This window comes from Schistocerca piceifrons, chromosome 7 (genome assembly GCF_021461385.2).
Source record: "Schistocerca piceifrons isolate TAMUIC-IGC-003096 chromosome 7, iqSchPice1.1, whole genome shotgun sequence".
Taxonomy (NCBI): Eukaryota; Metazoa; Arthropoda; class Insecta; order Orthoptera; family Acrididae; genus Schistocerca; species Schistocerca piceifrons.
The window spans coordinates 229,696,817-229,768,905 of NC_060144.1; positions in this window are offsets into that span (position 1 = coordinate 229,696,817).

The window sequence follows — 72,089 nt, forward strand, 5'->3', positions numbered from 1 at the left end:
GATAAACCTCAATCGCAATAGGCTACAATCCGACCTTTATCAAAGTCGGAAACGTGATAGTACGCATTTCTTCTCCTTACACGAGGCATCACGACAACGTTTCACCAGGCAACGCCGGTCAACTGCTGTTTGTGTATGAGAAATCGGTTGGAAACTTTCCTCATGTCAGCACGTTGTACGTGTCGCCAATGGTGCCAACCTTCGGTGATTGCTATGAAAAGCTAATCATTTGCATATCACAGCATCTTCTTCCTGTCGGTTAAATTTCGCGTTTGTAGCACGTCATGTTCGTGGTGTAGCAATTTTAATGGCCAGTAGTGTATAAGCTAGATACGTACAGTCTCTGCACCTTCGATACAGCCAGCGCAGTAAAGTTTACAGGAAAGGCTGTGTTGATCTCTCCAGCTCCTTCGTTGCGAGGGTAGGGGTTGGTGAAGGGCGGAGGACGAAGTATCTCCCAGGCTCTGAGAGCGGCTATTCCATTGTGGCGCCAAGTCGAAGGCGACAAGAAAAAACATGTTCTTTCACGGCAGCGTGAAGACGGAGCAAGTTTGAATGAAAGTGATTTTCTTTTCAATTAACGGTCCACGCCATCTTCAGAATTTTGTTTTAATAGCGTGTCTTGAGGATATTACAAATTTATTCCGACCTTATCGATTCGCAGCACACCGGCGGGTCTAGAATCCTGAGCAAAATTGAATTAGCAAGAGAAATTTGCATATTATTTCGACTCACTAAATTTACACGGCCGTCGACTCGTAATTGCAATGATTACCCTCACAATTTCCTCTTCTGTCTGGATTTGCGACGGAATTTTGAAGTAACTAACTCCGTTCTCTCGGTACGGGCTGGTTGTAACGGCTATTAGTGCCTGTTCACATACCTGGGAGTTAGCCTGGCAATGTGCGTAGTATATGACATTGAGGCTCTCTGAGTGGCAGATCATGATACTGAGCAAGCCAGTCAATGATCTATTCATTGGGTTACATCAACTGCTGTAACGTCTTCTACTACCCTTCTGAAGTGTACCGTCCAACAATTTGGTCATGGAGGGTGTAGTAAGGTTTTCCATTCTTGCCACGTATTGACGAGCTGTCAGCTTTCCTTCAATAGTAGTATGGTTACGAAAGCTTCGGCGCACCTCGTTTACGTTTGTGAGATTGGTCATTGACCTCTCTATTACGACAGAAGCCACGCCCCCTTATGTATGACGTCAGCATTGTGACACATGATGATGTCCTGAAATTGGCGGATGGTGGGAAATTAGAAAATTGGGGGACAATTTTTAAAAAAGTGAAAGATAGTAGCGGGCAGTAAATTTAAATACTGAAGATGGGATGGTCGGTAAATTTAGAAAAATAAAGATGGCAAGGGGCAGTAAATTAAAAAAAATTTAAGATAGTGAAATATTTTTACAGCAGATGGCAGTGGTTTTTCTGATATATTTAATTATTCTTCCTTGAGCACCATGTTAAAAAAGGCATTGCCAATACAGCAGTATTTCCAAAGTTCTTCACATTAATTGCGTAAAAGGTCGTGTTTCAGCACACACATGCACATGAGCACACACACAAACACACACACACACACACACACACACACACACACACACACACACACACACACACACATACACGCATACACATACACAAATGATCATGTTAAATAGAGGATCGTAAATTTTCTCTTATATTATTTGATGTTGTCTGTTTCGATCTTTAATGTCTACGTCAGGTACTGTACTCTCTTGCTGTCACTTTCCCCACACATTTCCTTCATCACGAACTCACATTTCCCTCTTTCTTCTATACTCCAGCAATGAAAATACTGTACTGCCTGACCATCAGCATCTCTTCTCTCTCTCTCTGTCTCTGTCTCGAATACTCTAGAGCGTATAATCATTAGTAAATTTCATCTCTATCATTGTAATATACTACAGAGGGAACAGGAATGAAACAAAGACTCAATCAATAAATACTCAAATTATAATATGTATTACATTCCAAAGAAAGTTAGGTGCACACTTTAATGGCGGTACACATTTACATACAACAAGAGATATTCAGAGTTAAAATTGTATAATGGATTTTACATTCAATATTTTTAATTTTCTTCACAAATGTAATGTTTTGTATTTTTTTCACATCACAAAAATACTTTATTATCTTTGCAAACAGTTTGTTATACTGACTTACAATCATTTTTTATGCACAAAGGAAACGTGCAAATTTAACAAAGAGTCTAATTCATCTTCAACACTTATCAGTAGATCAATTGCTGTAAACAGTCGTTCATCAAGTTTAAGTAAATATTTGAGATATCTCCACATGTTAACCACATTTTGACATCGTATCTGTCTTAATAACATTGTAATGATCTGAAATGTATTTTGCGGTAATTGACAGTGCAGCCGAAGTTTTCTGCACAAGAAGATTTCCGACGGCCATGAATCGATGATAATCACCTGTTAATTGAACTTTCTGTAGCCACAGCTTCTACATTTCTCGTCGTTTTATATGTGCTTTAAGTGTTATAAGATACACGAATACCAGACACTGGTGCACAATTAAAGCCTTGAAAGCCGTTTTTACAACTGTACCCCCCCCCCCCCTCTCACACGCCCCCTACACTGAAATGTTCTGTTGCCGGAGACAAATATGGGTGCAGGTCATGATCAGTATACAATCTCATACAGTAAATGACATCTTGGTACAAATCTAACGAACTATGGAGAGAGAAGGGAATCGCTGATAAAGTGAAAGGATATTGTAAGTCTGAACAAGTGTCATTCCGAATTGTTGAGGCTTTCGTGGCCATTTGTCGATGTATTGCCCGTTGGCCTCTATCTCGATAATTTTGGGCGACATTTAACGATTTTGGTGACATTTCATGCATATCTTATGACGAATTCCTTGGGGTGGAATGATTTCTGCGAACAGTTGGTAGATGTTGTCATAAGTAACCCACTTAATCCGGTAGCTGGCAATTTATTCGTGGAGTATTTCTGAAGATAGTCGAGTGTGGTACAGCTACGTCAACGACACATTCGTCCCGTGGAGCTAGAGAAACTGCTCGATGACTGTCTAGGACGTACGAACAATCAAAACGCCATCTTGTGGGAGATAAGGATGAACATCTACCATTTCTAGACGTGCTAATTACGAGGAATGATAAGAACCTGGGCCAGAGCACGTACCGAAAGCCGACACACATCGGCTGATGCCTGCATAAAATTTTAAACGATCATTCGATCCAGAAAAGACGAATAATTGGTATGCTCACATCGTGTGCAAGAGAAGTATGTTAACCGCAGCACCTCGGAAGCGAAATGCAACATCTGCAAGGCGTTCTGAGGAGCAATGGCTACTCCACCGTTGTATAAAAAAGGTAACGAAACCTAAAAAAATGGTTCAAATGGCTCTGAGCACTATGCGACTTAACATCTGAGGTCATCAGTCCCCTAGAACTTAGAACTACTTAAACCTAACTCACCTAAGGACATCACACACATCCATGCCCGAGGCAGGATTCGAACCTGCGACCGTAGCGGTCGCGCGGTTCCAGACTGAAGGGCCTAGAACCGCTTGGCCACACCGGCCGGCGAAACCTAACACCTAAAACTAACACCGTAAGAATAAATATCGGGTACAGACTTTCCCCCATATATCGCCAGGATGATGGACAGAATGGGCATTGTACTGCATGGCGAAGAGATTATTTACAAAGTGACTAAGAAGACAAAAAAAAGTCTCAGATCGCCGAGGGACGAAAGGGACCCACTCGCAAAGTCAGAGATATCCTCGACCGCTTGTATAGCTAGGGCAAGCAGGGTACGGTGGCCGACGCGCCGTGTTGAGTTTTCGTCCAAAGCGCTGCGCGAGTTCATTATTTTGCTCGGTAAGGGAAGCCGACACGTGTATTCTATCTTTCGGTCGGGCAGCGATAACAGAATCGAGGCGCACGTACTGAAATCTTTCACAAACGATTTTACGGAATCTATTCGGTGAAAACATTTCACTTACTTATACCTTCATACATCAGGTTCAAGATTATGTGTCCATCATTTCGTTAATGGTTACAGTAATTGTGATATTTACACTGGAGAGCCAAAGAACCTGGTACACTTGCCCAATATCATGTAGGGTCGCGCCAGAACGCGGAAGTGCCACGACACAATTTGGCATGGACCCGACTCGATTTAGGTTTCCTGTGATTTCTCTACATCGCTTCAAGCAAATGCCAGGATGGTTCCTTCACCATCCTTCCCTAATACGATGCTACCGATGACCTCGTTCTTTGGTCGACACCCTCCCCCCCCCCCCCCCCCGACCGAAATCAACCAACCAACCATAAGTTTTTCATATTTTATTAAAGAATGGGTTGCGTTTCGAACCGTGTGGGTCTATCGTCAGGTGGAATCGTCTTAATGTATTAATTACTTCACCTATTCAGTGAGGTGGTATGAAATATGCACCGAAGAGCCAAAGAATCTGGTACATCTGCCTAATATCGTGTAAGGCCCCTGCGAGTAGGCAGAAGTGCCGCAACACTTAGTGGCATGGACTCGACTAATGTCTGAAGTAGTGCTGGGGGGAACTGACGTCATGATTACTGCAAGGCTGTCCATAAATCCGTAAGAATACGTGGGGATGGAGATCTCTTCTAAGATCTCTTCTGAGTACGTAGGGGTGGAGATCTCTGGCAAGGCATAGGCATCCTAGATATGCTCAATAATGTCATGTCTGTTTGAACGCAAAGAGTGAGACTGTAGCAATTCTGGACATGTGGGGTGTCGCATTGTACTGCTGGAATTACCCCACTTCGTTGTAATGCACAATGGACATGAATGGATGCTTGTGACCAGATAGGATGCTTACATACGTGTCACCTGTCAGAGTCGTATCTAGACGCATCAGGGGTCCGATATCACTCCAGCTGCACACGCCCTACACCATTACAGAGCCTCCACCAGCTTGAACAGTCCCCTGCTGCGATGCGGGGTCCACAGATTCATGAAGTTGTTTCCCTACCCGTACACGTCCATCCACTCGATGCAATTTGAAACGAGACTAGTCCAAACAGGCAACACGTTTCCAGTCATCAACAGTCCAATGTCGGTGTTTATTGGCCCAGGCAAAGCGTAAAGCTTTGTGTTGTGTAGTCATCAACGGTACACGAGTGGGCCTTCGACTCCGAAAGCCCATATCGATGATGTTTTGTTGCATTGTGCTCACCTGACAGTTGCTGATAGCCCAGCATTGAAATCTGCAGCAATTTGCGGGAGGGTTGCACTTGGGTCATGTTGAACGATTCTCTTCAGTCGTCGTTGGTACAGTTCTGGCAGTATCTTCATCCGGCCGCAGTGATGTCGAAGATCTGATGTTTTACTAGATTCTTGATATTAACAACACACTTGTGAAATGGTTGCACAGGAAAATCCCCACTTCATCGCTACCGCGGAGATGCTGTGTCCCACCGCTGGAGCACCGACTATAACACCACTTACAGACTCATTTAAATCTTGATAAGCTACCATTGTAGCAGCAGTAAGAGATCTAACAGCTGCGCTTGGCACTTCTCGTCTTATATAGGCGTCTCCGACAGCAGAACCAGTTTCTGCCTGTTTAAATATCTGTTTTTGAAAACGCATACCTGGACCAGTTTCTTTGGCGCTTCAGTGTATATTCCTTTTGTGAGAGGGTTAGATGTTAGCTTCTGTTTTTTGAGAATCAGATGACGGAAATTTAGATGAGTAGCATTGAAAACAGTGAGAAAGATACCGAAAAATCTAGGAATAGTATTTTTAACGTTTTAATGGCAGCAGGCGTTAGTTTAGCCATTCTTTAATCATTCATAACGTCACTCAAAGTGTACTTGTCTATACATTTCAAAATACTTCCCAGATGCAGTTTAAAGAAGGAATGACCAAGGATAGAATTTACCATGATGTGCCAGAGATTTCAGTTTTAAATAGATTAACATACACAAATATAAACTAAACCTTAAAATTACTGTGGTATCTATGGCCGTTGAAATACGAGTTCGAGTCTCGGTCGGACACACAGTTTTAATCTGACAGGAAGTTTCATATCAGCGCACACTCCGCTGCAGAGTGAATATCTCATTCTGGAAACATCCCCCAGGCTGTGGCTAAGCCATGTCTCCGCTATATCCTTTCTTTCAGGAGTGCTAGTTCTGCAAGATTCGCAGAAGAGCTTCTGTAAAGTTTGGAAGGTAGGAGACGAGATACTGGCAGAAGTAAAGCTGTGAGTACCGAGCGTGAGTCGTGCTTTGGTAGCTGAGATGGTAGAGCACTTGCCCGCGAAAGGAAAAGGTCCCGAGTTCGAATCTCGGTCGGGCACACAGTTTTAATCTGCCAGGAAGTTTCATGAACTATATAGTTTCATATGTGTTTTTCAGTACTTCAGTGTTGGAATTTCCAGATGTTAATTTAATATTTACTAGACATACCTTTCAGGTTTTCGTTTGTGTTGGAAAGTAACCGATTTTGTGACATTTTACAAGTTTGGAACCATGAGACTTGTTAGTTTAGTTTCTGAATCTCTACATGCTAATTTAATTTAGTGTCTACAGTTCAGTTCTCCAGGGTGTGTTAGTCATTCGTTCGTCTGTGTATTGCAATTTTACACCATCTTTAGTATGGATAGGAACTGTTTTTGCTCTGTTCTCCGCTCTCAGCTCTAGGCTGTGTTGCCTTTGTTACACAACTTGATGCTGCAGTGGCGCGACTGTTGTGAACCAGCCACGGGATCCAATGGACGTCCATAAAACCTACAAGCACTTATAGTGTGGCAGGCTGTGAAAGTCTTCTTTGGGAGGGGGGGGCGGGAGAGGGGGGGGGGGAGGGGAAGGTATGACGTCACTGGCTAGTCTAACAAACGGGTTGTTGCTGCCTGTGGCAGCACTGTTTCTGAGCACTTGCAATTTTGGAGGCAACCTCTGAGGCCTGCGAGCTCCGGGCAGTCACAGAAGGTGGGTTTATTCATAGTTGAGAGCTCCAACGTCAGGCGCGTTACAGGGCCCTCTGCCGGCCAGAGTGGCCGAGCGGTTCTAGCCGCTACAGTCTGGAGCCGCGCGACCGCTACGGTCGCAGGTTCGAATCGTGCCTCGGGTATGGATCTTTGTGATGTCCTTCGATTAGTTAAGTTTAAGTAGTTATAAGTTCTAGGGGACTGATGACCTTAGAAGTTAAGTCCCATATTGTTCAGAGCCATTTTTGAACAGGGCCCTCTAGGGACACAGGTGCCAAAGAGGGGAAGAACACCAGAGTGTAGTCTGTGTGCATACCACCTTGAATCATTCCAAATGTAGAACGGGTCCTTCTGGATGCCATGAAGAGCACAGAGTGCAGCAGCCAACTGGAGGTGGTGACCCACGTCAGTACCAGTGATGTGTCTCGCTTTGGATCGGAAGAGATTCACTTTGATCGGATATCTGAAGTGGTAAATGCTGCCAGTCGTGCTTGCGAGACGAAAGCAGAGCTCACCATTTGCAACATAGTCGACAGGAGCGATTGTCGACCTCTGGACGATCTGAACCAGAGGCTCAGATGGTTCTGTGACCACGTAGGCAGCAGATTCCTCGACTTGCGACATAGGGTGGCGTGTTTTCGGGTTCCACTAAATAGGTCAAGAGTTCATTACACGCAGGGGACGGCTACAATGATAGCAGGGGCGGTGTGGCATGGACTGGGTGGTTTTTTAGGTTAGATGATTTCAGAGAACACAAAAAGGGCTTCAGTCTCAAAGGGTGCAGATCAAACACATGAAGAACGTAGATATAGTAAACATCGGTATAACAGTTGTAAATTGCCATAGCTCTATTGAAAAGTAGCGGAGCTCCAACCGCTAATAAATATCATTAATGCACAAATACTTATACGCACTGAAAGTGGGGGAAAACCGGAGATAAGTTCAGCCAAAATTTTTGTGAAGGACTGTGGTGTGCGTACTGTAAGACCTTCGGAAAACACACCATCAGATTATTTGACTTGTCGCTCTAACGAAGTACGCGAGTGTCAGCAATATGTCTCGTGGTCTTCTCGTGGCGTGTTTATCTTCTGCACGCTTAGAGTAGCAGGTTGACGGTGACCAACTTTAAACAGAACTTGATTAATTTTCAGACACATTTAGTAAAATAATAACAAGCATAAAAATAACTTAACTTGGTTCTTGATGCTATTTACAATTGACAATCTGAAGTCCTTTGGTATTGGTACGTTAATCTTATTCTCACATATCTCTGATACTTGATAAAAGTGTCTATACATTTATCTTCATGGCTATGTACAGGAATATGATAATCTTATTAGGTGCAGACAAATGTAGAACTCGTACAGACTAATGTAGACAAATGCAGACTGGCTAATCGGAGGTCTGTACACTCGTTATAATACCTCGCGCGATCAGGTATCACTGCGCGAGTGTGATTCGCGAGGAGAAAAGGTTCTACGTTAGCAGCAATCTCATTGCTTGCGTTACATATTAATACGCGGATCGGCGGAAGCAGAATTTGGTACGTCTCTAAGACAGCGCCATCTCGTAGTGCGGAGACGGACGAGCGCTGCGCCTGCGCTGTTGTGCCTAGCGGGGCGCGCTCTATTGGGAAAGTTGTGTACGCGCTGACTACGCGGAACTATGTACACAACAAGGACCTAACGGTATTCAAAAAGGATAGGCTGAATACAGTTGGCAGTGGTGTGTTTGTTGCTGTTAAAAGTAGTTTATCTTGTAGCAAAATTGAAGTAGATAGTTCCTGTGAGTGAGTATGGCTAGAGGTCATTCTTGGTAAGAGGAATAAAATAATAATTGGATACTTTTACCGACCTCCTAACTCAGATGACACAGTTGCTGAAAGGTTCGACAAAATTGAATCTAATTTCAAACACTTTCCCGACTCATGCAGACCATCATTTTTCATTAACGTCGATATGCAGTAGGATTTTGGCACATATAACATATTCAGTGTTCGACCATTATGAATCAGCTCGAAGATAACCGTCTATTGACAAATAGTCAACACGGATTTCAAAAGTATCGTTATTGTGAAATACAATTAGCTCGTTATTTACACGAAGTGTTGAATGGTATCAGCAAGGGATTTCAAATTGATTTTGTATTTATAGATCTCCAGGAGGCTTTTGACACCGTATCTTACAAGCTCCTTGTACTCAAACTGCATGCTAATCGAATATCGTCTCAGTTATGCTACTCGATTCATGATTTCCTATCAGAGGAGTCACAGTTCGTAGTAAGTAACGGAAAGTCATCGAGTGAAACAGAAGTGACATCTGGCGTTCCCAAAGGTAGTGTTACAGGCCTTCTGCTGTTCCTTATCTATATAAACGATTTAGGAGACAAACTTAGTAGACGTCTTACAATGTTTGCAACTAGTGCTATCATTTATCGTGTAGTAAAGTCATCAAAAGATCGAAACCAATTGCAAAACGATTTAGATAAAATATCTGTACGGTGAGAAAGTTGACAATTGACCCTCAATAATGAAAAGTGTGAGGTCATCCACATGGAAGTCCAAAAGGAAGCCGTTAAACTTCGGTTACACAATAAATCACTCAACTCCACAGGTCATAAATTCAACTAACTACCTAGGAATTACAATTACAAACACCTTGAATTGGGAAGAACACATAGAACTAAAAACTGTGTTTCACTCGGAGAACACCTAGAAGTTGCAACTGATCTGTTGAAGAGACTGGCTACACTACACTTCTCCGTTAACTTTTGGAATACCTACTCAGCAGTGTGGGATAAGTATCAGACAGGATTAATGGAGTACATCAATAAATTTCAAAGAAGGGCAGCACGTTTTGTACTATCGAGAAATAGTGGCGAGAATGTCAAGGACATGATACAGGATTTGGGATGGAAATCATGAAAGCAAAGACATTTTTCGTTACGTTGGGATGTTCTCACGATATTTCAATCACCAACTTCCTCCTCCGAATTCGAAAATAATTTGTTGACGCCAACCTACATAGGCGGGAACGATCGTGGATCGATCGTTTGTAATAAAATAAGGAAAATCAGACCTCCCTTGTTCTTTCTGTATGCTGTTTGAGAGTGGAATAATAGAGAATTAGTGCGGAGGTGGTTCAATGAACTCTCAGCCAGGAACTTAATTATGAAATGCAGAGTAATCTTGTAGATGCAAGATGTAGATTCGGGCTTTTCGATTATATGGAGGTATATTTCCAGTTGCTCTAAGAAATTTTGGGTCTTACCGTTGGATTCATTCTGTACTACCAAATTGTTTTTTATCCTGTGTTTGGTTTCCAGCACATCCTGTGTAATGACTGATTCCTCAAAATGGTTGAGTGTAAAAAAAAGTATTCATCGGTTCTTGGAAATAACTTTAGAAATTTCTGCTTGTTTCCTCTATGTAGTATGTAGGGCATTTGGGTTGATACCTTATCCATTCCAGGGCTGTTGAATTTTGGGGTCTGTGTTTTTGTGTTGTGGGCTACTAAGTGTCCTAACTTATTATCAGTGAAGAATGCAACTGTTATATTTTTTTTTAAATGGTGCTACTTTTTTGTGAGGTGGGATCCAAGTACGGGGTCCTGAGAAATATTTTGACTTCTGTCCTAGTGTTGTAATCTCTTGTCTTATTTTTGTGTGTTTGTATCTCTAAATTATCAATTGTTTCGGCTCTAGCCATTTCTTATGTTAAGATTTTTTATTGTGTTTAATTTTGTCATAATGCTGTTTTCTTGGAAGTTACGTGAGTATGCTCTATGTAGCATGACGTTAAATGCTTTTAGTTAGGATCACCCACTGCAGTCGGGCTTGTTACATGAAGCTAGACATTAGGAAATTCATAAAATTTCCCATTAGTATAACAGAGGAAAGTAGCCAAAGAAAATTCCTTTGCTAATGAAAGTATCGGCTAGATGATTTTTTGGGGGAGAGAAAATATTTGCTTGAAAATACTGATCCTCAGTTATTTTAAATTGTCGTTATACACGAAATCATACGTCGTTGCCGCTCTGTATATCTTTACATCTTTTTGAACCTCCGTATCTTGAATTCTTAAGGTTGGCTTTTACTCATTTTTTCTCATAGACATTAGGCCAAAGCACAAGTTTAGAACAAATTATTTTTTATGAATACTTTAATGCTGTAAGTAATAGAGACAATGTTAATTTGTGAAAAGGGATCGACGCAAATGCAAGTGCGAGTTGACGTTTATCTGTGTGATACACCAGTCACTCGATATCAGTTGTGTAACAAATAACTTTCCTCGCTTAGAATTTCGTCGTACACAGACGTATCGTAAACGTAAAGTATATGAATGCATAAAACACATGCATATTTATAACATATTTGCTATCAGAAGCGCCGGTGTATCGGAAAAGGAAGAATTGATACACATTACCTTTGCCTCTCAGTACATAGTTTTCAGCTAAGCCCGTCTTTGAGTTTCAGTTTTTTTATACATATTTTTGAGTGTTTATTTTTCATAAGGTCGAATATGCGCCAGAAATTGTTGAACATATCCGTGTCAAGATTATGAAGAATGCCGTAGAAACCTCATAGCTCTATGTCGTACGATATCCGTGATGATATAAATGCAGATGTTGTCTGACGCCGTACGTTCCCCCATATTGTTTCGTATTGAATGGTTTTGCATTTAAAAAGGTTCATTACTGGTACAGAGTTTATAAATATTCGGATGGGTTCAGCCGACGCTTCCTACTGCTTCTCGTTATTTGTGTTTCGCCTTCATAACTCCTTCGATCTTCACGAGGAACTGAGTTCTTCTTTTGGACTCAGACGATTTCTGTTTCGATTTGTGCTTGCCTAGTGTCCACTGCTGTCATTACATTCAGTGACCACAAAATCAAAATGACTAAGGTTACAATTGTATTAACTGTTTACAAACTCTCATTGTTTTTGAAAACATAGTCAAATAACTTGCTTAGTTAGCTAACATTGCACATCTAATTGGAAATAATAGCTCCTGATTTACTTCTGCAGTTACACGTTAAATGAGAGTCCCTCTCAGCTTGATCGGAAGGTAGAAATGTTGTAGATAATAAATTTCTCACATTAATCCAGGCGATGAAAGATTTAAAGTGAAATCATTCTTGAGAGCCAGAAAAACACAACAGAGACACTGATATGAAGAGAGAGGGAGAGAAAGAAAGATGGCACGTTCGATTATCTAGAATATTCTGAATTGTTTTTTTATCAGACACTTTAGCTTTAATAGACTTACACCTCAATACTAATACGTAGAGACATGGAAGAATTTGTGTGGGTTTCAGTTCCCTGAGAACGGGAACCCTCCCAGAAACTACAATGCATATTTCACATTAATGACAAGGTACGAGTCAGAATCCAGAACTTTAAAACCTCACACCAAACACAAAGTCATCTATAACAGAGGACTTGTTGCTTGACGTATCTCTCTGGCGCAATACAAACAATAATAAAAGGGTGTTGGCAGGAAAACAATAAGCTACTATCTTAGTATTTAAGGTAAAGTTTTGAATGTACAATTATTACTTTTCGAATTTCAGTGATTGCACTATCATCAGAACATCAAAAGCACTCCGTCTTCAGGCCACAAGTGGCCCATCGGGACCATCCGACCGCCGTGTCATCCTCAGGCGAGAATGCGGATAGGAGGGGCGTGTGGTCAGCACACCGCTCTCCCGGTCATTATGATGGTTTTCTTTGACCGGAGCCGCTACTATTCGGTCGAGTAGCTCCTCAATTGGCATCACGAGGCTGACTGCACCCCGAAAAATGGCAACAGTGCATGGCGGCTGGATGGTCACCCGTCCAAGCGCCGGCCACGCCCGACAGTGCTTAACTTCGGTGATCTCACGGGAGCCGGTGTATCTACTGCGGCAAGGCCGTTGCCATCAGAACATCAGCTTGAAGATAATTTGATAAATAAAATTCTGATGAAGACGAAGGCACTGAAATGGTAAAAAAAAGCGACTGTACGACGAGATTTGTCGTAAGAATGAACTCGCAAACTGCGATTACGGTTTCACATCAGCTGTAGAATGTTTCAGAACAATTGAAAATTTGTGGCATAATCATTTAAGTTTAAAGTAACAGCTGTTGGTTCAAGCTCACTATCTGCCTTGTTCTGTAAAAGCTGCTTTTTATGGTTGAACATTCTCGTTACCTATTATTCATTAACCTTCTATGTTTATTGCCCCTAACGAAATTTAGCTATTTTAATCTCGTGAAATGATTTGGTACTACAAAAGTGGTTTAATGGATGACATGAGGACGCAGAAATGAACGGGGAACATTGCGTTACAGACAGAAACACAAGTCCTAAGTACAGTATCATCTTTCCATTCACGTCTTATACTGACTAAAACAAGCTCTCCCTGTTGTTGTTGTTGTGGTCTTCAGTCCTGAGACTGGTTTGATGCAGCTCTCCATGCTACTCTATCCTGTGCAAGCTTTTTCATCTCCCAGTACCTACTGCAACCTACATCCTTCTGAATCTGCTTAGTGTATTCATCTCTTGGTCTCCCCCTACGATTTTTACCCTCCACGCTGCCCTCCAATACTAAATTTGTGATCCCTTGATGCCTCAGAACATGTCCTACCAACCGATCCCTTCTTCTGGTCAAGTTGTGCCACAAGCTTCTCTTCTCCCCAATCCTATTCAATACTTCCTCATTAGTTATGTGATCTGCCCATCTAATATTCAGCATTCTTCTGTAGCACCACATTTCGAAAGCTTCTATTCTCTTCTTGTCCAAACTATTTATCGTCCATATTTCACTTCCATACATGGCTACACTCCATACGAATACTTTCAGAAATGACTTCCTGACACTTAAATCAATACTGGATGTTAACAGATTTCTCTTCTTCAGAAACGCTTTCCTTGCCATTGCCAGCCTACATTTTATATCCTCTCTGCTTCGACCATCATCAGTTATTTTGCTCCCCAAATAGCAAAACTCTTTTACTACTTTAAGTGCCTCATTTCCTAATCTAATTCCCTCAGCATCACCCGACTTAATTAGACTACATTCCATTATCCTTGTTTTGCTTTTGTTGATGTTCATCTTATATCCTCCTTTCAAGACACTGTCCATTCCATTCAACTGCTCTTCCAAGTCCTTTGCTGTCTCTGACAGAATTACAATGTCATCGGCGAACCTCAAAGTCTTTATTTCTTCTCCATGAATTTTAATACCTACTCCGAATTTTTCTTTTGTTTCCTTTACTGCTTGCTCAATATACAGATTGAACAACATCGGGGACAGGCTACAACCCTGTCTTACTCCCTTCCCAACCACTGCTTCCCTTTCATGTCCCTCGACTCTTATAACTGCCATCTGGTTTCTGTACAAATTGTAAATAGCCTTTCGCTCCCTGTATTTTACCCCTGCCACCTTTAGAATGTGAAAGAGAGTATTCCAGTCAACATTGTCAAAAGCTTTCTCTAAGTCTACAAATGCTAGAAACGTAGGTTTGCCTTTCCTTAATCTTTCTTCTAAGATAAGTCGTAAGGTCAGTATTGCCTCACGTGTTCCAGTGTTTCTACGGAATCCAAACTGATCTTCCCCGAGGTTGACTTCTACTAGTTTTTCCATTCGTCTGTAAAGAATTCGTGTTAGTATTTTGCAACTGTGACTTATTAAGCTGATAGTTCGGTAATTTTCACATCTGTCAACACCCGCTTTCTTTGGGATTGGAATTATTATATTCTTCTTGAAGTCTGAGGGTATTTCGCCTGTTTCATACATCTTCCTCACCAGATGGTAGAGTTTTGTCAGGACTGGCTCTCCCACGGCCGTCAGTAGTTCCAATGGAATATTGTCTACTCCGTGGGCCTTGTTTCGACTCAGGTCTTTCAGTGCTCTGTCAAACTCTTCACGCAGTATCGTATCACCCATTTCATCTTCATCTACATCCTCTTCCATTTCCATAATATTGTCCTCAAGTCATCGCCCTTGTTTAGACCCTCTATATACTCCTTCCCCCTTTCTGCTTTCCCTTCTTTGCTTAGAACTGGGTTTCCATCTGAGCTCTTGATATTCGTACAAGTCGTTCTTTTATCTCCAAAGGTCTCTTTAATTTTCCTGTAGGCGGTATCTATCTTACCCCTAGTGAGATAGGCCTCTACATCCTTACATTTGTCCTCTAGCCATCCCTGCTTAGCCATATTGCACTTCCTGTCGATCTTATTTTTGAGACGTTTGTATTCCTTTTTGCCTGTTTCACTTACTGCATTTTTATATTTTCTCCTTTCATCAATTAAATTCAATATTTCTTCTGTTACCCAAGGATTTCTACTAGCCCTCGTCTTTATACCTACTTGATCCTCTGCTGCCTTCACTACTTCATCCCTCAAAGCTACCCATTCTTCTTCTACTGTATTTATTTCCCCCATTCCTGTCAATTGCTCCCTCATGCTCTCCCTGAATCTCTGTACAACCTCTGGTTCTTTTAGTTTATCCAGGTCCCATCTCCTTAAATTCCCACCTTTTTGCAGTTTCTTCAGTTTTAATCTACAGATCATAACCAATAGATTGTGGTCAGAGTCCACATCTACCCCTGGAAATGTCTTACAATTGAAAACCTGGTTCCTAAATCTCTGTCTTACCATTATATAATCTATCTGATACCTTTTAGTATCTCCAGGGTTCTTCCATGTATACAACCTTCTTTCATGATTCTTAAACCAAGTGTTAGTTATGATTATGTTGTGCTCTGTGCAAAATTCTACCAGGCGGCTTCCTCTTTCATTTCCGTCCCCCAATCCATATTCACCTACTATGTTTCCTTCTCTCCCTTTTCCTACTCTCGAATTCCAGTCACCCATGACTATTAAATTTTCGTCTCCCTTCACAATCTGAATAATTTCTTTTATTTCATCATACATTTCTTCAATTTCTTCGTCATCTGCAGAGCTATTTGGCATATAAACTTGTACTACTGTAGTAGGTGTGGGCTTCGTATCTATCTTGGCCACAATAATGCGTTCACTATGCTGTTTGTAGTAGCTTACCCGCATTCCTATTTTCCTATTCATTATTAAACCTACTCCTGCATTACCCCTATTTGATTTTGTGTTTATAACCCTGTAGTCACCTGACCAGAAGTCTTGTTCCTCCTGCCACCGAACTTCACTAATTCCCACTATATCTAACTTCAACCTATCCATTTCCCTTTTTAAATTTTCTAACCTACCTGCCCGATTAAGGGATCTGACATTCCACGCTCCGATCCTTAGAACGCCAGTTTTCTTTCTCCTGATAACAACATCCTCCTGAGTAGTCCCCGCCCGGAGATCCGAATGGGGGACTATTTTACCTCCGGAATATTTTACCCAAGAGGATATTATTAAGAGGGCACTAAGAGAGCATGAACCCCCAGACTAGAACAGGATATCACGGTAATTTATAAGAGTTTTTTAAACTAGCAACCACCGTTTCATTACCTCGAGAGTGCATATTTTAGTTGACTTAAAAGAAACGGAGTTAGATTAGCAGTAAAATGACATGCCAGGCTCCTTAAGCTGTGACAAAGATATAACTGTCCCATTGATGCGAGCTAGAAGCAATACACCGATTTACTTAAGCGCCTGTGATTTGGAACAACTTCAAGTAGCGCTGAAGAGGCTGCAGAATACAAAATATGATGGGGGATAAACAAAAAAACTCAAGCGTGAGACACAATTTTCCATCACGGCCAGTAAGTATCATTAACAAGCTTGCGAGAGTGTGAGTAGTAGAATGAGGAGCGTTGCAAAACAGTCTGCACTGTTGCCAGATTTTCCCTCTGCCACTTATGGCATCATGATGTCATGTAAGATTGCCAGATTTCCCCTCTCCCTTCTGACATAGCCAAAATTCCCCTAGGTATGACAGGCATGACTCTCATGATGTCACTGTAGAAGTGTGACAAATGTCCTAAGCGTAAATTAGTGAAAAATCCTAGATGAGGCATTGTGCTGGTTTGAAATTCATAAATCCAAGGTGGCTATCCAAGATGGCGATGTGAGCATACTAGAACTGCTTCTATGATGACAGAATACAAAATGACAATCCATCACAGCTGAACTGGTGACACTAGAACAGCCTGCATCGTTATATCGCCCAGCCCTATGGTGCCATAATCTAAGACAGCACACTTGGTGGATATTGTGACAGGCCATATGGTTGTGAGATTTACTCCAGAAATATGATGCCAGAATCGACGACAGTGCACTTGGTCATAGCAAGGTTGTCCAGTCACTTGTTCTAAGTATGAATTCAATATGGTGATCCAAGAAATGTTCAAATGTGTGTGAATTCTTAAGGGACCAAACTGCTTAAATTAACTTAAACTACCACAGTCTGAAAATACCGCTTCAGTTATCACTCGACTGGTTTTGCGCTGTTATAAGCCCATCTTCAGGTGTCATAACTTGGTGCTGTGACCCCGAAGTGCCACAGTGGACACGTACTAGGTGCAGTGTGCTACCAATGTGCTCGTAGGTAGCACGCTGAGGGATAACAGCACCAAGTTATGACACCTGAAGATGGGCTTATAACAGCCCAAACCGGTCGAGTGATAATAAAAGAACTTTACAACTTAAGTGATATTTTCTAACTCTGGTATAATGCTCAGTTGCGGATGTTCCACCAACAGGATTGTTTGTAATTTAAACTAACTTACGCTAATAACAACACACACACACCCATGCCCAGGGAGGAGTCGAACCTCCAGCAGGAGGGGCCATACAATCTGTCACATGGCGCCTCTTAGCGCGCGGCCACTCCGCACGAATGTGATCCATGAAAGCCACTAGGCTTTCCCCTAATATTGGAGTTTGAAATGTTGCTATACCAGTTGTCCAAGGATTAATCAATTTCCCCCAACATTCTGACATTACACTTTAAACAATATCTTCCATCGCTCTGATACCACAGTTTAAAGAACTGTCACCCTAAGTTTCAGTTGAACAGCTTTCTAGCACTAGTTCAAAACTGAGTGCTGTATAGCAGGAATAGGGTAGAAATATTTATGGTTTTATTTAAACAAGCACCATAATGTTCCCATGTGCCACCTGTATTTCGTTACATATATTCTGCAATGATATTCACAATCGTTCCCTGATGGAGGTGTGTGGGGAGGGAAGGGGGACACAATACTTGTTCAGTCCTTAAGAGTGAAAAAAAGGCAAAGAATTCGGTTCTATGTTTATAAAATTTGACACAAAAGTAATTATACATAGAATGGACACAACCATTAAAACAGGTAGTAAAACGCATCAGTCACCATAATACGTCTTAGTGACAGCAAAGCCACAGTTCTGGAGTAAACTCATCGATCTTATATGTATCCACAACGGTCCAAGCGCATTTGATAATCAAACACACTTATTTAAAATGGCATATCTAATCATAGCCCTTCACAACATAGCAAATACATATAACAATATTTCATCACAGTAGCTGTCTGTAACCTAGTTTCACAAAGCATTTCGACATGTAAAACATTCAGCATTGTCAGGTTCAGGACTTCGCAACATATGCTGAAGGGATTCTGAACACCGCTGGGAAATAAACATTGTACAGTGGCATGGATACTTTTGGCAGTAATTCAGTGCATGGGTGAGTTGGAACCACTGCAGGAATGTCCCGTTTTTCTTGCCTAAACTTTCCCTTCTTCCCCTTTTTCTTAGATACTCCCCAATCCAATTGTAAAGATGCTGCCAGACGTAGAAGCAGTGCCTCTGGGGTTTTTGCCTACTGGCTAGGTTGTGCTATCTCGGAAATGGTGTGAGAAAAATCATCAATTATTGTTAGCACATGATGATTTCCTGCTGGTGTTTGAGCAAATGGTCCAAGTGCATCCATGATAATCATTCCAAACAGTTTATCTGCAGCTGATAAACTCTGAACCTAGCCTTTTGATGACTCAGCTGTGTCCCTTGAGCATATGGGGCACAGTTCTTTACATAATGATCAACATCCTGTTTGCATGTCATCCAACAGTAATTTTGTGTTTCGCTGCATTCCATTTCTGTGTAAGCAGCATGTCCAGCTAAAATTGTGCCATGGGCCTGCCTGAACCCATTACTGATAATTCTGCTTTTATTACAGAGTGTAACCCCATCTTTCTGTATGGTACTATGTCTTCTGTGCTGGATTGTGGTTAATTATCTAACCGCTAACATTCTAAGTCATTGCTTTACTTCGCTAACCAGACGCAGATACCATGGGATGTTCTTGCCTATATATCTCCTGACTGGAAATGCAAACTAAGGCAAGACTGCTAGCATCACATGGCAGTGTAAATTGTTTTTGGTAATCTGCAAAGGTATGAACTGAACTGGATGTTCATAAGTATTTCAGTTTACAAATGCTACTACTTATGGTATCAACAAGACGCAGATCGTTGCAAACACCATTTTGGACCAGAATATGGCCCAAATTATGGTCTTCTTGTTAAATGAAATTACAATTTTCCTGGCTAAGGCACATAGACGATGAAAAACTTCACATAACTGCAGTACACACTCCTGGGTATTCTTGGAGATCACGATGATATCATCTGAATGGACCATTCATTGCTTTGGTTTTAGTTCTTGCAGTACACCATCCACTAGTTACTGGAAAGTACTTACTACACTTTTCAGCCAAAAAGGGACTGCTGTTTTGGGATGATCTTCAGATTGTACATTTGTTTGATTGTACTCACATCGCAGGTCCATAGTTAGGAAACAACGACACTGATCCAGATTATCTAGGGTTTCTATTGTATTTGGCATAGGGTTGGCACCTGCAAATAAATTCATTTTCAGAAAACAATACTTCGAAAAAGCCTATTAGCTTTGCTACCCTTGGGTAATTTATGAAATGCTGTAGTACTTTACATGGTTTCTTATAGAGAGGTGCTTCATTCCCAGTGACAAGATTATGTTGAGGTAATGGCATGCCAGGTAGTTGACCAGGAGGATCAAATAACCGGTGGTACTCTTCTCAAAATCCTACAATATCGTCCTTCTCCTGTCTTTCTAGATGGGCTGCTTTCTCCCTTCATGTGGTGAAACTGACAGACTGTCCCAATACCTTACATGAAACCCCTGTGCAATGCGTCCTCACATATTATGTGTAAATTAAATGTCAGAGTACTAAATGATAACTGTAATTATTGAGGCCTAAAGGTATCAACACTGACTGGCACCACACTGCTTCCATTAATTTCCCGTATGTAGGATAAAGTAAAAGGTGCAAGACATTGTACCTTATAAAACTCTTTATCGTCAGACAAAGGCTCAACAATAACACAAAGAATTCAATGGCAGTTGAGCTGCCACACCACCTCAGGTTAACTTTCCAGTCGCTTTTGGAATGATATCCTGTGAGATGATGCTAAAAGACCTTGTACATAGTATAGGAGGACCACCTGTTGTTTGGATATTCCTTGCGACAGTAACGGGTTTTCTATTGAAAAATTAGATGAATCAATGCTCCATACAGTTACACTGTGACCACTGTAAGTCACCTTCGGCCCTATGTGGAACCAGAAAATCTAAACAGATTGTGGTTTATTAGTCACTGGGAAGTGCAGGTAGAGCTTCTACAACAATAAGCCTGAAGTTACTCCCTCCCCCGCCATTCAAAAACTCACTACCACTGAAATAAGTCGATCTACACAAACCTCAGTTGCTCTGCTTAATGGCCAGTGTCGTGAATTTAATTCTGTTGTACCACATACACTCTTACTTGCTGCACACATGTGAGCTCCAGCATTAATAAGAATATACACAACCTCTCTTTCACATAAACGGTCAGAGAAGGTCTGCTATTGCTTTTGTACAGAGGTGAATTGTGGTAATAGTTAGTCTGAGTGCTGTACAGTGTGTACACCGCTCCCTGCTCCGTTTAAAAGCGGGGTATGAGGTCCACTCTCTGACCACCTTCTCTGTCTCTGTAATAATTTGACTGTACAGTTCCACTTGGAGTGACCAGAACATGTACCTGCCCCATACCGTTGTTCCCTGGCCTGTGTGACTGTGTCTGAAACATGTCATATCTGTACGAGATATGACCTTCTTTTGTAGCGGTTCGGTAACCACGTCAGTTTCCGTTAGTATTAATGTGGAACCTACAGTTTCATTTTGAGTCTTCATCTTCATGAATTCCTTAAAAAACTGGCTTTAACCCCATAAAAACGAATCGACTGCTCACTTTACAGCTGCTTTCGCAACGGCTTTGTTATCATTATCATCCTAAGTGAGCTCATATGTACTGGCATTAATTTTGAAAATGCAGTCCAAAGAACTCGCTACCAATTTACCATGTTTCTCGAAAAAGCCATTGAGCAGCAGACAGTAGTATCTCCATTCATCGACCTTAATTCTCCCAGGCCTGAAGCAGAATAACGGTGAGCACCTTTTCTTGCGTGCAGCGAAATGTCTGCGCGTTTCATGAACCCAAACTCCTGTGCTTTTGCTACTGGATTTCGTTTGATATTCCTGTCGCAAGCTGATGTGGCTTAATCTGCTGGCCGTTGTTTTGGCCGAAGTCCTTAACATGGCTCAGCATCTCAGTCATAAGGATGCGACTGAGTTAAGCATTTATCCAAATATAAGAGAGCTGACATTTTAACTAGTCCTGTTTGTGCTTTCCTGGTATACAAATACTTTCTTTTACTACACTTCTGGTGCTTCTTTCCTAGATTCATGTACCTGTAAAAAAAATTTAATTGTTGTCTGAAACAACGATCTAGTAAGATTCGTTTTTACTAACGCTACTTGTGTGTGCTTTTCGTAGGTTCATGTATGTGTAGAATTGTGTCATTGTCGGTTATTAATTTGGAAGGATTTATCTTTACCTTCAATAACAGTGTGTGTTCTCTCTGGGTTTAGATATGCTGAATACTTCTTAATTTTCAGTTGACATTGAGAGATGTGTGTTGCAGTTGTCATTTATAAGTTCGGTTTATTAATGAATGTTATTTGCATATGTTTAAAAATCTGTACTGAATCGGGTAACCCTTCAGGTTGTGGGGCAAGTTGAATCGTTGATGAATTCGTATCCTTCAGCTCATTTATTTGACTCCGATTTGTCCTTGGTTGCTCTTTTGAATAGCTGATTATGCTTGTCGTTTTGATAATGCTCACTTTTTTTATTTTAAAATCTCCATACAACTTGCATATTCTGTTATCTTAAAAGATTTCTTTGGATGTTTAATGTGTATGCATATTGTGGAGTTTGTAATACCGATTTCCAAGTAGCTGAAACTCTTGCAAATTTCAGTGCCTCGGGGGCGATTTCCTATAATTTATAGACTTCAAAGTGTTAACTGTTTATGAAACTTGGCCTCTGTGGCGAATAAGCATTCAGTCTGTTGATGTTGAATTTGATATTCGTGGTAAACAAATATCTTAAAAGGATTACTTCTCCTATGCTCAGCGTCTTGCCAAGCTCAGACGCTAGCTCCCTGGAATTTCAGACTGCAATAATTCGAATTCCAAAGAAGTTAGGTGCTGACGGGTGTGAATACTACTGAACCATCAGTTTAATAAGTCACTGTTGCGAATATTGAGTCGAATAATTTACAGAAGAACGGAAAAACTGGTAGAGACGAACTTAGGGAAGATCATCTTGGATTCCACAGAAATGTAGGGACACGTGAAGAAATACTAAGCTTACTATTTACCTCAGAAGACAGGTTTTAAAAGCCGGCCAGTGTGGCCACGCGGTTAAAGGCGCTTCAGTCTGGAACCGCGCGACCGCTACGGTCGCAGGTTCGAATCCTGCCTCGGGCATGGATGTGTGTGATGTCCTTAAGTTAGTTAGGTTTAAGTAGTTCTAAGTTCTAGGGGACTGATGACCTCAGATGTTAAGTCCCATAGTGCTCAGAGCCATTTGAACCATTTTTTTGAACAGGTTTTAAAAAAGGCAAATACACGTTAATAGCATTTGAAGATTTAGAGAAGTGTTTTACAAAATGTTGACGAGAATGCCCTCTTTGAAATTATGGAGATAATACGGATTAAATACAGCAGATTAAAAGTTATTTACAGCTTGTACTGTAACTAGACTGTAGTTATAAATACTATATTGTGAAACGTTCCCTTACAAAAATTATTGAATTACTGTGCTGATAAACCTCTTCCATTATTTGATTTTCAAACAGCTGAGCAGAACTGAAGGTACTCAGAAATTTCGCTCTTTGCCTATTCTGACCAACACTAAACTGACACAATATTTTTAGCGCAACGGAATCTGACTTTCAATAATCCGTACAAAAGAATGGCCCTGACTAACATTGACCTTTACCTTTCACAAATCACTTACCTCACAAAAATCTTCGTTACTCAAGCTACTGCAATACAGCGAGCGCAACTACTGCCAGCTAAATAAAAGATTCAAACTACTGAAAGCACTAACTACTGATAGACATAGTTAGGAAATGAAAGATTTTGATAGAGAACAAACAATGTATTTACCTTAATAGTGTTCAAAAGTCATAATATATATAGCAGTTCATGACATCCATTCTTACAAATATACTGTTTCAAATGGACACACGTCCAGATCATCCGCTCTCAAAAATCCGCCATCTCACTTCCCCACATCCACCACTGTTGACGGCTCACCTCCAACTGCGCAACGCTACGCGCTGTTAACAGCCAACTGCCCAACACGACAATAGCCAACAACAATGCAAACCAGCCACAGACTGCACGCAGCACAGCCAGTGATTTTCATACAGAGCGCTACGTGGCGGTGGCGTTACCAGTATAAGAACCTAAACAGCCTACTTACAATTGCATTGCCTGTGTTGTTAGACACAACGATACAACTGCATAGTTGTTCTTAAGAATGTAGGCGCTGCAATGTAGTGTTTATCAGCCGATATCGGGCAGCGACTTTGAAACAGAATGTTCTCCTTTGTATGGGATTTACATGATTTGTGTATGAGTACAGTACGTAGGAACGACGACACATGAAAGTTTGGGTCTGACTGTGAGTGGCTCACGAATAACCGAAGTGGTTAACGCCACCGATCACGTAAAGTGGTAAAATCTGGTTCGAGTCTCGTCTTGGCACTAATTTTATTGCTGTCATTCCCTTATACGGCTGATGGTTATTCGTATCGCAACTGCGAATACATTTGATAGAGTCATAAGCGTAGAAGGACATGAAAGGGATATTGTGATCGAGAAGTGAGTGCGCCAGGGTATGTGATATTCCAGATGTAATTAAATATGAAAACTGAGCAAGCAGTAACGGAAACGAAGGAGGAACTGGGGAAGGGGTTAAAGTTCAGAGAGAAGAAATAAATACAGACATATGCAATTGACACGTTTATTCTGTCAGAGACAGTAAAGAACTACATGAAATGCGTTCGCAGTTGCTAATATGGACAGGCATCACTTGTATAATAGAATAACGACAATGAAAATTTGTGCCAGATCGGCACTCGAACCCAGATTTCCCGCTTATCGCGTGCGGTCGCCTTAACATTAGATAACTCGAGCACATTTCATAGCCAGACCCAAACTTCTATACGTCATCAACTATGTGCCAATAACCTGTGCCTGTACGTCCATTATGTATATTCTCGTGCAGGGGAGACATTCTAATTGAAAATTGCTTGCTCGGTATCGGCGAATAAATATGACTGCAATGCCCGTATTATTCAGAAGTACAATGCATGCATGTCCGAAGGAACTTTGCATTGTGTTTTGCAACACCTCCACTGCAATATCGTGCAGAAAAGAACTTTAAAGAGCATCTGAATGGAATGGATAGCGTCTTGAACAGATGTTATAAGATGGAAATCAACTAATGAAAGCATGGTTAATGGAATGTAGAATAAAACTAGGCAGTGTTAACAAAATAGATTAGCAAATATGACATCAAAAGGAATACATGAAGGTGATAACGCCTGAAGTGACAGGATGTCAAGCACAGAATGGATATAGCAAGAGAAGAATTTCTGGAAAAGAGTTATTATTAAACTATATAAAAACATAAATCAGTTACAAACTACGGCGTGCACACACTTTATTCAACATGTAAACGTCGCTACAGATATTCGAATTTAGGTTACGACATGTTTCATATATCTGCCATCATTAGCGATGTTGTGGCACAGACAAATACCAAAATTTGCATGGCCCTCTGAAGTGTCGGAACATCGATTCTGTCGATGACCTGAATGTTTTCAGCTCAGAACTGGTTTTGGGGTTATTGCTGTACACCTTATCTTTAATCTAAACGCACAAAAAGGAGTTGCATGTGTTCAGATCTGGAGAATAGGCGGCCAATCGAGGCCAATGCCAGTGGCACCTGAAAACCGCAGAACTAGAATTCGATCCCCAAGGTGTTCCACCAAGACATCAAACACTCTTCTGCTTCGATGGATTCGAGCTACGTCTTGCATGAACCACATCTTGTCGAAATCAGGGTCACTCTGGATAATGGGGATGAAATTATCTTCCAAAACCCCCACGTACTGTACGGCAGTCACTGTGCCATCGAGAAATATCGCACCGATTGTTCCGCGACTGGACACTGCAACCCACACAATCACCTGTTGAGGGTTAAGGACTTCTCGACCGCGAAATGCAGAGTCTCAGTCCCCCAAATGGGTCAAATTGGCTTATTCAAATGGTTCAAATGGCTCTGAGCAATATGGGACTCAACTGCTGAGGTCATTAGTCCCATAGAACTTAGAACTAGTTAAACATAACTAACCTAAGGACATGACAAACATCCATGCCCGAGGCAGGATTCGAACCTGCGACCGTAGCGGTCTTGCGGTTCCAGACTGCAGCGCCTTTAACCGCACGGCCACTTCGGCCGGCAATTGGCTTATTGACGAACCCAACCAAATGAAAGTGGGCTTCGTCGCTAAACCAAACCGTTCTCCGCATACTAATTCCCATAATTCCCCGTTTACAACTGTGCATTTTGAACGTCCGAATGCAAATCGTTCATCAGTTGTTGCGATTTTATTTCGTATAGTTGAATAATTGTCACCCTGAACTTATTAATATCGAATATAAATTTAAGTATTAGGAAGTCTTTCCTGGAGGCCTATGTCTGGAGTGTAGGTTCATACAGAAGTGAAACATAGTTGATACACAGTTCAGACAAGAAGAGAATACAAGCTTTTGAAATCTGAAACAGCAGAACAGAGTTGAATATAAGGTTAGTAGATCGAGTGACTAATTAGAACGTAGTGAAACAAACTGCAAAGAAAAGATACTTTTGTCACGACTAAAAGGACGGATCTGTTGACAGGACACATTTTGAATCATCATGGAGTCGGGTAATCGAGGGAAGTGAGAGAGGCAAAAACTGCACAAGAGACCAAAGGATGAATACAGTAAGCAGGTACATATGCTTATAGGTGGCAGTAGATGGGCAAAAATGAAGAGGCTTGCAGAAGGTGTTGTGCAGAGGGATACATCAAACCAGTGACCGGACTGAAGACCATATCACAACCACAGTAAAAATCTACACCTGCATCTACAACTACACAACTGGCCATTAAAATTTCTACACCACGAAGATGACGTGCTACAGACGCGAAATTTAACCGACAAGAAGAAGATTTTGTGATATGCAAATGATGAGCTTTTCAGAGCATTCACACATAGTTAGCGCAGGTGGCGACACCTACAACGTGCTGACATGAGGAAAGTTTCCAACCGATTTCTCATACACAAATAGCAGTTGACCGGTGTTGCCTCGTGAAACGTTGTTGTGATGCCTCGTGAAAGGAGGAGAAATGCGTACCATCACGTTTCCGACTTTCATAAAGCTCGGATTGTAGCCTGTCGCGATTGCGGTTTATCATATCGCGATACTGCTGCTCGCGTTGGTCGAGATCCAATGACTGTTAGCAGAATATGGAATCGGTGGGTTCAGGAGGGTAATACAGAACGCCTTGCTGGATCCCAACGGCCTCGTATCACTAGCAGTCGAGATGACAGGCATCTTATCCGCATGGCTGTAACAGATCGTGCAGCCACGTCTCGGTCCCTGAGTCAACAGATGGGGACGTTTGCAAGACAACAACTATCTGCACGAACAGTTCGACGATGTTTGTAGCAGCATGGACTATCAGCTCGGAGACCATGGCTGCGGTTACCCTTGACGCTGCATCACAGACAGGAGCGCCTGCGATGGTGTACTCAACGACGAACCTGGGTGCACGAATGGCGAAACGTAATTTTCTCGGATGAATCCAGGTTCTGTTTACAGCATTATGATGGTCACATCCGTGTTTGGCGACATCGCAGTGAACGCACATTGGAAGCGTGTATTCGTCATCGCCCTACTGCCGTATCACCGGGCGTGATGGTATGGGGTGCCACTGGTTACACGTTTTGGTCACCTCTTGTTCGCACTGACAGTGGACGTTACATTTCAGATGTGTTACGATCAGTGGCTCTACCCTTCATTCGATCCCTGCGAAACCCTACATTTCAGCATGATAATGCACGACCGCATATTGCAGGTCCTGTACTGGCCTTTCGGGATACAGAAAATGTTCGACTGCTGCCCTGGCCAGCGCGTTCTCCAGATCTCTCACCAATTGAAGACGTCTGGTCACTGGTGGCAGAGCAACTGGCTCGTCACAATACGCCAGTCACTACTCTTGATGAACTGTGGTATCGTGTTGAAGCCGCATGGGCAGCTGTGCCTGTACACGCCATCCAAGCTCTGTTTGACTCAATGCCCAGGCGTGTGAAGGCCGTTATTACAGCCAGAGGTGGTTGTTCTGGGTACTGGTTTCTCAGGGTCTATGCACCCAAATTGCGTGAAAATATAATCACATGTCAGTTCTGGTATAATATATTTTTCCAATGAATACCCGTTTATTATCTGCATTTCTTCTTGATGTAGTAATTTTAATGACCAGCAGTGTACGTAAGTACTCCGCAAGCTACCGTATGGTGTGAGGCGGAGGGTACCCTCTACCATTATTAGTCATTTCCTTTACGAGTCCATTCGCAAACAGAGTGAGGGAAAACGAATGTCTTCATACATCCGTGGGAGACCTAGTTGTTGTAATACATCTTTGAGGTCCTTACGCGAAATGTACGTCAGCGGCAGGAGAATCGTTCTGCTGTCAGCTTCAAATGCTGGTTCTCTAAATTTTTTCTAAAATGCTGTTCGAAAAGAAGATCGACTTTCCTCAGTGATTCGTATTTGAGTTCCCAAAAAATGTCCGTAATACTTGCGTGTCCTTCGAACTTATCGGTCACCTTTAATCTGACGTGGCGCCGATCCCAAACACTCGAACACTATTGGACTATGACTCGCACTAGCGTCCTGTACGCAGGATAGCCCATCGATAGTGACTGGGCCAAATATCCCACGAAATAAGGATCAAGCGAAAAAACTACAATGAACGAAACTCATCTAGCTTCAAGGGGAAACCGGATGGCGCTATGGTTGGCCCGCTAGATGGCGCTGCCATAGGTCAAACGGATATCAACTGCATTTTTTTAAATAGGAACCTCCATTTTTATTACATATTCGTGTAGTACGTAAAGAAATATGAATATTTTGGTTGGACCACTTTTTTCGCTTTGTGATACAAGGTGCTGTAATAGTCACAAACGTATAAGTACGTGGTATCACGTAACATTCCGCCAGTGCGGACGGTATTTGCTTCGTGATACATTACTCGTGTTAAAATGGACCGTTTACCAAATGCGGAAAAGGTCGATATCGTGTTGATGTATGGCTGTTGTGATGAAAATGCCCAACGGGCGTGTGCTATGTATGCTGCTCGGTATCCTGGACGACATTCCAAGTGTTCGGACCGTTCGCCGGATAGTTACGTTATTTAAGGAAACATTCCAAGTGTTCGGACCGTTCGCCGGATAGTTACGTTATTTAAGGAAACAGGGAGTGTTCAGCCATATGTGAAACGTCAACCACGATCTTCAGCAAATGATGATGCCCAAGTAGGTGTTTTAGCTGCTCTCGCGGCTAATCCGCACATCAGTAGCAGACAAATTATGCGAGAATCGGGAATCTCAAAAACGTCGGTGTTGAGAATGCTACATCAACATCGATTGCACCCGTACCATATTTCTATGCACCAGCAATTGAACGTCGTGTACAGTTCCGCCACTGGGCACAAGAGAAATTACGAGACGATGACAGATTTTTTGCAAACGTTCTATTTAGCGACGAAGCGTCATTCACCAACAGCGGTAACGTAAACTGGCATAATATGCACTATTGGGCAAAGGAAAATACACGATGGGTGCGACAAGTGGGACATCAGCGACCTTGGCGGGTTAATGTATGGTGCGACATTATGGGAGGAAGGATAATTGACCCCCATTTTAACGATGGAAATCTAAATGGTGTATTGTAAGCAGATTTCCTGCGTAATGTTCTACCGATGTTACAACAAGATGTTTCACTGCATGACAGAATGGCGATGTACTTCCAACATGATGGATGTCCGGCACATAGCTCACGTGCGGTTGAAGCGGTATTGAATAGCGTGTTTCATGACGGGTGGATTGGTCGTCGAAGCACCATACCATGGCCCGCACTTTCACTGGATTTGAAGTTCCCGGATTTCTTTCCGTGGGGAAAGTTGAAGGATATTTGCTATCGTGATCCAACGACAACGCCTGAAAACATGCGTCAGCGCATTGTCAATGCATGTACGAACATTACGGAGGGCGAACTACTCGCTGTTGAGAGGAATGTCGTTCACTTATTGCCAAATGCATTGAGGTTGACGGACATCATTTTGAGCATTTATCGCATTAATGTGGTATTTACAGGTAATCACGCTGTAACAGCATGCGTTCTCAGAAATGATAAGTTCACAAAAGTACATGTATCACATTGGAAGAAGCGAAATAAAATGTTCAAACTTACCTACGTTCTGTATTTTAATTTAAAAAACCTACCTGTTAACAACTGTTCGTCTAAAATTGTGAGCCATATGTTTGTGACTATTACAGCGCCATCCATCGCAAAGTGATAAAAGTGGTCCAACTAAAACATTCATATTTCTTTACGTACTACACGAATATGTAATAAAAATGGGGATTCCTATTTTTAAAAAATCGCAGTTGATATCCGTTTGAACTATGGTAGCGCCTTCTAGCGGGCCAACCATAGCGCCACCTGGCTTCCCCCTTCAAGCTAGACAAGTTTCGTTCTTTGTAGTTTTTTCATTTGATGCTTATTTCGTGAGATATTTGGCCCGGTCACGATCAATGGACCACCCTGTGTAAGGTCTCCTTTGCAGTTCAACCACACGTTCCTAAAATTCTCCTAGAATCCGAAGTCGACCAATCGCTCTCCCTACTACAATCCTTACATGTCCGTTCTATTTCATATTGCTTTACAACGTTACTCCTAAAAATATAATCGACTTAGCTGTGTCAAGTAGCACGTCACTATTGCTTTACTCAAACATGGGTTTGTTTTCGCTATTCATTATATTTTAACTTACAGTTTTCTACATTTGGAGCTAGGAGCCATTCATCACACCAACTAGGAATTTTTTTTATGTTATCTGGCATCCTTCTACAGTCACTCGACGAAGATACCTTCCCATGCACCACAGCTTCAGCAGCAAACAGACGCAGGCTGCTGCGTATCATATCCTCCACATTATATATGTATATAGAAAATAACGGCGGTCCTGTCGCACTTTCCTGGGGCAATCATGATGATAAAAATGTCTGTGATGAACACTCGCTGTGGAGGACAACGTACTGGGTTCTGTTATGTAGGAACTCCTCGGTCCACTGACATATCTGTGAACCTATTCCGTATGCTTGTACCTTCGTTAGTATTCGTTAGATACTGTCTGTCTGGACTGAAAAAGTTGTCAATTTTAATCGCTTCCTCGTACTCGACGTTTATGTCTTTATTTGACAGCTTACGGAAAAAGCACGTCTCATTCTTCGCAACAAACAGACAAAGCCAGAGTACAGTTGAGAATAAATCCAAGGACGTCCCCAACTGTCGGCGGCCGTGGCCATTTGCCAGACCGCTGAGGTGAGGTGTGCGGACGCAGTTGACGGCAACAGTTGGCCGCTAACCGCTGCCCAGCTGGCGGGCGGACGTTCCGGAGCAAATGCGCGCAGCTGCTGTCCCGTCCTGTCGGGCTCTATGCTCAGGCCGTCGTGTCTGCTGCTTGTTTTAGGCGGCCTTCTACGCCACAACATGGAACATGGGAGGGATAGAGCAACAGTAGTGCAGCTGTGGGGCTACGTCGCGACGATGGAGTCTGCTAACAGTTTCTGTGATTGTCGGTCACCTTTCGGATAAATTATATTTTCTCATCGAACAGCGTATAACCGGCGATATAATAAAAACCAACATGGTGACCAGTGGCGTAATGTAAGTTCATACTTACAAGAATGACGGATATAATATCTACATCATGTGCAGGGTGATTCCGAGATGATGTTACGGGATTTCAGCAATGATGGAGAGGGGTAAATGTATTAATCTGAGGTAAGGTACCCTGGTTCATAAACGACCAAGTCTAAAGTTATCAGTGAAAAATCATTCTTTTACTTCTGATTCTTTTACTTCTGACAGTGAAATACATGTATCGGCGGTGTTGCTGCTGATGTTGGAAGATAGGCGTTTTTCAGAGGCCGTAGTATGGACGAAAACAAGAAAAAATGTCTAGTAAATCTGAGCTAAAAAATGCATACCTTAACCATTTCACTGCTGTGGACGCATTAATTCCTCATTCTCCGGCACTCCTCAGGTGCTGAGGGTGTACTTACACGCGACCCCTTGGTGTTCTTTTAAGGGCTATGGACGTATATAAGTGTTACTCCGCCGACCTGTCACTTCAGTGGATGAGCTACTTCCACATTTCACTGGATAAAAAACGTATTCAAGTATTTGCAAGGACCCTCGTTTCGAAATCTTGAATCGTTTATGAATGATGCACAAGGACAAAAGTGGGCGTGGCCTGAGCATAGAGCCCGACAGGACGGGACAGCAGCTGCCCACCTGACGTGAGAAAAAGTAGCTCGAGAACAAAATGAGGTATCGTTCTGCTTTCGGTTTTAAATAAAACTTCGCTGTCTTTAAATTTCGTACACAACAGTGTATGTGCCAAATTCAACCATACGCAGAGTTTACCGGATGTGTTTTTATCTCTGCAAACGTCTTAAAATTTCATCCAATGTTTTACCTAATTTTACACAGCACAGTAAGTATGACGAATAACGAAAGTAAATTGATTCCCTTATATGGAGAAGATGTCAGACTATAAGACGTGCAAAAACAAATTTTTTCACCTAATAGTTTTCCTAAAATGGATGATAGGATTTCATAGCAGCCAGAAACTCGTCTCTCAGCACAGGTAGCAGCATTTGGTGTGCAGTCCAACGACAATGAAGTCACGCTCAGCACGGAACACAGAGAGAGCCTCTCTATCAGCTTATATTACTTCAGTGATCCATTTTAGAGCCCATATTTTCTGGACTGTGTTTCGTGGTTGGTTCCATACTACCTACTCCAAAAAAAAAAAATGTAAACCAAATAGCTTACAGTAGAAGAGACAAGTTTCACAGTATCGAAGATGAGGTATGCATTTTAGACATTTTTTTCTTGTTTTGGTCCATACTGCAAGGTCTGAACTTTGCCTGCTCTGCAATCATAGAAACAGTACTAACGGTACATGTATTCCCCTGTCACAGGTGTCAGAACAATTTTCGCATTTAAAGTTTGACACGGTCTTTTCCGGCCCAGGGTCATTTATGTCAGATTAATACATGTATCCTTATACATTATCGCGGAAACTTTGTAACATCATCACGGAATCACCCTGTATACGCCTCAAATCAGCGAACAGGGCATGACGGATGGTACATCATACCAGTATTATCGATTTTCTTTCCTATTCCATTGCCTTGTTGAGCGACAGAAAACGTGAATGTCTCTGTGCTTCCCTATGTGTCCTAATCTCTCTTTTACGCTGGATATATACGGTGGTGCTGCACAATCAGGGTCTCGGAATTTACCGAAAAGGCCTTCACTATAACTGCATCATCCTTTTTCAAGGGTTTTTCATGTATGTTTCCCGAGTATTTCTATTATACATTCCTTGGTGCTTTTTCAGCGTATAGGGGCGCACAAAACACTGACAAAGCCAGTCCTGTACCACGCGGGCTTTGTGAACAGGGGTCCTGTCGTATTTGTCTACAACACCACCATTGGGGAAACAAACATCTTACCTTGGGATGGATCTGACCAGCTAAAATGGACAGTGTGGCGACCTTGGAGAATTACCATGTGGCCTATGGAATACCCCCATATGGCTGCTCACATCATCACCAAACCCCCACCAAGTTTTACTTTTGGGTTGTAAACTCCACTAGAAAAGGAGACAGTGTGAAACGAGACTCATACAAATTAATGAAATTCTTATGTAGCTGGTAGGTGGAAGGAGGAGACAGGAGAGGAAAGGAAAGGAAAGGAAAGGAAAGGAAAGGAAAGGAGAGGAAGTATTGATACCACCTGTTTCAAGAAAATGCATAATCAGCTGCGACGAGTAAAAATGTGTGCCAAACCGGGATTCGAACGCGGGATTTTCTGTTTACTAGGCAGTTGCTTTAACCACTGCGCCATTCGGACACACTGCTTCTCGCAAATGCGTGAACTACCCCGGCAGGCTCCCCAGCTGACCCGCATTCCCTATTCCCTCCTAGCGCCTCCTATCCACCGTGTGTGTCCATGTTCTCTAGGCTCGCTAATTTTTAGATTCCCGTAGGAGGTTAAACAAAATAGGAAGCCACATTGAAGACTGTAGCTCTGAGTGTCCATCAAGGCGAGTCGTTTCTGTGAATGCTTGGTGTCTTTCTTTCCGATACCACATAGCATCAGCACTCAAGACTGCATCTTGAGGGTGCATCAAGGCGAGTCATTTATATGAATGGATGGTGTCTGTTCTTCCAGACTCCACACATTCATGTAACTGATTGGCTTCAATGGGCAACGAATCCACTGTCTCCAGTGTGGATTCTTCAACCACCTGCAGGAAACGAAAAATTAGCGAGCCTGGAGGACACGGACACGGACAGCGGATAGAAGGCGCTAGGAGGGAATCCGGGTCGTCTGGGGAGAGTACCGAAGTAGTGCACGCATTAGCGGTAAACACTGCGTCCGGATGGCGCGGTGCTTAATGCAACTGCCTAGTAAACAGACGATCCCAGGTTCGAGTCCCGGTTTGGCACACATTTCCACTCATCACCGCTGGTTCCGCACTAATTACAGATTCAGTTGATCTACTGAAATCCCTGGGATAGCAGGACAGATCGGGTGCGGCTATGTTTGTGGAAAGGGGCCAAAATAAGTTACTGTCAGTTGCACTCAACATAAACTTTATTTCTTAAAACACACAACCACACAAGCAAGAATCAAAACTATCAACGTTTTAACGAAAGACCTTTTTTGATTTCATTTAGATCCGCTGAAGGTCACATCGAAAATCCAAGGTACAAAGCCTAAGCAAGGAATTGAGGTACAGGAGTTCTTCTGAGGGTTTCACTTCTTTAGAAATTTTTTTTTATCTTCAATATAAATAGGCTGAAAGCCTTAGCTTAAATTTTTCCCATAGAACTCGGCTGAAGGCCTCACATTAATCAAAATAGTGTTATGGCTTAAGGCCAGGACAAACATTTTCAACGTTTAATATAAATAGGCTGAAAACTCGGATGAAGGCCGCACATCAACCAAACAATTTAACGGCTTAAGGCCTAGGAAGAGGAGCTTTCAATTTGAAAAGGCTGAAGGCCTTATGTTAAAATATTTCATATAAAACACGGCTGAAGGCCTCATGCAAAAGAATAACAATCTTACGACTTAAGGGCAAGACAAGGATTTTGAATTTTTGATATAAGAGAGATTAAAACTCGCTGAAGGCCACACACAATGCAGGAAACAATTTTACAACTTAAAGCGTAAGGGGAAGAGCTTCTAAATTTCAACTAAAATAGGTTAAAGGCTTTATCCTAAAATGATTCACATAACTCTCGGCTGAAGGCCACGTACGAAACCCAAACAATCTCACGGCTTAAAGCCCAGGCAAAGAAACATCCAATTTTTAATTACGTTGGAAAACTTGTCTGAAGGCCACATAAAAACTAGACAATGTTCCTTATGGGTTAAGGCCGAGACAAAAATTTCAACTTTTTATTTGAAAAGGCTGAAAACTCGGCTGAAGGCCACATTCCAACTTGAAACCTGTGATGTCACCGTCAGACACCACACTTGCTAGCAGGTAGCCTTTAAATCGGCCGCGGTCCTTTAGTATACGTCGGACCCGCGTGTCGCCACTATCAGTGATTGCAGACCGAGCGCCGCCACACGGCAGGTCTAGAGAGACTTCCTAGCACTCGCCCCAGTTGTACAACCGACTTTGCTAGCGATGGTTCACTGACAAAATACGCTCTCATTTGCCGAGACGATAGTTAGCATAGCCTTCAGCTACGTCATTTGCTACGACCTAGCAATGCGCCAGTACCAGTTACTATTGATACTGTAATAATGTACCGTCAAGAGCGACGCTCATCATTAATGGATTAAAGTTAAGTATTCCACCAGCTACGTCCGTTTTTTCTAAATTCTAATTTCCTTGTCCTGTTCTAGACCTCACGCCAGCCTGCGTCAGCTAAATCGCGTGCCTTTCGGCTCCTCTAGTAACACGGTGTTGGCTCTCCTGCCAACCACAGCAAAACCAATTTATGGCTTAAGGCCCAGGCACAAGGAATTTTCAATTTTAATTTTGAAAGGCTGAAACTTGGCTGAAGACCACAAAGTGTACTTAAGACTAACAAGGAAATCACTATGTAAAACACAAGGAGCGGCGCTCAGAAGGTTCCAAGAATCGGCCTGGGAAGGTAACACTAACGCACGTTTAGTTGAGTCAGGCAGCCACACCGACAACCTTTTAATCAGAAGGCAACCCAACCGGAAGCCAGATGACGAACCAACCAACAAAATCAGTTCTGCTCCAGCAAAACGACAACAAGATGTCAATAGCACAACGCCCAAAACTACCAGCAACACCTCAGCTGTCGAACAACACGCCGTGCTGGACAGCATTAACACGACGAGGAAAATACACTGCCAAAAACTACATCAACAACCATGGCGGATAACCGGAACATGAATGGCCACAAGGTAGAAGATACCACTGGTACACTTCATTAATGTAGGAATGAATTAAATTAAATTAAACACCACACAGGAAGACGGCTGCAATTCTAGCCAACTTCAATGCGCACGCGTTGTTTCTCGTGGGAATTTCCCAGAAAGCGACAATCAGGATCAAACGAAGAGATGTGATAGCAGTTGAGGCTTGGTAGTAGGTTAAGTGAGCAATCAATTTTATTGTCCAGGATCGGCGGGCGACGAACTTCGTAAACGTCGCAAGAAGAGCCTCACAACTCCAACCTTGCACGCACGCCGCCAGCGGTTCCGGACAGACCATGCGCCACGGAGACTTCCTCGCTGCTCTGCACCAGCCAGCTGACTGCCTCACACACGTAAACGGCCAAAAGACCAAATACACGTCGGCAGATGAGACGACCGGCCGTACGACCAACCAACGGTTGTTCCCGCTCCAGTCTAATTCTGACGGACAGTGCATGTGTGTCCCCAGCAGTCGGCAAGTACTGTCTGTCAGCACCTCACTGGCGCTCCATCCACGACGCTGCTCCGTGCCCAACTGCACTCCTGGTCCGTCTCCTGCTGACTTCCAGACACACGACGACCCGGAAGTACTATCGGTCGCTCCAGAGATGGTACGACAGTGCACGTATCGCTAAGCGCTGCTGCTGCCACACACGGGCAAGTAAGGCAGAAGTTAGTGACACCAGTAAATGGAATAAGAAAATGAGGCGGCAGTACAGTAAAAGAAGATGACAAACAATAAATGGCATGAACACGAGCCGGGCACAGCTCATCTACGGTGCCTTCTGCTTCCTTCCTTTTTCTTCCTTTTCTCCTCTTTCCACCTTCAAGATACGTAATAGCTGCCACAGCCGCTTATTTCGCGTGGTCTCTTGTCTTTCAGACATGTCAAGAAAACAGACAACATGCATTCTTATAAATTACTTAATTCCATCATTCCATAGTGCAGGTTTTGTGGCTTCAGCACCCCATTTTCCCGTTACAGGCATTTACATCACTGATGAGTGGTTTGGGAATTCCTGCTCGCATTATAATTCTCTCCTTATGGAGGTTTCTTTGCGTTGCTTTGGTGCCGACAAGGTTCGTGAGTACGACATTCCTTTCTGCAATGACCTTTGCAGTTGCCGCCCTCTTCTTTGAGCATTTCTGTCACACTTTTGTATGGGCTATACCGGCGTCTCACGATCCTAACACCGCGTCTCGGAATTGGTTCGATGTTTGTAATGGCTACCTAGCAAAGACTTGCACCTCTGAAATAGTACTCTAGAACTGGTCGCACTTGTTAACGAAAACCGCCATTTACATTATTTAGGCTTGACGCTTACAATAGAAGACAATAACATCACTTTCAATATTTTTCGAAAAGAAACGTATACTGACCAAATCGTGCCTGCTTCCTCTTTTCAACCACAGTCTCAAAAAATGGCCATTTTTCAACAGAAAAGTTTAATGAGGAGATTAATTTACTTAAAGCCATAGCAGTCAATAATGAATATACGCCTAACGTAGTGGACGTTATCCTAAAAAAGAAAAACTGCAAGAACTACCACGCTCAACACCTCATGCACTGAAGTTAACCCAAAAAAACGTTTTTCTATTCCTTTCATAGGACCCATTTCCTATCAGATTCAGCGCATGCTTCGCAACAAATACAACTGCAATGTTGCCTTCTCTACTAATAATAATCTAAAAAGAAACTTCATTCATAATTTGAAATCCATTCGCTCCCCTACAGAAAATTCTGGCGTTTATAAGATCGTCTGCCATACCTGCTCCTCCTATTATATAGGGCTTTCACCATCAGATATAAAGAACATCTTTTGAGAAAGAACGGCACCAGTCGCCTAAATTCATCCTTTGCCGATCATCTCTTAATTACTGGACACGTGCGATAACAATATTCTGCATACCGAAAAGAAGGGGCATAGGTTAGATGTTTTAGAGGAATTGGAGATTTTCAAACATCTCTCTCTCGTCATGATGGCCTCATTCTCAACGAACAGCTGCAGCTGCGAAATAAAAACTTTTTAGATTGTATAAAGCACTTTGCTTGATTTTTGATTCAGATTTCCTCATGCAATTTACCGAAATGTTGTTTTCCTGTTACATCTTTGCTGTTTCCTTGTATGTCATAACTAACGTTTTTTTACGTTACAAAATGTAACTTCATCCTATTATTATTAGTGCTTACGTTTTGCCTGAATCAGCTGCAGCACAATTTCATGTGTCTAATTTTGAATGTACAGTAGCCTAGTTGTTTCTGCGGCTACTAGATGGCGCTCGTAGCAAAAAAAAAAAAAAAAAAAAAAAAGTTCAAATGGCTCTGAGCACTATGGGATTTAAAATCTGAGGTCATCAGTCCCCTATAACTTAGAACTACTTAAACCTAACTAACCTAAGGACGTCACACACATCCATGCCCGAGGCAGGATTCGAACCTGCGACGGTAGCGGTCGCGCGGTTCCAGACTGAAGCCCCTAGAACCTTTCGGCCACAACGGCCAGCGCTCGTAGCAACACCATGTTTACTTGCCCACACTTTGTAAAGTGAGCACAACCCTTCCTCACTAAAGTACGCCGGCCGCGGTGGCCTAGCGGTTCTAGGCGCTTCAGTCCGGAAACACACGGCTGCTACAGTCGCAGGTTCGAATCCTGCCTCGGGCATGGATGTGTGTCATGTCCTTAGGTTAGTTATGTTTATTTAGTTCTAAGTCTAGGGGACTGATAACCTCAGATGTTAAATCTCATAGTGCTTAAAGCCATTTGAACCAGCCACTAAAGTACGAGCAGCCCTTAGCGGCTCACCATCTTACTTACAACTATTCATGACGTCGCCTTTCCGGCTTAGATCTTTTTTAATAATTGACTTGTAAGTACTGCATCTTTTTCCAGTCAGTACAAACTTTAATTTTGTTAATGTATTATATACTTAAAACGTTTTAGAACAGTTAGTCTAATTCTGACGACGACGCTCATAATAGCTCGAAACCTGGTCAATTCTGACTTAATATTTGTGACCGAGGGCTTATTTGTTCTAATATAACACACAGGAAGCCTTAGTCTTGATGGCCAGACGAGGACTTAAACCGTCGTCCTCCAAAAGGTTAGTGCAATGTGCTTCCGTCACGGTAAGACTCATTATTGCAATGAGCCTCATCCATTAACAGGTACACATAACAACAAACCACTCATGAATTTAGAATCTGCTGATTTAGTGCAATATAGTTTACAGAAAATGAACGTTGGTAATTAGCAATTGAACTGAAGTATAAGAGGCAGTCAGATGAAAACGAGGCAAATGAAAAAAAAAGGAAACTGCTTATTATTTCCAGAGTAATTGCCATGTCAGTTAATACTACTGTTTCGTTTTCATAGGATTGCTCCTTATGCTTTAGCGTAGCCTTTCGATATACACTTAAGCTTTCCCCAAAACTCTCACTGCTATCAATTTCAGGTTTCAACCAGCTTTCTGTACCTAGTATTATGTGAGCTTCACTGCTATTCTGGAGCGCTTCAAACTCTGACACTTTCTTTGCCAATGATTAGACAGTTAACAGCTAAGATTTTAATACGCTTTCCTGCAACGGGAGGAGGAAGAGGGGGGAGGCATTCTTTGGGTGCTAACATTTACTGTTCTGGGTCTCCTACAGCTGCCGCTATCAGGACTGGACGGGGAGTGGTCCAACCTAAAAAAATCTTTCTGTGCACCCCACACGTAACTACCTGGGTATCAGAATCTGATGTGTGATGCACACCTCATGCATTTAGGTTAACCCTTCAGTTCTCATCTCATAGTGCAAGTCCAGTAGCATAGCTCGTCACAGAATGCTCGAAGTCTCTGGCTCAATCCTTCCACTCGACTCAGAACCATGGGGCCACGATACGTTCTGGGGATACTACTGAAAATTGCGAGCTTCTTTGAAACACTGTGCGGAAGCTGCTCTTTTTTTGTCAGTTGCTGGAATGATCCAGGTTTGACTTAGGAGCCTCGACGACAGGCATCTTTTGTTCCAGCGTGTGCCACAACGTGCAGTTGGTTGCATTCTGTTCCCACAATGTCTGCCAGAATAGCCTCTTCCACGTCGAATGACACTCCAGACATACACACTGAGTGCTCTCTCCCTGCTGCCATTTCCCTAAGAGGTGCCATTATTCCCCAGACGTTTGAATTGCTGCCAATTAATAGATCCGTACCGTTTTGCGTTTGCTTCCTCTTGACACATGACAAAGTAGCTTTCCCCAAAGCAGATGAAATGAGTGTTAATGGATTGGTTCCAGCTTCAGTGCAAGATAGCACCTCGAACTTGTTGGTCAAAGGCGTCAGCATAGCGCCCTGAGTCCTCCCTGGTCTTATCTTCCTCTGTTAATTATCTTCTCTCCTTCTCTCTAACTCCTTCTAAAGCATTTATGTCCATCTCCTCCTTCCACGTGTCTCTCTGTCCATCTCGTTCTCACTCCATCCTATTCCACGTTGTATCTCCCACCCCAGTAGGAGACTACTTGCTCTTACCGCCACAGTATTTCTTTCTAGACAATAAGTAATATGTGTATCGAGTTTGGTTGAAATCGTTCCAGGGGTATGGAGTTTCTAATCTGCGTTTTTGTCTGCATACGCACACGTTACATATGTTTCAACATATGTGTGTACATATTTCCCTGTTTCTCTAGCGAATTTCACCCTACAGTTTCGTTTTTACGTAGCTCAATGGGTTTAGGTCATATCTGCTTAACATGTTTCCTGCAATGATATAATTCTGTAGATACATGCAGCTACATATGTGGATACTGTCTACGAAATGTACTGCGGGCCAATTTTAACGTCATGCGTGATGCGACGGTATCCATGACGTCATATCATCTAAGATCTCTGTCGTTCCGTGTTACAGTTGTGTAGATGCAATGAGAGGCATATGTGGATACTGTGTGCGAAATGTGTTGCGAATAGAGTTAGTAGCAAAATTTTAAGGTAATACAGTGTGCGACAGTTTTTCACTCATGTAAATGTTTATGACGTCCTATATCCTGAGCAACATGTCGTTCAATGAAATAATTTTACAGTTACTTTCAGCGGTAAACGTGCGTATTGTGTGCAACGTGTGTTTTCAGAATACCGTTCGTAGCAAGGAAATCACTAACTAAAACACCATGCCGGACGCGGCAGTTTTACTGCATGGACAGCGAAAATGTAATAAACGATAATCCTTATTCCCTTCACCATTTTGTGGACGTTGACAGCTAGAAAAAGTTTCGTAAAGGTCTGACATTACATGTAAAGTTTTTTGCAGGTCACTGGCTGCTCTCATTCTCAAATACTAGATGAATTAAGTATAGGTATTGGCACGTCGTGGGCTACACTGTTTATTAACCCCGACCCCATAGAAAGGTAGGTGATTGTTATCCCAACAGCGATTCTTTCCAGATAGAAAGTGATATAGTCACCAAGTTTAGGAAGCGAATGTGGAACACACGTACATAAATACATACATACATTCTTATAATATTTATGGATTCTATGGCCGGACTAATCGCACGCTTGCTTTACTGTGAGGTAGTGTTTCCTCTTTCCTTCACCATTACATTGACTGGCCCTGCATTACATGCACTGTGGTCACGTTCGTTGTTGTGATTCAAGGGCGCCCACCTCCCATTCCTGGAGGGGGCAAGTGGGAGCCACCCCCCCCATCCCCCCCCCTCCCACGCTCTCATGGAAAGGAAAAATTTATAGCGTATCCAGGTGTTTTTCTTTCAAGAAAATCATTTAAAAGACGATATTGCTCAGGTTTTTAACAAGCTCGGAACTGGAACTTTTTTATGGCTAGTTAAAAGTTGCCATTCGTCTTCTAAAATACTAAAAATAATCCATACCATCAGGTTTACCGTTCCACCCTTATAAACTATCGTATGGGCGTCCTTGGTGTAGTTAATGACTGCCTTGGCAGGATCACAGCGGGATGGTCACGACTCCACATTTGCTCTACTATCGTTCAGTCTGTGGAACTCACTGTGACGCACTATCTAACGCTGCCTAATGGAATCTGACTATGAACTACGAGTTGCCGCCATCAAACGTCATGCGTTAACTCTTTCGTATCTGCGATTTATAAATAAGTTTATAGCAACATTATGCTCTCTAGGAACCACAGAGTGGTCGTCGTAGTGGTCCAGGCACTAGGCTTGTATTATAAAAAAGTTTTTATAAAACAGATCTGTACATATTCATTATAGACCGAAACCGGTAGTCTGATGACTAGAAAGTTGTGACCATAGACGTAAAGTGAAGGAAATTTGTTCTATATTCGGGTCAGTGTTCAATTGGCGACTATGTCGCACCTTGTGAGACCAATGTGTCTCAATGTCTGGCTTTGTTTGCCTTGTCAAATCGTTCCAATATTATAAAAATAATTAATTAAAAAATTTTCACATAACTGACTTTTATCATCATCATAAGCAACGAGTACAAGAAGATATCAGCAAAAGCCGGCAGGAGTGGCCGAGCGGTTCTAGGTGCTACATCGTAGGTTCGAATCCTGCCTCGGGCATGGATGTGTGTGATATCCTTAGGTTAGTTAGGTTTAAGTAGTTCTAAGTTCAAGAGGACTGCTGACCTCAGAAGATGAGTCCCATAGTGCTCAGAGCCATTTGAACCATTTCTTTTTTTAATCAGCAAAAAGTAAACAACCAATTATTTTAAGGTGGTAGTTTCACTTTACAAAACAATTTTGAAACTCTTCACATTGGTAACCGTTGTTATCTTAGTAAGTAAAGAATACAAAAAGAAACTGTCAAAAATTATGCTTTACTTTGAAATCACTGATACAAACAGTTTTCAGCCAGTCACCATTTCTTGAGATATATATTCTTGAGATACATTTGGCACTTTTCCAAGACACTATCCCACATCTCGAATCTCCCATGAGCTCACAATGCGCGAAACAAATTATAGTCCCAAAAAATAAGCAAAAATCGGCCCAAAATTTAACAAATTTATATCAGAAGTATATTCTGCTCCAGTGATTTCATTTCGAAACCACTCAACCACACCAAAACCGTCAACACGAACTTATACCACACACATTAGCGAGGGTTCGCTGCAGTCCACAACAACCAGTGGGAGGCCCTTCAGAAGACCTCACCCTGAGGTCGAGATAGTGCCGAACAAGCAAGCCCTGTTTGTGACCTCATCTGAAGAATTGAAAACTGTAGCGCAGGACCAACGAGAGATTCAAAGTTTCTAATGGAATATTCTTCCGTAAATGTTGCATTGTTAATTAGTGCATCAAGTGCTGCTTTGCTAGTCAACGACAGTTGTAAATTATCCAGTACTCCTAGGGCAAAGAAGTGCGGCAATTATATAATAAAATCAAATGATATTTCATTTGTTCTAGTTTGATGGACTGTCCCCAGAGCAATCAATGAACCCACAGTTACGGCCTTAAGAAAGTAGTCTGGTCACGAACTATATTTAAAAAAGAAAAGAAACGAAGAAAAGGAGAAACATTAGTCACAATCTCCTACAGTCACGTAGCACAATCTTGTCCCCCACAGTTGCTTTGAACGCTGTAAGTCACTACTTCAATGCGCTACATTTGTAGAAGCTCCTCTGTGCACCACTAGATGTCTCTGTTTTGCAACAACATCTGTGGTTTGGGGCGCGACGTGTAGACAACCTCCAAGATGGAGTACCCCAGGCAACAGACTGCTAAGCCAGGATGGCGATAAGTCTACACCACCGGCAGCCATACAAAAGCAAAGATTTCTCGTGGCTATTGAAGACAACAGCATATGAAAACATAATGCAACAAAGGCTCTTCTTAGAGCGAAACAGAGATGATGGAGGATTTGGACGAAGTATCCATACTTTACAGATAAATGTAGAAGGATTGTGGGAAGACAAACGTGAGTACCTAAGCGAACCAGCCATTGATCATAACACCGATATCGTACCTCTACAAGAATCTCATCTAAGTGAAGATAATACAACAGGAAGGTTGCAGAATACAGAATGATAAGATACCTGCCATCTTCAGTGCATGGCTCGATCACATTTGTGAGAAATAGCCTCCCTGACATTAAAGGAGTGATTTGCCAAGAGATCTGTGGCATCGAAGTAATCCTGTGGAGCTGAGAGGCTTAACTGTTGTTTCAGTGTACAAACCACAGTACGTCCAGTGGCCTAGTCCAGTATTATCTTCTGTACCTCAGTCACCTATATATTTAGGTGATTCCAACAGCCGTCACACACCCTGGGGTTATAAAAACAGTGATGATAATGGAAAGAAACTAGTAGAATAGACAGAAGGAGAAAAACTGTAAATTAGTTATGATGCCAAGGAAATAAAAACCTTTCGCCCTTCTAGATGGAATACTGATACCAATCCTGAGCTGTTGTTCCTCTCCACTGATGAATACACACTTCCTTTGAATCACACTAGAAAAGTCCTAAAAAGCTTCCAAAGGAGTCAGCACCGCCCTACGGCAATCAGTATTGGATTTGAGTCGCATATCATAAATTTCATAAACAAGGCAAGATGGAACTTGAGGAAAGCTAACTGGAATCAGTTTACTCAGGAGGCCAACAGCAACTTACGTTGGATAGCACCAAAAGTAGAAAACTGTAAGAGATTTGTGGGTCCTGGTGCGGTCAAACGCAATACACCAAGGGGGCTCAGGAAACATTACATCCCTTGCTGGGGTGACGCAACAAGAAACATGTATGCAGAATACTAACAGACTGAAAACCCTGATACTACTAAAAGAATACCAGAAAAGCTAAACGAAGCGAGAAAGCGGAAATGGATGGACTTTACTTCCATTTTAAATTTCACTTGTTCAAGAAGAAAGGCATGAACGTTATTAAGGAAACTCGTCACTGCAACCAATGTTTGAAATTAGCAATAGAAAATAACGCCATCAGAACTAGCATGACAAATCAAGAGCTGAGAAGGGCTCTGTAAGGGGTAAACTGAATGAAGTGAACAGTTATCTTCATGGTAACACCACCTTATCAGACCCCTTTAATGAAAGAGATGTAAGTGCGGCTATAAAAACATTGAAAATGAGGAAAGCAACAAGACTGGATGGCATATTCCCTGAATCTATAAAATGCAGGGTGAGTCATAAATGAGGAAAATATGTCGAGGACCGCATGCTGCTATGCGTAACACGTGGCGCACCGTTGTTAATTTCGTTCTCCTCGGTGTACAGTGTACGTAAAACAAAAACATCTGTTAACCATTGAACGAGATACCGACGAACCTCACTATCACGAAATGTCATTCACCCATAGATACAACACATGACATACCAATGAGCTGAAGTGTATCTGCCAGCGTTTGGAAGATACGAGAAAGAACAAATCCTATCGTAATGTATATGAAATTGTATCAGAACTCGTGAATCACACGTTGCTGGAGGTAGCGGAGTGTACAGTCCCACGTTAGGGAATTTGTGTCCTGTAAACGGAAAGAGTGGTCAACGGCGGAAGTAAAACCGCGGGGTTCATGGCGTGTTTACAACGCCTCTGCGCTGCTCACTCTGACCGATATTCGCCGTGTCGACAGCTGCTGACCGCCTCGTCGCTGTGTTACTACAGTACCATGGCAAGTTTCACAAACGGGGAATACGCTGACATCCACCTCACCTGCGGGCTTGCAGATGGAAGAGCGGCAACTGTATCACGAGAGGTTTCCTAGTCGGCACCTTCCATCCGCAAAAACATTTTACTCTGTGGACAGGCGCTTGAGGGAGTATGGTGCATTGTAGCACCTCCAGAATGTAGTGGTCGTGGCCGACCGTCGACGCACAGTGCGGATGACGAAGAAAAAGTGTTACTAACTGTTGCGGAGAACCGAACAATAAGCACCAGGCTTATCGCCACTGCGGTCGGAATGTCACTATCTACTGTTATGCGAATGCTCCATAGAAAGAATTACCATGCCTTTCGCATGCAGAAGGTACAGGCATTATTTCTGGAAGACTGCCAGAGGAGGCTGGACTTCTGCAACTTCATCCTGCGGCGTCAGAACCACGACCAGCATTTTCACGAAGAGTACCGTTCAACAACTAAGCCTATTTCACGAAGGAGGGTATTGTAAATTCACATATTTTGTACGAGTGGGCGGAAGAAAACCCTCACAGCACAGTGATACGCGGGTACCAACAACGATGCAGTGTCAATATCTGGTGTGGCATTATTGATTACCATCTTATAGGGCCACATGTGCTACCACAAAGGCTTACAGGGGAGCGTTATCTGCGTTTCCTGGATGCTACATTACCGAAATTGGAAGACGTTAGTTTGACCTCTCGTATGAACCTGTGGTACATGCATGATGGTGCTCCCGTTCACTTCAGCGGCAGAGTGCGACGCAACCTGGACAGTGCCCTCCCTTCGAAATGGATCGGTCGTGGAGGCCCTGCAGCATGGCCAGCAAGATCGTCAAACCTGAATCCACCGGATTTCATTTTGCGGGGCCATTTGAAATCTGTGATTTATGGAGAGGTTGTTGATGTCAACACCCTTCAACGCAGAAAACAACATGCCTGTGATATTGGATCGTGTTCAGCAATCCTTCCTGCGAAGAGTTCAACTTTGTCACACACATCGTGGCCGTCATTTCGACCAGTACTTATAAACCGCCACTGCAGCTTCTAGTCATGTGTTTCTATGTTAGTTTCGATTTGTAGAGCTGTACTGTATTCGATTGTAATAACTGCCACGTACCTGTGTAGTTGTATTTAGTATTCTGCATCTATGTACTCGATTCTTAAAACTAAGTCTGGGACACAAAAACCAAATTATAAAACATGCATGTACAGTAGCGCAGCTCCTCCGCACGTTCCTTTCCCTATGCCAACTGGCCACGGTACATAACACCGGCCAGCGTAACCGGTAGGAGATAGATGTGGGCGCTGTCATTGCTCGCAGCGTCACGCAGACCGTCGCTTCACGCTGCATGTCTCGCCTTCTCGTGAGCCAATAGACTACCTACAACACTTGCTTGTTGTGCCATGTTGTCGATCTGACCGCTTGGCCAATGTCGGCGCACAGTAACATACAAAAGTCCATTTCATGTTTCCAGGATTTTTACCATTCAATTGTATTGTCGTTTATTGACATGCGGAAAACGAATTTATGTTTGTAACTCAGTGTGTGACAATTTGAACGACGTATATTTCCTCATTTATGACTCACCCTGTATATTGGGGAACATGGATGAACTTGGCTGAAGAGGTTCTACAACGATATACGCGAGACTAGAAAAGTACCTCAACAGTTCAAAAAGCACATACACTAGCAATCCTTAGGTGCAGAAAGCCAGTTGATGACCCCTCAAGTTACCGCCAAATTGTGATGCTGAGCGTGTATTTCAAACTACTGGAACGACTTTTCCTTAACAGAATTCGAGGAATAATTTTGGAAATTTTTCGTAAGGTTTTATGGAACCACAAGGAATAATAAATAATGTAACTCCAACACGTCAGGCTGGGTTCAGGAACCTCCGCAGCTGTTGTTGACATTCTACATCCAGGCTAGATTCCAGAAGAAATGAAAGGCATTGGTAGCCTTTGTTGACCTATCGGCAGCATATGGTACTGAGTAGCTGGATTGACTATTGCTGAAGGTAAAAAGGGGTGTTCCAAGTAAAAAACTGTAGACACTTGTGGGGAACATGTTAACCAACCGTTACTTCAAGGTTAGCACTGGACAAAAACAGAGTAAGTCCTTTACCATAAAAAGAGGGATTCCCCGACGGTCCGTCCTATCACGCTTTCTCTTCAACCTGTATATAAGTGACATGCCAAACATTACTAGCAAAAAGTTTTTCTATGCCAGTGACCTTGCATAGCTATACAAACCAGCGCATTAGTATAAAGAGAAAATATATTGCTAGAGGCTAAGAAAATCTCAGTACATATTACAAAGCATGGAGACTCCAACCAAATGCGGCCTAGACAGAAGAAACAACAGAATCCCAAACCAACAGCTCAAGGTGAATTTCTGTCAGCAGAGGATTAGACACAGCTTCCAGCCTAAATATCTTGGTGTCACATTCGATCGGTCGTTAACATATAAAAATCACCTAGAAAACACTAGCCAGAAGCTAAAGACTCGAAATAAAGTCATAAAGAAAGTGGGTGGCACAACCTGGGGTGATGAAACTTCCATTCTATGGACTGCAGCTCTGACACTGGTATACCCAGTACCAAAATACTTCTGTGCATAGTATGGCAATACAGTGCACATACAAGGAAACTAGACATCCATCTGAATGAATCAACGAGAATTATTAAGGGTACACTAAAATCCACACCGATCCATTGGCTGCACACCATCAGTAACATTCCGCCACATAAATTGCAACGCCAAGAAGCAACCGATCGAGAATGGGGGAGGCCGCATCACCTCGACGACACCCAACACCTTCCAATTCATACAGTCTCAAATGTCCCTCCTCCAGACCGCTTGATATCAAGCACTTCACGGTTTCATAATGGAAAAAACCAGCAAGAAGTTTGAACTTAAGGAAGAGTGGTGCAGGAGAGGAATCCTGCAACAATAAAACAACACTGTATTCAAGAACCATCTTCCAGTCTACCACGATTTAGTCTGAAGAGAAGTGAGTGAACGCGACTGAAAATAATAAGAACCGGTCAGCCAGGTGCAATGCTTCGATGCACTAGTGGAGACTTTGGAACTGTCCAGCCTGTACCGGATCCAACAACAAACCGTTCAGTATATTGTCAGAGACTACCCTCAGAGAAAGTACCCAGAATCGTTCAGTGATTTTATTAATGCTGTTCCTTCTGCTATCAACTGGTTTCGTTTAACAGGTGTTGAACTCTAAATGAATATATCTATAGCAATTAAAAGTCCTAATTGTATAATTTAAATGTCTTCCGTTTAGCATGACTGAATTATTAACTTTAAGAACTTTAACATCTTAGCTTTGTGTCTAAATCTTTAAATGTCAAATACACTCCTGGAAATTGAAATAAGAACACCGTGAATTCATTGTCCCAGGAAGGGGAAACTTTATTGACACATTCCTGGGGTCAGATACATCACATGATCACACTGACAGAACCACAGGCACATAGACACAGGCAACAGAGCATGCACAATGTCGGCACTAGTACAGTGTATATCCACCTTTCGCAGCAATGCAGGCTGCTATTCTCCCATGGAGACGATCGTAGAGATGCTGGATGTAGTCCTGTGGAACGGCTTGCCATGCCATTTCCACCTGGCGCCTCAGTTGGACCAGCGTTCGTGCTGGACGTGCAGACCGCGTGAGACGACGCTTCATCCAGTCCCAAACATGCTCAATGGGGGACAGATCCGGAGATCTTGCTGGCCAGGGTAGTTGACTTACACCTTCTAGAGCACGTTGGGTGGCACGGGATACATGGGGACGTGCATTGTCCTGTTGGAACAGCAAGTTCCCTTGCCGGTCTAGGAATGGTAGAACGATGGGTTCGATGACGGTTTGGATGTACCGTGCACTATTCAGTGTCGCCTCGACGATCACCAGTGGTGTACGGCCAGTGTAGGAGATCGCTCCCCACACCATGATGCCGGGTGTTGGCCCTGTGTGCCTCGGTCGTATGCAGTCCTGATTGTGGCGCTCACCTGCACCGCGCCAAACACGCATACGACCATCATTGGCACCAAGGCAGAAGCGACTCTCATCGCTGAAGACGACACGTCTCCATTCGTCCCTCCATTCATGCCTGTCGCGACACCACTGGAGGTGGGCTGCACGATGTTGGGGCGTGAGCGGACGACGGCCTAACGGTGTGCGGGACCGTAGCCCAGCTTCATGGAGACGGTTGCGAATGGTCCTCGCCGATACCCCAGGAGCAACAGTGTCCCTAATTTGCTGGGAAGTGGCGGTGCGGTCCCCTACGGCACTGCGTAGGATCCTACGGTCTTGGCGTGCATCCGTGCGTCGCTGCGGTCCGGTCCCAGGTCGACGGGCACGTGCACCTTCCGCTGACCACTGGTGACAACATCGATGTACTGTGGAGACCTCACGCCCCACGTGTTGAGCAATTCGGCGGTACGTCCACCCGGCCTCCCGCATGCTCACTATACGCCCTCGCTCAAAGTCCGTCAACTGCACATACGGTTCACGTCCACGCTGTCGCGGCATGCTACCAGTGTTAAAGACTGCGATGGAGCTCCGTATGCCACGGCAAACTGGCTGACACTGACGGCGGCGGTGCACAAATGCTGCGCAGGTAGCGCCATTCGACGGCCAACACCGCGGTTCCTGGTGTGTCCGCTGTGCCGTGCGTGTGATCATTGCTTGTACAGCCCTCTCGCAGTGTCCGGAGAAAGTATGGTGGGTCTGACACACCGGTGTCAATGTGTTCTTTTTTCCATTTCCAGGAGTGTATTAAGCTCCGCGTATTTCTCAATATTTTCTGTTGTTGCCACACGTTAAATAAATAAACAAAATAAATCTGTGGTTTCATGTCGAAAGCTCTGATACACAGAGGATGAAAATGAGAGTCGGAATAGTTCCGTTCAAGAGGACGTGGCTGACATCCTGACCCATCCTCTTCCGCTCTAAAGACCCTGTCGTCAACGGGGCGTTAGAGCTTAGTCTCAGTCCTCTCCTTGCATAATGATTACCGAACTGCAGCGTCATAGACTAATAAAGGCGGGCTAAGCCCGCGTTCCCAGTAATACGACCATTGCTTCTTATAACTTCTCTATAAAGTCATAGGTAACTTTTCGTTCACAAGACAAATAGAAAACTAGCTACACTTTGTACACTGCTCGCCCTCAGGTCGTAATTTATGTTGACCGTCGATATTTCCACACTGTCATCTCAAAGACAATACTTTTCAGCTTAACATACTTGTCATCAGCTTATGTTGTATGTATGTTACTAGTGTGCAACGAATTTTAGCACCAGCAGCCCTCCATACGTTCATTAGGTCGCTGAAATTCAGACAGATGTAGTTTGTGTCTATTCAGTTTCTCATAAGACACGTGTGTGCTTACGTCGCTTGTTGCTCGGCTCTGGTGGAGGTATTGTGGACAGCGGAAAAAAAATGCCATGTTTCATATGTGGATATATGAGAAATGAAATAAAACACACAATATGAAGCTAGGATGACACGGCACTTCTATTTCACTGTTCTGTGCTACAAGCAGACGAGTCAGACTTTTTTGGGTTTTATCTGTTTCTAAAATTTTATCTTTAGATAGCAATACGCCTTGTTATCCAGCGATCCCATCTGACCTGTAAATAGTGGCAAGTGCAGCTGTATCCAACGAAGTTACCCGAGCGTTATTTAGTGACATTTATATGAGTATTATTTTCACTATCGTCGATGGAATGCAAAATTTCAACACATTCAACTGAATGGAGCTCGAAAACGCTTTAAAACTATAAACACACAAAAAAATCTAGGTTCACATCTAAGTCCTCATATTTATCACATCACATCAAGTCAGTTGTAACTGATTCAAAAGCCTTATCAGAGACCATGAATCCAGAAAAAACCGCAATTCACACTCATTGCTTCGTTGTGTGATTTTATTCACGACTTACAAATCTCCCATTGTTCTACATCAACTTATAAAGTCAAATTGTTCCATTATCTAATAAAAATTTATTGTTCCTATTTATACTGCTTGTGATAATTTTAGTAAACGTTTAGCACATACTGGAAAGGTGTCTGATAATTCTGTTTCTAAATTATCTTTCTCATTTTTTGTCAAGGAAGGAGCTACAAAATTTGTCCAGTTTTAGGGAGTATTCCTGTTCCATATAGAGTCTAGAAGTACTTTTTCAATTACTTTTATATTACCTTTCCTCCAGCTTGAACCAGAGCTGCCTCCTGTCGCCATTGATCTTTTCCTACCTTAAACGGTGTTATACAACTCTTTTGGCATTACTTGAGAAGCGTTGCTTTACTAAGAAAAACATAAGAGACTGCATAAGTAGCGATGCTTTGAGCGACAGTTGAAAGTACTTAAGCTGAAAAAGGTTCCAGTGACGCTGGAATCCCTGTCAAATCCTATACATATTTTGTAGCTTTGTTACGAACCATATTAGCAATAATATACCGTAGATTACTCGAAGGAAAGACTGTTTCCAGTTCCTGGAAGAAAACGTAATTCACGCAAGTTTACAAGTAGGGTATTAGAAGTGGCCCGAAAACCTATTGCCAAATTTCACTATCATCCTTCTGTTGCAAAGTCTTAGGACGTGTTCTGAGCGTAAACGTGCTCCGTGCCTATCAACATAGATTTTGAGAACATCGTCGGCTCGATACTCATCTCACGCATTTCTCACGTTGCGTTCTGGAAGCCACGGTGGATGCAGTGTTCATTCATTTCCATAAATCATTTTATTTTTGAATTTAGCTTTACGTCAACATTTGTTAATGAAAATACGTACATTTGGTGTATTACATGAATTTCTGAGTGGCTTGATTATCTCTTAAGTATGGAGATTGCAGCGTGTTGTGCGTTGGATAGCGAGTCATTGACAGAAGTAGATGTGACTTCAGGGTTACGAGGGTAAAGTGTCTTAGGACCGTTGCAGTTCATGTAGTGTTAATGACGTGATAGACAATATGAATAATAACCTCAGAACTCTTGAAAGTGATACAGTTAACTGTACTGAAGTACTGCCTGTAAAAAGCTACATAAAAATCCAGGTACATATTGATAAGATTTCTAAGTGGGATAATGACTGGTAGCATGCTTTAAATTCATAGGTAAGCGTCATTGTATACTTCCCAAAACACATAAAAGTATTCTATGACTGAAATATCAACGAATCACATCTGGAATCAGGCAACTCTTGTAAGGAGGGAAGTAATGGAATTGTAACATAGGCTCAATCGTAGGTAATGCAGGTGGAAAACTTCGGTACACTTCTAGAATAGTATAAAAATGCTGTTTACCTTACAAAACACTTGTGCGTTCCGCCTAAGAAACGTGAACTACGGCGACATTATAACATGCCACCAAACTGGACCAGCGTGCTGTTATTCCTTTCTTGGCTGCCGAGGGACGAACACCGTTAGACACCGAGTCAAGAACGAAAAACTTGTATGGGACAGCACTCTTTCGAAAACAACCGTTACGGAATGTTGCGCCCGGTTCTGTGGTGGTCATGACTCAACATGAGAAGCCGGTCGATGTGGGAGGCCAGCCTCATCCATTGCGGACAATAACACGAGTGGCAGACTATGGAGCACCCGCTCTGTAGTCCTGATCACTTCGTATGCGATCATCACATCTTCAGACCCTTAAATAACAATCTGGGAGGGTCGATGATTCCTGTCGGACGCGGATGTGCAGCAGTTAACATCTTCACACAACAGGCCGCGGTATTTTACCAAGCGGGTAACTTCAAACTCGTGCGTGGATGGGGTGGTTGCGTTAGTGCTCACGGCGATTTTGCCTCATTGGCATTTGGAATCTGGACTCTAAGGCCCGCGAACTTAAGATTTTCGATCACCGCTTATACAAAGAAGTGCAGCATGAATGAAACAGGCTTGCTTGAGGATCGGTTGATCGTCAAGGAAATTATGGAAAACTTAAATTGGTAGACATTTGCAGAGAGAAGCCAAACATCCCTCGAGAGCCTATTTACGAACTGTCGAGAACTAGTGTTAAGAATCTGGAAATATACACTATTGTTCAGAAAAACCAGAACACATTGAGCAACTGGAGGTAGGACGTTCATATTCTCAGGGAATGTACATTAGTATTCTCTGCAGAAATGATTATTACTTGAGCCATGCCGGGCCGATATGGCGGCCCAACACCAGCCAGCAGTAAAATGTGCCTGCGGCTCTAGTTGGCGCTATAAATCGATGGTAATAGGTCAGTGAGCAGACATGTAGGAGGCCTCGCAGATGTATGTGCCGACCGAACTGCCAAATCAGTGAGTTTGAAAGAGGGTGCATTATTGGCATGAGAGAATCTAATACATCCATCAGGGGAGCTCCTGCTCCCGTATGACAAAGCGTTTCGTCAGTGCAATGGGAGTCTGCAGTGGTTCGCGGAAGGCTGTAGAACAGGTGGGTCAGGTCGCATCCCCCCCTAGAAAATAGACACCTCATCCGAATGGCATTCCGGACAGATCTGGGTCCTCCTCGGCGGTTCTGGCAAAACAATGTAACACATCATACACTATTAGGGGTGCAGTCCGTCGCCGTTTATTGCGGCATGGGTTATATGCGCATCGTCCACTTCTTCGCCTGCCTATGACAAATGTGCAGAAAAATGATGTATGGAGCGACGTCACTGGGACGGGAAAGGCATAAGATAAAGTTTTCGAACGAATCCAGGTTCCGTTTGTTTGAAAATGGTGGCCGCATTTTGGTTTGCCGCAAACAGGGGGAGCGGCATCACAGTAACTGCATTCGCACAACACGTACGGGGGCAACTACTGGGTACAACCACAAATCATAGTTGGTGTGTGTCCAGGGTGCTGTGACCATTGTGACTATAGTGAATGACATTCTGCGACCCGTAGCCATATCCTTTCTGCGCAACATCCCAGACGCCATTTTTCAGCAAGACAATGCCAGAAAAAATGTTGCTGCACGAACACATGCCTTCTTGGTGTCACGGGATGTCAGCCTTTTGCACTCGCCCGCCAGATCACCAATTCGTCGCCAATCGAAACTGTGTGGGATATGGTGAAACGACGAGTACAGCGCTGTGACCCAACGCCGAACACCACAGATCAACTTTGGAATCAGGTGAATGCAGCAAGGATGGTTATACCACAGGACGCCATTCGCTCCTTACAGGCGTCGATGCCATAAAGCAGGGAACAAGTTATCAGGGCACATGGCGGACGCTGTACCTACTAGGCAACAAGGCACATACTGAACCGAGGTGACTGAAAAGCTCATCATTTCTGCAGAACATAGTAGTGTACATGTCCTGTGAATTTGAACGTCTTGTCTGTAGTCGATAAGGATTTCTGTTTTTTTTTTCCGAACAGAGTGTACTACAGCCACTAGCGGAATTAGAATAATTCCAGGGCACCCAGAGGCAACTAAACTTTCATTTCTGTCCCACTGCGTACGTGATTGGAACTGTATGGAACAGCAGTGTGGGGTACAATGGCGCATGTTCTGTTTTATGCGCTTAACAGTGGCTTTAAGCTCATTTATACAAATGCAGATGTAGAATGTCATTACCTTCATTAGATCAATGTATGAGTTTGATTCTTCTACTGCGGACGGTACACAGTGCTGTAAGATGCGGTCATACCCTTCTGCATTCAGCGTTCTCTTGAGCGCAATTAGAGGGCCACATCCCAAACCACGAACTCCCCCATACCGTAACACCAACCCCCTCCGTACTTGAAAGTTGGCACTACATGTGATGAAATTCACATTTACATCGTCTGGCTAGCAGATGACAAGCTATCAATGGAGGACACCATACAGTTGGTTCTACAAAACCATATAATGTAAATCGCGGTAAGAAGCAAAATGATTGATTTTGTTACATCAGTTAAAACCGAAGAACTGTTCACGTTTTACCGTTTATAATAAACAAAAGTGCACTGATGATGGTACAGAGGTATTGAAACATGTTTGAGTAAAAGGAAGAAAACAGTCTGTTTGAAAAAGGGCGGTGCCCATATTGTAACAGTAATACAGAAGTGACGTATTTGTTTTTTTGTTAACGTTGCATTGCAAAATTTTTCCGCCAACTGTTTTTTACAAGGAGTGCATAATATCTGTTTACGCTTGGACTACGGCACTACTTTTTTGCCTACCAAGCTGTATTATCAAGAACTGGGAAATTATATGGGTTATCACACGTATGCATTGTTTTCCAACTAGTTCACTAGCACTGCTGTGAGACAGAAGAAACTGAAGGAAAAAGAACGTCAGTTTACTTTTTTGTAAGTGTTTCAATTTTCAGAGGTATACCTACCTAAGCATATAGTACAAAAAAGCAATGTTCTTTATTGGTCTCCCATCGTTATATTCCTCCAGAATATAACGAATTATTTAAAGAATTGTACTCACATCTACTGTTCTGGGAGACCTTTGCAAATAATAAGCGGCATTTTAACTCATGCAAATAAGCTGAACATTATGTGCCTTACGCAATTCTAATACTTTATTAGTAGAACAAAAATATTGTTTACACAGCGTCTAACAACATCAACCATTACTAGAAACAGATATCAATGACTGAATGTATACAAAGTATGAAAGTTTACCGACCTTTATGTCCCTAACGTATAAACTATTCAGAACCCACTTCCAGAGATGTGGAATACTGTACAGTGATTTACTCTGTTGTTGAGGTGGTATTCAGTCCAGAGACTGGTTTCATGCAGCTCTCCATACTACGGTATCCTATACAAGCTTCTTCATCTTCCAGTACCTACTGCGACCTACATCCTTCTGAATTTGCTTAGTGTATTCATCTCTTGGTCTCCCTCTACGACTTTTACCATCCACGCTGCCTACAACACCAAATTGGTGATCCCTTGATGCCTCAGAACGTGTTCTACAAACCGACCTCTTCTTCTAGTCAAGTTATGCCACAAATTTCTCTTCTCGCCTTTCTATTCAGTACTTCCTCATTAGTTATGTGATCTACCCATCTAATCTTCTGCGTTCTTCTGTAGCACCACATTTCGAAAGCTTCTATTCTCTTCTTATCTAAACTATTTATCGCCCATGTTTCACTTCCAACATGGATACACTCCATTAAGGTACTTTCAGAAACGACTTCCTGGCATTTAAATCCACACTCGATGTTAACAAATTTCGCTTCTTCAGGAACGCTTTCCTTGCCTTTGCCAGTCTACATTTTGTGTCCTCTCTACTTCGACCATCATCAGTTATTTTGCTCCCCAAATATCTAAACACATTTTCTACTTTAAGTGTCTCATTTCCTAATCTAATTCCCTCAGCATCACCCGATTTAATTCGACTACATTCAATTATCCTCGTTTTGCTTTTGTTGATGTTCATCTTATATCCTCCTTTCAAGACACTGTCCATTTCGTTCAACTGCTCTTCCAGGCCCTTTGCTGTCTTATACAGAATTACAATGTCATCGGCGAACCGCAATGTTTTTATTTCTTCTCCATGGATTTTAATTCCTACTCCGAATTTTTCGTTTGTTTTCTTTACTGCTTGCTCAATATAGATACTGAATTAAATCGGGGATAGGCTAAAACCCTGCCTCACTCCCTTCCCAACCACTGCTTCCCTTTCATCCCTCGACTCTTAAAACCGCCATCTGGTTTCTGTAGAAATTGTAAATAGCCTTCCGCTCTCGGTATTTTACCCCTGCCACCTTCAGAATTTGAAAGAGAGTATTCCAGTCAATACTGTCAAAAGCTTTTTCTAAGTCTACAAATGCTAGAGACGTAGGCTTCCCTTTCCTTAAGCTAAGTTATTCATAGGGTCAGTATTGTCTAACGTGTCCCAACGTTTCTACGAAATCCAAACTGATTTTCCCCGAGGTCGGCTTCAACCAGTTTTTCCATTCGTCTGTAAAGAATTCGTGTTAGTATTCTAGCCGTGACTTATTAATCTGATAGTTCGGTAATTTTCGCATCTGTCAACACCTGCTTTCTTTGGGATTGGAATTATTATATTCTTGTTTAAGTTGTGACGGTACGTCACATAAATGGACATTTGGAGAAAGGAAAAAGAAGTTTTTGTTAGGAGACGCGTGAAACGTAAATTATCTAAAGGCTAAGTACGTCTGCGCGATGTATAACAAACACTAAAGATTGTAAATTATCACTATAAAAACACAAATATCGATGTAATTAAAAAAGAACAGTTTTTGTATAATCACTGTGTAACATAGGCCTTGAGGATCAGAGACAATGCCTTGATTGAACCAGCTCTTCTGTTTTTGTTTCGTCTGGAGGTAGGCCGCCATTGTAGCGCTGGATAATATTTAATGTAAGTTTGGTTATAATTTAGCAAAATATACTTATAATTGTTATTAGAAAGTGCGTATTATTGACTTAGTTGCCACCTCTCACGATCGCAACCATTAATTATAATTAACCAATTTTTTGCAGAACTTTGTAGTGCAGGGAGCTCATCTCCCCTAGCAGGATTTAGTCGGCCATTACGCTGACTGTATTATTTAGCTAAAATTCCATGTCATAGTATTAAATGTAAATGCCAGAGACTTCTCAGTTTTGATCTTTCATTAATTTCAAAGTTAAAAAGCGTAGTAATTAATTTCACTTACTAAAATCTACAGCACTGAATGAGTTCAGTATGTTTCATTTTGGCCGCCTAACGACGGATGAGATTCTCTCCAGTTTTGTCTTGCAAATAATGAACAAGAAATATTGAAAATCATTACATTCCGCAAAATCTCAGTTAATCTTCGTGTAGTTTGGTACATAAATAACCAGTATCCCCTGAGACCCATATTAATAATTACAGTTTGCGTAGGAATATGCTTATTTTCTTTTCTAAATAGCAGCGCTCACGCAAACTATTTATTAGAAGGCGGTGAGTGGCGCGTTGTGTTTAAAAAATATTATATCGTACACACCGATGTCCGTACGAGTGTTATCGCAGTATAAGTTAATTAAAAGTCTCATGCTAGCCCACAATATTTAAAGCGACCCCAGCCAAAATCATAAAAAATATATTTATAAAAATAAAAATATGTATTTATCCCGTGATAAGTGTCCACACACACACACACACACATACATGTACACTTATACCGTGATAAAGTCTCAGGGTATTTCACCTGTCTCATACATCTTGCTCACCAGATGGTAGAGCTTTCTCCGGGCTGGCTCTCCCAAGGCTATCAGTATTTCTAATGGAATGTTGTCTACTCCCGGTGTCTTGTTTTGACTTAGGTCTTTCAGTGCTCTGTCAAACTCTTCACGCAGTATCATACCTCCCATTTCATCTACATCCTGTTCCATTTCCATAATATTGCCCTCAAGTACATCGCCCTTGTATAGACCCTTTTTATACTCCTTTAACCTTTCTGCTTTCCCTTCTTTGCTTAGAACTGGATTTACATCTGAGGTTTTGATATTCATACAAGTGGTTCTCTTTTCTCCAAAGGTATTTTTAATTTTCCTGAGGCAATATCTATCTTACCCGTGGTGACATATGTATCTACATCCTTATATTTGTCCTCTAGCCATCCCTGCTTAGCCATTTTGCACTTCCTGTCGATCTCATTTTTGAGGCGTTAGTATTCCTTTTTGCCTGCTACATTTACTGCAGTTTTATATTTTTTCGTTTCAGCAATTAAATTCAATATATCTTCTGTTATCCAAGGATTTCTACTAGCTCTCGTCTTTTTACCTACTTGATTGTCTGCTGCCTTTACTATTTCATCTTTCAAAGCTACCCTTTCTTGTTGTACTGTATTTCTTTCCTCCATTCTTGTTAATCGTTCCCTAATGCTCTCCCTGAAACTAACCTCTGGTTCTGTCAGTTTATCCAGGTCCCATCTCCTTCAATTCCCACCTTTTTGCAGTTTCTTCAGTTTTTATCTACAGTTCATAACCCACAGATTGTGGTCAGAGTCCACATCTGCCATTGGATATGTCTTAGAATTTAAAAACTGGGTCCTAAATCTCTGTCTTACCATTATATATTGTATCTGAAACTTTCCAGTGTCTCCAGGTCTCTTCCATGTATACAACCTTCTTTCATAATTCTGGAACCGAGTGTTAGCTTTGTGGAAAATTGTACCAGGCGGCTTCCTCTTTCATTCCTTACCCCCATTCTATATTCACCTACTACGTTTCGTTCTCTTCCTTTTCCTGCTATCGAATTCTAGTCACCCATGACTATTAAATTTTCGTCTCCCTTCACTATCTGAATAACTTCCTTTATCTCATCATACATTTCATCAATGTCTTCGTCATCTACGGAGGTAGTTGGCATATAAACCTGTACTACTGTGGTAGTCGTGGGCTTCGTATCTATTTTGGCCACAATAATGCCTTCACTATGCTGTTTGTAGTAGCTTACCCTTATTCCTTCTGTTTTTATCCATTGTTAAACCTACTCCTGCATTTCCCCTATTTGATTTTGTACTTATAATCCTGCATTCACGTGACCAGAAGTCTTGTTCTTCCTGCCACCGAACTTCACCAATTTCCACTATATCATACCTTAACCTATCTATTTACCTTTTTAAATTTTCTAACCTACCTGCCCGATTAAGAGATCTGACATTCCATGCTCCGATCCATAGAACGCGTTTACGTTCTCCTGATAACGACGTCTTCCTGAGCAGTCACCGCCCAGAGATCCGGAATATTTTACCCAAGAGGAAACCACCATCACATAACCATAGAGTAAAGCTGCATGACCTCTGGAAAAATTAGGGCTGTAGTTTCCCTTTGCTTTCAGCCGTCTGAAGTACCAGCACAGCAAGGCCATTTTGGTTAGTGTTACAAGGCCAAATCAGTCAATCATCGAGACTGTTGCCCCTGCAACTACTGAAAAGGCTGCTGCCCCTCTTCAGGAATCACACGTTTGTCTGGCCTCTCAACAGATACCCTTCCGTTGTGGCTGTACCTACGGTACAGATACACTTAGTAATTACGGTTTCCGTTTATTACTGCAAAGGTAGCAAGAGTATCTCTCAGTAATTAAAAATTGATATTAAATACACTGGGTGCTACAGGTTCTTTTCATTTTTATGGCAAACGTCCATTCGTTCTTACTTGGGACTCCCTTTCTGTCGTCTACTGAGACACAGTTCCTACTAAGAGGCGCCGGCCGGTGTGGCCGTGCGGTTAAAGGCGCTTCAGTCTGGAACCGCGTGACCGCTACGGTCGCAGGTTCGAATCCTGCCTCGGGCATGGATGTGTGTGATGTCCTTAGGTTAGTTAGGTTTAATTAGTTCTAAGTTCTAGGCGACTGATGACCTCAGAAGTTGAGTCGCATAGTGCTCAGAGCCAACCAGCCTACTAAGAGGCGATGTCAAACAGTCTTCTTAGGTTGTTGCCTCATCAAAAGTTTTATCTGTTTCAGTAGCTGTAAGAAGGTCGCTGTTCCATAGACTAGGAAGAAAGTCAGTTATACGGTATTGTCGAATGTGAATTGTAAAATAATCGAGGCCTTTGACGAGGAGACAACTTGAGTGTCATACGATATGGGATGTTAGTTCCTCTGGCAAAAGAAGAAACGTTCGTCCGCCGCTTACTTAGCCTAAAGCAATCTCACAAATGGACTGCCGACCAGACGTTCGAACACAATAACTCAGTGGCCCAGTCCCTCCACGTCTGTATAGCCCGTAGTTCACTGCGGCTGCCTTCTGCTTTGTGTCGCCAGACGTCTCTGGTCGTACATGTCTAGCCGGACCAGAAGCTGCAGCCGTAAAAGGACACCACCACTCCGCTGGATTACGACGTCCATTTCCTGTTGTGAATAAGCTCCGTGGACTTCGCTTAAGGTTGTCGTAAATATCGTTGTTTTCTAGACTCGTGCTGCTACTAGCTGTAAAAGAAAGAGACGGCGTGTTTGGTTATTTGATATTGTTTCCTTTTATGAGTTAAATCTCGTGTTCCTATTTTCGTTTGTGATTTCATTGGTCTATTTTAATGTATTCTTTCTCTCCCGGTGTGAGTTTTTTGTAATTTAATTGTAAATAAGGAATTAAAATGTTAATGATGAAACGACACATCATTTTGGCAGCAAGTAAATAAATGTAGTTATAATAATTAGGGAGAAGGCATCGAACTGTCCCCTGTTTTTGTAGCATAAAATGGTTTTGTAAGAGATTATTTCTTGACTTGCGTGTTTTGCTACAGGCCCGGAAGTCGTCGTCGGATAGCAGCAAACGTGGTGACGTTAGACTCTGTTGTTGTTCATTGTTAGTGCACTGAAATAGTTTTGATGATACTCATAAACACAATCGGACTTCGTTAAAAACCTTAACTACAAGTTCTACTTAGAAATATTGTAATGTGAAATCTATAGTGCGCTTATGGTGCACGGTAGTTGCATCATCAAATTAAGTGCTTACAGCTAATTTAAAAACCAAAGAATGTACAAAAGATTTCATTTTTACTTAGATGCAGCGTTATGCACACTACTACGGAAATAAAGGCACAAATGATTTAGATTGCGTTATTGTTTCACAACAGAATTCTAGATTTATGATTAATGCAACCGTCTTGCAGCGAGTCTCGAAGAAGAAGAAAGATTGAATGTTAGTTTCCTTTTTTTTACAAAAAAAGATCGAAAATTCCGTAGACAAGTAAGACACCGAAGTAAAATTTAAGTCTCAAAAAAGAAGAAAGATTGAATGTTGGTTCCCTTTTTTTTAACAAAAAAAGACAGAAAATTTCGTAGACAAGTAAGACACCGAAGTAAAACTGATACCGTGGCATATAATCTGATCGCTTGTATCGTTGAAAGACAATGTTTTTTTTACACTATCTTTGTTTGCACTGATTATTTCGAGTCTGTCTCACACGTGGAATAATGTGTTGTATCTCAATGTATAACATTTTCCAAGAAGTTGTCCTATTATTGATTCATTATAAACTTTTTAAACTGACGTTAATCACCCACGGTTTCGCATGCCCTCTTGACCATATGCTCGGGTGCAAAGTACAATTCGAACAGAAAAATGTTTAGCAATGCAGTATGGAGATTTTGATGCGTGAACGGAAACAGAACGAATAAGCACTGGAGAACGAGCACTTGCAGGAGAACACGTCAAAATTTAACTTTCAGTTTCAGCAGCGCTGCGAGGTAGAAAATTCTTTGCAATGTTTTTGTACTCTGGTGGGCAAAAATTGTATATTTAGTATGTAAAATCAGTCTGAATGAGATTTGCAATGGGCTTCATCTTATTCGAAAATTTCTCGGGCGTTGAGACGGTTAATGTTGGCCCTAATGCGCAGCATGTCTGCGAGACAAATGCACGTCATCTTCCAATAGATGTTGTGCAATTTACGCAATGCCATCCGACGCATCCCCGGAACCTCTTTCAATCAGTTATTATGACGAGACTGCCCCGAACACCACATCTGGTTTACTCTTCTGACAGTTAAAAATATAATTTTTACTCTGTCAGTACTAATAAAACAAAGATGACGTGACTGATTTTTTCAAACATAGTGTCATTTGGTTTCACCCTGAATTTTTTTTTTTCAACTTTCGTTTCTGTGAACAAATTTCCTTATTTACAGAGAGGTATTTACTTGCCAATGGATATAAAGTAAAAGTTATAAAGTATTACAGAATTTCTTATAATGTTTACAGCAGCAGATCATTGCCTGATATTGTTTTCTGTTGGTATATTCAGTATCGAAGTTCACATCAACCAAGGTCTGAAAATCTCATCTCATCTTCACAAGGGGTATTTTCGTCGAACTGTGACTCTATGACCCTTTTTTCTCTTGAGGAATCTAGAGAAAGTATTTTTTGTTTAGAATCACAGTATAAGAAATTTATGGACTTCGACGATACATGAATGTGTGGTGTCATAAATTTAATAAATTTTGCCATTATGTCCATGGAAGAGCTGAAACAATTCTTAGAGCAGTATGTTAAGGCATTTTTACGACATATAATTAATTATCCATGCAATGAAGCGTGTCACGCAGTAAATGAGAGAGTCCTGACTTCGGCGACGAGCGCTTTTCACTTGCTGTGTTCAAGATAAGTAATGTAGCTAGTAATTAATCGTTTTTGCTTTATATTCTATAGTATTTACGTGCATTAGTGTCAGCTAAACGTGATAAATTGAATGTTTCGGTTTTTATTTGCGTCCGAATAAGATAAGCGAATTTTCTGTTTAGGACAGTTACGCGCGCACGCAAACGTTTGTTTACATATTTAACTGACATTAAATACCCGGGGTTATTAATTAAATCAGTGCACAATACTCAGTATTTACGTTCAGTTAGTGCCATTTAGACTCGGTACATTTAAGGTACCAGTGACTATAGTTTTCGTAGGTCATTTTCGCGTGTACGTAAGCGCCTATTTACATTATAAATACGAGGGATAATCAATAGTTGTAGTTTGCCATAGGTTACTGTTTAATTCGTTAATAATATTCACTAGATAGCCCCTATCAGTTTATTGTAGGTCACTGTCTTATTCATTAATATTCACTAGATAGCGCCTTGCAGGAAAATAAGCACCAGATCTAGCTTCTACAATAGATTTTCATTGTTTTTCATTGTTTGAGTGTCCTTTCTGCCACTGGAGTGTAGCTGTTAACCTTGTGTGGCAGTAGGTTTCCTTATGTTTCTTATAGTAAATTAGTTATTAGCTAGATGGATGGGGACTGTGTCTGTTGTGTGCATATGCAGGAGAAGTTGGCCACAGTCGAAACGCCGCTGCTAGCTTTGTTGGCCACAGTCAACAAACTCCAGAGTGCCACCTTGAGGTGTTGTGGGGATGGAGTGCCTGGGAAAGCCTCTGCTGTACTGAATGTGCAGGGGGGGGAGGGGGGGGGGGGCGGATGTTAGAGCTCTCTGTCACTGAGCAGACCTCAGGTGCGGCTGAGCCGGCCGACCCACTCTCATGTCAGTGTGGGTGGCGGACGGTGTCGAGGTCTCGAGCCTCAAGGCGAAGGCTGCACGGAGAACGCAGGCTCCTGCCAAATCCCATGCACTTTGCTAATAGAGTCAGTGTGCTGTCAGATGCTGTGGTCGTGTGGGGGGAGGTGGGGGGGGGGGAGGCTGAGCAGGATCAGACTGCACCTTCTGCCAGGATAGTGACCGCTCCTTCAGCAAGGGTCGGACAGGCACGTGCGGATAGGGGTTTGTTAGTTATTAGGAGCTCCAATGTTAGGCGGGCCATGGAGCTCCTCAGGAACATAGCGGCTAGGGCGGGGACGAAGTCCAACCTTCACTCTGTGTGCTTGCCGGGGGGCTTGTCCATGATGTGGAAGAGGCTCTTCCGGCGGTTATCGAGCGTGCGGGGTGCGGCCAGCTGCAGATTGTTGCACATGGCGGCACCAACGATGCCTCTCGTCGGGGTTCCGAGGAAATCCTTGGGTCCTCTCGACGGCTGGCTAAATTGGCGAAGGCAGCCTCCATCTCTCGAGAAGTGGAAGCCAAGCTGATGATCGGCAGCATTGTATCCAGGTTGGACTGGGATCCTCTGGTTTGGAGTCGGGTGGAGAATCTAAACCAGAGGCTACGTCGATTCTGTGACGAAAATGGTTGCAGGTTCCTCGACCTACGCTATGGGGTGGAAGGTTGTAGGACGCCCCTCGATAGATCAGGGGTGCACTACACACAGGAATCAGCTACATGGGTAGCATAGTACTTGTGGCGTGCACATGGTGTTTTTTTTTAGATTAGGTTCCTCCCCACGGTAAACAAACCGGTGGCCTGAAAAATTACCAGTTTATGACACTGATGTTAGTGTGCCAACTGTAAAAATTGTTAGTTCGCCTAAATAGGTCATTCCAAAGGATTTAAATATTCTAAATCTCCTGTTAGTAAATTGTCGAAGTGTCCGTAGCGAGATCCCCGAGTTACTCCTATGGGACTCAACTGCTGTGGTCATCAGTCCCCTAGAACTTAGAACTACTTAAACCTAGCTAACCTAAGGTCATCACACACACTCACGCCCGAGGCAGGATTCGAACCTGCGACCGTAGCAGCAGCGCGGCTCCGGACTGGAGCGCCTAGAACCGCACGGCCACCGCGACCGGCACTCTCCGAAATAAACAGTTGTTGTTGTTGTTGTTGTGGTCTTCAGTCCTGAGACTGGGTTGATGCAGCTCTCCATGCTACTCTATCCTGTGCAATCTTCTTCATCTCCCAGTACCTACTGCAGCCTACATCCTTCTGAATCTGCATAGTGTATTCATCTCTTGGTCTCCCTCTACGATTTTTACCCTCCACACTGCCCTCCAATGCTAAATTTGTGATCCCTTGATGCCTCAAAACATATCCTACCAACCGATCCCTTCTTCTAGTCAAGTTGTGCCACAAACTTCTCTTCTCCCCAATCCTATTCAATACGTCGTCATTAGTTACGTGATCTACCCACCTTATCTTCAGCATTCTTCTGTAGCACCACATTTCGAAAGCTTCCATTCTATTCTTGTCCAAACTAGTTATCGTCCATGTTTCACTTCCATACATGGCTACACTCCATACAAATACTTTCAGAAACGACTTCCTGACACTTAAATCTATACCCGACGTTAACAAATTTCTCTTCGTCAGAAACGATTTACTTGCCATTGCCAGTCTACATTTTATATCCTCTCTACTTCGACCATCATCAGTTATTTTACTCCCTAAATAGCAAAACTCCTTTACTACTTTAAGTGTCTCATTTCCTAATCTAATTCCCTCAGCATCACCCGATTTAATTCCACTACATTCCATTATCCTCGTTTTGCTTTTGTTGATGTTCATCTTATATCCTCCTTTCAAGACACTGTCCATTCCGTTCAACTGCTCTTCCAAGTCCTTTGCTGTCTCTGACAGAATTACAATGTCATCGGCAAACCTCAAAGTTTTTACTTCCTCTACTCCGAATTTTTCTTTTGTTTCCTTTACTGCTTGCTCAATATACAGATTGAATAACATCGGGGAGAGGCTACAACCCTGTCTCACTCCTTTCCCAACCACTGCTTCCCGTTCATGCCCCTCGACTCTTATAACTGCCATCTGGTTTCTGTACAAACTGTAAATAGCCTGTAGCAATGCCAATATTGTATTAGGTACCGAATGCTGGTTGAAACCAGACATAAATAGCAGTGAAATTTTGAACTCGGATTGGACAATGTTTATGAAGGATAGGACTGATGCTATGGGAGGTGGTGTATTATTGCAGTTAAAAGCTGATTAAATGCAGTTGAGATCGATACTCGGCCGGACTGTGAAATAGTCTGGATAAAGCTGTGAATCAGACAATGATTGACCATTGTATTAGGATGTTTTTATAGACCACCAGCATCCGCAACAAACGTCGCAGAAAGTTTCAGGGAAAGTCTTGAATACATAGGACATAAATATCCAAATTATCCATTAGTTATAGGTGGAGACATTAATCTGGCATCCATTGACTGGAAAAATTACACGATTATCACACGGGGCAGAAGCAAAAACTCGTGTGAAGTTGTTCTAGGAGCGCTCTCAACATACCAGCTTGAGCAATTGGTTAGAAAACCAACTCGAGATGGGAACGTATTAGATATCTCGGCGACAAACAGACTGACCTTTTTGAGGAAGTTAATCTAGAAATTGGTATTAGTGACCATAATGTCGTTGTGTCTTCTAAGTCAGTGTAAGTTGCAAGAAAGCCAAAGAAGCAGCGTAGAGTTGTCTTGTTTGGCAAAGCAAATAAATGCATCATTAATGGATATCTTCACAGTCAGCTCCAAGCACTCACAGCGGGACACAAAGATATTGAGCATATTCGGTCGGGATTTAAATGTATTGTCCCTACGTGCTAGAGAAGTATGTGCCTAGCAAAAATATAGGGGAGGGAAAGAATCCACCTTGGTACAACAAACATATTAGGAAGTTGCAGAGAAAGCAGAGAATTTTTCACAGTCGTTTTAAACGTAGTCACTGCCCCACTGGCAAACAGAAATTATGCGAAATGAAAGCAGCAGTCAAAAGGGCAATGAGAGATTCTTTTAACGAATTTGAAAGCAATATTTTATCTGCGGATTCTTAAAATAACCCCAAAAAATTTTGGTCGTACGTAAAATCTATGAACGCTACAAATAATTCAATACTTTCTCTTGACGACAGTACGGGTAATGTAACGGACGATGATAAACAGAAGCCGAAATTCTAAACTTAGCTCTCAAAAACTCGTTTACGTAGAGGACTCCAGCACCATCCCCCTTTCAATTATCGAACAAACGCAAGGATGGCTGACATAGTGTTTAGTGTACCTGAGATTGTAAAACAGTTAAGATCATTAGACGCCAGGAAGGCATCTGGCCCAAACGGTATCGCAGTAAGATTATATGTTGAGTGTCACCCGATTTAATTCGACTACATTCCATTATCCTCGTTTTGCTTTTATTGATGTTCATCTTATATCCTCCTTTCAAGACACTGTCCATTCCGTTCAACTGCTCTTCCAAGTCCTTTGCTGTCTCTGACAGAATTACAATGTCATCGGCAAACCTCAAAGTTTTTACTTCCTCTACTCCGAATTTTTCTTTTGTTTCCTTTACTGCTTGCTCAATATACAGACTGAATAACATCGGGGAGAGGCTAAAACCCTGTCTCACTCCTTTCCCAACCACTGCTTCCCGTTCATGCCCCTCGACTCTAATGACTGCCATCTGGTTTCTGTACAAACTGTAAATAGCCTGTAGCAATGCCAATATTGTATTAGGTACCGAATGCTGGTTGAAACCAGACATAAATAGCAGTGAAATTTTGAACTCGGATTGGACAATGTTTATGAAGGATAGGATTGATGCTATGGGAGGTGGTGTATTATTGCAGTTAAAAGCTGATTAAATGCAGTTGAGATTGATACTCGGCCGGACTGTGAAATAATCTGGATAAAGCTGTGAATCAGACAATGATTGACCATTGTATTAGGATGTTTTTATAGACCACCAGCATCCGCAACAAACGTCGCAGAAAGTTTCAGGGAAAGTCTTGAATACATAGGACATAAATATCCAAATTATCCATTAGTTATAGGTGGAGACATTAATCTGGCATCCATTGACTGGAAAAATTACACGATTATCACACGGGGCAGAAGCAAAAACTCGTGTGAAGTTGTTCTAGGAGCGCTCTCAACATACCAGCTTGAGCAATTGGTTAGAAAACCAACTCGAGATGGGAACGTATTAGATATCTCGGCGACAAACAGACTGACCTTTTTGAGGAAGTTAATCTAGAAATAGGTATTAGTGACCATAATGTCGTTGTGTCTTCTAAGTCAGTGGAAGTTGCAAGAAAGCCAAAGAAGCAGCGTAGAGTTGTCTTGTTTGGCAAAGCAAATAAATGCATCATTAATGGATATCTTCACAGACAGCTCCAAGCACTCACAGCGGGACACAAAGATATTGAGCATCTTCGGTCGGGATTTAAATGTATTGTCCCTACGTGCTAGAGAAGTATGTGCCTAGCAAAAATATAGGGGAGGGAAAGAATCCACCTTGGTACAACAAACATATTAGGAAGTTGTTGAGAAAGCAGAGAATTTTTCACAGTCGTTTTAAACGTAGTCACTGCCCCACTGGCAAACAGAAATTATGCGAAATGAAAGCAGCAGTCAAAAGGGCAATGAGAGATTCTTTTAACGAATTTGAAAGCAATATTTTATCTGCGGATTCTTAAAATAACTCCAAAAAATTTTGGTCGTACGTAAAATCTATGAACGCTACAAATAATTCAATTACTTCTCTTGACGACAGTATGGGTAATGTAACGGACGATGATAAACAGAAGCCGAAATTCTAAACCTAGCTCTCAGAAACTCGTTTACGTAGAGGACTCCAGCACCATCCCCCTTTCAATTATCGAACAAACGCAAGGATGGCTGACATAGTGTTCAGTGTACCTGAGATTGTAAAACAGTTAAGATCATTAGACGCCAGGAAGGCATCTGGCCCAAACGGTATCCCCGTAAGATTATATGTTGAGTATGCTACAATTAAAGCACCGTTCTTATCCATCATCTATCACAGATCATTGGAACAGCGGAAAGTTCCAGGGGACTGGAAGGAGGCCCACCTCATAGCAATATGTAAAAAGAGTAGGAAATCGGATGCACATAATTATCGGCCAATTTCACTGACATCGATTTGTTGTAGAATCATGGAACATATTTTGTGTTCAGACACAATGACCTTTCTAGACTATGAGAAGCTCGTCTGCAGAAACGAGCACGGTTTTAGGAAACAGCGGTCATGCGAGACAGCTGGCCCTCTTTGTACATGATATACAACAGGCTCTAGATACCGGCTCCCAGGTTGATGCCATATTTCTCAACTTCCGAAAGGCGTTCGACTCAGTTCCGCAATGTCACTTGCTCCAAAAAGTGGGCGCTTACCGTCTATCCGATGACATATGGAGTTGGATAGGAAGCAGTATGTCGTCCTGAATGGGGTCACTTCAACAGAAACATGCGTAACTTCAGGTGTGCCCCAGGGCAGCGTAATAGGTCCTCTGCTTTTTACGACTTAATAAACGATCTAGTTGATGGTAGTGACAGCGGCATTAGACTGTTTGCAAATAATGCTGTAGTCTACAGGAAAGTAGTATCACACGAAAGTTGTGAACAAATCAATGAGGATTTGCAGAAAATAAAGGCGTGGTGTAATGACTGGTAGTTATCTCACAATATTAGTAAGTGTAACCTACTGCGTATAACAAAGCGAAAATCTCCATTAATGTACGAGTACAACATAAATGCCCAGAATGCCCAGTCTTTGGAAGCGGCAACATGCGTCAAGTATCTGGGTGTGACTATTCGAAATGATCTCAAATGGGATGATCAGATTACACAAGCAAGGAACAAGGCGAACTCTAGAGTGCAGTTTATTGGTAGAAACCTGAAGCGATGGAGTCCTTCAACAAAGGAAACTGCTTACAATACGTTAGTTCGCCCAATCGTACAGTATTGTTCGTCTATATGGGACCCTTACCAGTTGGGTGTGATTCAAGAGATAAAGAAGGTCCAAAGAAGAGCGGCAAGATTCGTGACTGTTACACTTAGCCATCGCGAGAGAGTTACAAATCTCATAGAAATTTTGAAGTGGGACACACTTGCAAATCGACGACGCGCTGAACGGAAGGGGCTGCTCACTAAATTCCGAAAACCGATCTTTGCCGAGGATGTAGAGCATATATTATTACCACCAACTTTCAAATCGCGCAATGATCACCATTCAAAGATAAGGGAAATTAGAGCTCGTACTGAGGCATCCAGACAGTTGTTTTTCCCTCGCACGATCCGCGAGTGGAACATAGCGGGGGGGGGGGGGGGGGGAGGGGGAGGGAGAATATGACTTTGTGTGAATTGTGCCCTCAGCCACACACAGCTTGGTGGCTAGCGGAGTATATATGTAGATGTAGAATTTTAATTACGTGTGTGAAAGTAAGATGACTGTGAGATGCCAGTTTAGCTGTCGAGACATGCATATTGTTATTCCTCTGTGAAAGTAAAATGGTAATCATCCGCAAGGTTGACTTGAACAACACAGTGGTTTACTATGCATGATCCTGTTGGGGATGAAATACCGTTGCTACCCCGTGACATTTGAAGCGAGTTACTGCTCCAGTTATAGGGGACCTAAAGTTTAATGTGCATTTTCAACATTAACGAACATCACCAGGAGCGAAAGTAGTGATAAGCGACAAATAGACATCCTGGGTCTGACAAGGAACTGAACTCGAGAACTTTAAATGCATGGTACGACAATTTACTACCGAGCTATATGCTGTTAGTTATTCGAGGCATTGTCAGTATATGTATAACTGCAAGCTTTCGTTGCCATTGTCATTGAAGATAAAATCTTCTGGGTAGCTACGCCGCATCATATGTTTTTAGTCCACCGACGTTTCGACCCCTCTGCTGGGATCTTCTTCAGGATCTTGTGGTGTCCACTGTAGATTGGGCACTGATAGAGACCGGTGTCGCCTTCTCTTATAAAGGGGAATTCCCCACGCTTGCACTGGAGAAGTGGGATTATTGGGTAAAAATCTTGGACTACCATTGGCTGGTCCGTCATTTGATGGTAAGAGAAGTTTCCCCCGCTAAAGCCCAAGAGGGGGGCTATCGACTACCATCGGCGTGCCAACGTCATTTGTTATAAAGGTTTTTTTCTCGCACTTTTGCTGCAGGAGCCAATGGTCTTGACGCAGTGATAACACCAGTTCTCGTCAGATCATCGACGTTAAGCGCTGTTTGGCTTGGCTAACACTTGGATGGGTCAC